At 44.3% G+C, this 72,089-nt stretch overlaps 1 protein-coding gene and 3 long non-coding RNA genes across 4 annotated transcripts; 3 read left to right on the plus strand and 1 right to left on the minus strand.

The window, feature by feature from the left end:
• The first annotated feature begins 2,309 nt into the window (after positions 1-2,309).
• LOC114547716 (uncharacterized) lies at positions 2,310-3,452 on the plus strand. The gene is made up of 5 exons (XR_003691262.1): positions 2,310-2,373; positions 2,627-2,691; positions 2,819-2,913; positions 3,006-3,125; positions 3,241-3,452. It is a non-coding gene; the product is annotated as an uncharacterized LOC114547716 (long non-coding RNA).
• A 6,912-nt stretch (positions 3,453-10,364) lies between these two features.
• On the plus strand, positions 10,365-46,889 carry glp2r (glucagon-like peptide 2 receptor). The gene is made up of 13 exons (XM_028567055.1): positions 10,365-10,894; positions 20,995-21,091; positions 27,689-27,793; positions 39,453-39,574; positions 40,953-41,059; positions 41,626-41,782; positions 41,909-42,068; positions 42,308-42,368; positions 42,460-42,526; positions 42,768-42,856; positions 43,178-43,316; positions 43,399-43,440; positions 46,084-46,889. Exons 1-13 carry the CDS (start codon positions 10,799-10,801, stop codon positions 46,450-46,452), a joined length of 1,611 nt encoding a protein of 536 aa, XP_028422856.1. The 5' UTR covers positions 10,365-10,798; the 3' UTR covers positions 46,453-46,889.
• LOC114547717 (uncharacterized) lies at positions 30,855-31,317 on the plus strand. Its single transcript, XR_003691263.1, has 3 exons — positions 30,855-30,890; positions 30,983-31,102; positions 31,218-31,317. It is a non-coding gene; the product is annotated as an uncharacterized LOC114547717 (long non-coding RNA).
• Positions 46,890-65,350: 18,461 nt separating the features above from the next.
• On the minus strand, positions 65,351-66,601 carry LOC114547718 (uncharacterized). Its single transcript, XR_003691264.1, has 2 exons — positions 65,620-66,601; positions 65,351-65,529 (listed from the first exon to the last, which is right to left on the minus strand). It is a non-coding gene; the product is annotated as an uncharacterized LOC114547718 (long non-coding RNA).
• Between the last annotated feature and the right edge of the window lie 5,488 nt (positions 66,602-72,089).

The following is a 72,089-nucleotide window of genomic DNA, read 5'->3' on the forward strand; positions in this document are numbered from 1 at the left end:
ACATGAAATAGTCTACATACATTGTCTGTAGCATGACGCTTTGGTATAAAAACTGATTGGTCAGGGTGGACTAGCTTCTCGATAAAGCGCTCTAGGCGGAGAGCCAAGACTTTGGAATAAAGCTTAATATCAGTCCTGATGAGGCTGATGGGCCTGAAATTTGAGCTATCCGTAAGATCTTTGCCCTTGTTGGGTATAACGAAAATTAGCGCAGTGTTGGTTTGTTGGTGGAAAGTACCCTTCTCTATGGTTGAAGTTAAACCTTGTAAAATGGTAGGTCCTAATATGCCAAAATACTGTAGAAGAAGTTCTGATGGAATTCCATCCAACCCGGGCGTTTTCCCTTTTTTAATTGTTTTTAATGCTGATTTAAGTTCCTATACAGAAACAAAGGCTATTTTCCTACTCCTTATCGTGGTACATATATAAGATATCCTGCCTGATAGGTCTTTACTACTTTTATCCATGGTAAGTGCACTGGGTACAGTGGGCACTTGGGCACTGGGGACCGTGGGCACAGTAACTACCCTTCTGAAAAACAGTAACTAATCATTCGTTACCCTTTCAAACAACAGTAACTACCCTTCTGAAAAACAGTAACTAATCATTCGTTACCCTTCTGAAAAACAGTAACTACCCTTCTGAAAAAGAGTAACTAATCATTTGTTACCCTTCTGAAAAACAGTAACTGTTATATCTAGGGGATTAAAGGACCCAAATGCAAAGAGAGGCAGGCAGGCAGAAGAAAGTTGGTGTTGAGGATTTATTTGAAAAACACAAAAATCAACCAAGGGAGTCCTGGGAATAATGGCAGGCAAAAAGCAATTAAAAAAATTAAGACAAAAGGCATCCAAAAAAGCAATGGAGTAAAAAACCAGGGACAAACAGAAACAGACGAGAGCTGACAAAGACACACAAACTAACCAGACAAGGACACACGCAGACTGGCAGGGCAAGGACACAAACAGAAACAAAACGATCTGACAAAAGACAAAGGGAACACTAGGCTAAATACAAGAAGTGATGAGCAAACAAGGAACAGGGGGATGAGTAGGTCTGACCGCCGACAGGACACGGGGGGCAGGAGTTGCTCTGACCGGCAACAGTACATGAGGGGCAGGAGTAGGTCGGACCAACAAGGGCAAAGTCTCTGGGGGCAGGACAGGGGCAAAGTCTCTGGGGCGGTCTCTAGGGTGGTCTCAGGAGAGGGAAGGACTCAGGGGCGCCGGAGACCGGCAAAGTCTCAGGGGCGCTCTCAGGGGAGCCAGTGATTGGCAAGGTCTCATGGGTGGTCTCAGGGGCGGTCTCACACTGCATGAAAAGTGGGATTTTCGTCAGTATTCGGCACTGTAGATTGTCGTGGAACTTCAGGTTTACGACTGCACACGGCAATTTACAGGCAACACCGAAAACTGCCGTAAATTGTCGGAAATTGACGTGGGCCTTGCTTGGCAGTTGTCCCCTCATGACCCCCCCTCCCTCTAATTCTAGGTGAGGCTTTCACATGTAAATGAAAATGCTGTGAGCTATACAAATGCAAATCAGGGTAGCAGCAGGGGGAGTTTTACCCCAGGTGACATTTTTCTAAAAGGTATTAACTTCATTTTAAGAAAATCTCTTAAAATAGATCAGACTCAGTATAGCCTAATTGTAGACTCTTCAATTTTAGCTTGAATTGATTTATTTAATGAAAGTATGCTAGATTAATTACTTTGTATGTCATTAGCAATGACCAGCGTTATGTAAAAAAGATACACAAAATAATTTATTTCAACAATTAGTTTTACAGGCTTTGCCACAAAGGTAAAATGTGCATTCCATGATTCATTCACAGTCTCCTAGAGATCAACCACTGTGCATAGTGACATGACTACAGTCTTTGGTCTTGCTCATCCAACATTGTCTGGTGGAATGGAGACAGAGGCTCCACTGTACAGTTTTCTAAGAGAAGCCTTTCTGCTGACACCAAAACACTGTGCTTCACATAAAGCATATCAGCTTTGTCATTGCATGACAAGGTCCCAACCATTTCTCTTCTTAAAATACTGGCAAATTCAGCACCATATTCACATGTCCATGGCATATGAAGCTGTTGGCTCTGCTGAAATGGCCTCATAATCCAGACTTCAATTGTCTTATTATTAAGCTTTCCCAGTAATCCATTATAACTCACTGTAATTCACCTCCACACCAGTATGTGCGCTGTTCGCGCCCTGCTGGTTAATCTGCTCCACGGTCTCTCTCTATCATTCTGCCCCGCCCCCTACCCCCGCCCTCACTGCTTCCATTTGAAAAAAATCGGCGGGACTCGGGAGATGAGTCTGAGAGTTGGAGCAAAAACCTCCGAAATATGGGGATATTTCAGGCCAACTGGTAAAAGAATTGTCGGTACACTCTGTCAAACTTCACTTGGAAACCCACAGGAGTTGTTACAGACGCTTGATCGTACAATGACTGTCTTTGGATGTTAAACAGGCTACTTAGACTTTGCAGTAATGTTTTAAACCCCACCAAGTTTAAACGCGAGCAGCACAGAGCTGTGGCTGCTTTCAGCGCCATTCATTACAGAGCTGAGCGGGTGACGTTGCTTTATAAAAGTATATTTTTTTTATCTCGTAATTTTCAGAAAGCAGTCCGCCGTCTTCACAACTCTGAGACAAACTGTAGCAGGTGCTACGAACCGGAGCAAGGGTAAGATTTAAAGAATATGCTTTCTTTGAATGAATTTCATTAACTCTTCTGTATAAGGACATAGATACGTTAATAGATACCGATCTTAACCATAGTTTTTTTTTTTTTTTTTTTTTTTTTTTTTTAGACTAACCTTGCCTCATAACGAGGCTGTGACCTATATTTGCTCGGAGCTGTCTGCAAGTCCAGATTTACATGACGCTGATAATGACGCCATTGTGTGTAAGTTATTTTTACTTTTTCATCTTTCCATGTTTAATTTTACTGTGACTTATGTTTTTTATTCATACCACTCTCATTTCATTGTTTTCCAGCTGCCTGTAAGACATATCACCAGACAGCACGCAGGAGCTTCAGCTAGAAACAACCAGATGTGGCATCGCGGGCAGAAGCTGTGAAGAGTTCAGCTCGGAGTCGGTCGAGAAGAAAAGAGGGTAAGATTAGATCCGTTTGGTTAATGTGAATATTTTTCAGGTGCATTCATATGTGTGTTGTGGCCATAAATAAACATCACGCAGTACTGATTGTCTCTATTGATTGATTTTACAGCTGCTGGAAGCGAGACAGTGCTGGCTGCGGGTGAGGTGGCATTTGGAAGTGCGCCACCATAGACCTACAGGATAACGCACCACAGACGTCTGAAAAATGCACCGAATTCAGACCGAATGCTGCCGGTTACCTACAGCTCCGAGGCGGCCGTGGGTTAGGTGTGGACGGTGCTGCTTCTCGTGAGCGTGGGATATTTATTGTGTGTGCTGTATGTTTCCGATGCTTTGTACATAGTTATTTTTTCTGATTGCGTTTGTGTTTTGTGTCAATTAAGCTCTATCTTTGAATAAACAGCACGTTGCTGGCAAATCATTTTAACTATGATAATCATGACTTGAATATACAACATAGCATATATGAAATACATATATATATAATACATAAATAAATATATATATATATATTATTATAATAATAATGGCCCAGGTTGACCAATAGCCTGACAGCGTGACAGACCTGTCAACCAAGCACGAGAGATTTTTCTTGTTTAAAAGTAGTGGTTCCATCCAATAGCGAGTGAGGAAATTCCAGCCAGGCCAGACGTTCTCTGGCCAGGCGCCTATTCATATTCTAATTAGATCCATTAACACCTCCGCGGGGGCTCTCCACATACGTCATGGTTCGTTTCTGACAATATGTGGCACAGACGAACGTGACGTTCGCAGCCTGTAAATTGTCGATAACTGCCGAAAATTAGGGGGATTTCCGTGCGTTTACAGGCATTTACGGGGACGGAAATCCCACTTTTCATGCAGTGTCAGGGGCGGTCTCAGGGGTGCTGGAGACCGGCAGAGTCACTGGGGTGGCCTCAGGGGTGCCTCACAAATCTAGATAGAATAGAATCTAATCCTGTGGCTTTAGAGCCATCAAGCCTTTTCAGCTTCTCAAGAACAAGTGACTCCCTCACCTTTTTAAAAAAGAAGCTTCCCGCCTGGACACCTAACTGAGAGTAAAAGTCCTGCACATGACTCTCACCATATTGACCAGTCTGGCCAGGTAACTTTTCCACAAGCTTCCTGGCAACAGATGAGAAATACTTATTAAAGCTATCTGCCACTATCTCCTCTGATGTACAGTAATGTTGTTGCCAAGATCTAGGGCCCTATCTTGCACTCAGCGCAATTGTCTTTTTACACTGTGTCATTCCTATTTTGCACCTGACGCACGGCGGACTTTTCCCTCCACAGACGCATGTTGGTAAATTAGGGAATGAATATGCGCTCCCGGGGGCGGTTCAGCAAAAAGAGGAGGCGTGTTCAGGTGCAAACGTTACCTGGTGCTATTTTTCAGTTTCAGAAAACAATTGCGCCACTGACCAGGAAAAACCAGGTCTAAAGTCAGTGGCGCTAGTCTAAAGTCAGAAGCGCGTTATTCAGATGCTATTTTAGGGGCGCATGCTTGGCCATAATGTAGCGTGGGCACAATGCGCATACACTTCTCTCATCTAAACGGACGCAGCAGTTCCCATTTTTGCAAACCATACATAATTACAAAGAAAAATATTACTGAAAATGCGCTTCAGGTGTTTGGATAGATCAGCAGGCACTTTACAGTACAATCCTCAAAAAGTCGCAGCATTCTTTGTGGCTTGTTGTGTTTTACACAACATTTCCACGAATCATGGATGTGTTGATGACATAAATGAGGAAATATTAGAGGACTTAAGGAGACGTGATGTTGAACTACGGTGGGATTGGACACTCCGGCGGAATCTGGTCCGGGAGTAATGCGCGATGCGCTCCTGGTGGAGCGGGTGGACAGAGATGGAGTGGGGGGAGGAGGAAGGGGCACAACAGGTGCAGGTGGTGCGTTTGGAGGGCCACGCTCCATGGCTGCAGCAATCCTCTCCAGAGTTGAGGAGATGCGCCCGAGAGGCCGCAGCAACATCGCCACCCGGCCAAGACGGGCATTTATTACTTTGCCACGTCTCGGACAGCTCCCGCTGGCGTGCGCCAGGCAAATCCGCCGTTATAATAGCAATCCGCCATGGAACAAGCGCGCCTGCTCTTAAAGGGAATGTGAGATGACGCTCTGATTGGTTATTTTCACGTTACGCCCAAACCACACCTAGCTACTTCAGACCAACCCATTTTAGATTTGCGTTGGGCGCAAGACTCATTTATCCCGCCAGTATAATAGCAACAGCGGCCGAGATCCGCCCACAAAGCTACTTGCGTGTTGCGTTTCATACTTGCGTTTGAGATCGTTAAAATAGGGCTCCTAGAGTAGAGTTTTTTGTTTTTATTTTTACTGTAGCCAAGTTGCTTAAGGGATTTCCATAACTCTCCTGAGTCATTTCTATATTCAGCAATTTTTTCATTGAAATTTGCCTTTTTAGTATTGACGACTAATCTGTTAACTTAATTTCTTGCCTTTTTATAATCAGCCCAACTCTGCTAATGTTTCCTCTGAAATTCCCATACTTCCTATTTCTTGTCCTAATTGCCTCAAGGACATCATCATTTACCTAGGGTTCTGTTCTTTGCTTTATTCTAATTTCTTTATATGGGGCTATTTTATCTACAGCTTCTAAAAACATAATTTTAAATGAGCACCATGCTCTGTCCGCATCACTACATTGCAAAACCGTAGATCAGTTCATTTTATTTAAACAGCTTCTTTACTATACTTTTTCAGTGACCGGGTTTTTATAGAAGTATGACAGTTGAGCACTGCTTGCTTGATCTTTCTAGTACAGAATATAATACAATGGTCACTCAACCCATATTTTATAACCCCACTTTCTGTTATCCTAGATTTGTCTGACACTAGGACAAGGTCAATTGTGGTTTGGGTGGTAGAGCACACACGTGTAGGTTCAATAATCAGCTGATGTAAACTATGGGAGTGACAGAAATTTGTCAATGCTTTATACCCAGAAACATCACTTTTCTCTACTCTTCGGTAGCAAAATATCTAACCAAACCGCTTCAACCTGCTCACTATTTAAGTCCATTTTATGATTAAAACCAATGTCTGCTCCTACATATATACACACCCCTCCACCTTTGTGGTTTCGATCTCTCCTAATTACCAAATATTTCTCCAATTCAATTTCAGCGTCCGTAATGGAGTCATCCAGCCATGTCTCGGTGAAACAAAATATTCCCACCTTTCTGCTTTTGCTTAACGTACAGTTGATAAACTTAAGGAAGAAATGTAGGCTAACAAATGTTAACTTGCTAGCTAACATTAACTATAAGCTAGCAAGTAAGTTTCATTAATCCACACGTTGGCACATCGACTGCATCACACCCCACTTAATGTTAAAACATAGTTTAAGTAACGACTAACAGCCTTTATAAATTGATAAATGTGGTTCTTATCTTTTAAACCAAATATTCCAATCCCACACAGTTTTCTTTTGGGCACTTAGCTAAGTTCATTGCCACGGTAAGTGAAGACAAATATCCTGCTCGTCAATGAGCGCGAAAAAAACTGGATGTGGAAAGTAACTCAAAATGAGTGTATGCTCCTGACTCCTTGAAATGATGCCCCCACAGAGCTTTTTCAGCACTGCAAGTGTTAAAATAACACACAAATCAACACCCATTCACTCGGAAAAACATACACTGGGAATTTAACTCAATATTGTAGAGCCTGTAACATGCATGTAACGTTATTAACGTCTCTGTTCCCAGACTGCTGGCTATTGGCTAGTAGCTAACATTAGCGGTAGCTAGTAGCACTCAGTAGTACTCAGTGAGGGTGCACGCCAGATCGGGCTCAGGGGGGCTGCACGCCAGCCAGGACTCAGTGAGGCTGCACGTCAGCCGGGGGTCAGTGAGGCTGCACGCCAGCTCAAACTCTGGGGGACTGCACGCCATACAGGGGGGTGGTCTCAGGGGCGGTCTCTGGGGCGCAGTAGGCCGGCAAAGTCGCTGGGGCAATCTCTGGGGCACGAGAGACTGGCGAAACCTCTGGGGCAGTCTCAGGGGCGCCAGAGACATGCAAAGTCAAGGGGCGGTCTCATGGGTGTCGGAGATCGGAGATCATTGGTGCCGGAGATCGGCAAAGTCACTGGGGCGGTCTCAGGGGCGGTCTCAGGGGCGGTCTCAGGAGCGCCGGAGACGGCCCCTGAGACTGAGACACGAGCTTGGGCTCAGGGGGGCTGCACGCCAGCCAGGACTGTGGGGGGCTGCACGCCAGCCGGGACTCTGAGGGGCTGCATGCCAGCCGGGACTCTGGGGGGCTGCACGCCAGCCGGGACTCTGGGGGGCTGCATGCCAGCCAGGACTCTGGGGGCTCAGATACATGGGTCAGTTTGGGTACACTGGACAGTTTGGGGACACTGGATAGCTAGGTACTTGGCAAAAATGGGGTTCTTCAGTAACCTACAATCCTCACAGAAACCTAAGCATAGACAAGCAATGGAAAATACAGGAAACAGAACCAGAAATATATAAACAGGCAACAGAAATATAAACAACCCCAACAGAAAAGTCCACAACCACAACAATACTTGTTTCTATAAACACAAGAGAGAAGTTCATGAACAAGCGGTGTTGCTTGAAAAAACTCAAACAAACGTATTGGTAAGTAATGCAATCATCATGAAAACAAATTATTAGTGAATATTTCTTTTTTAAATTGCCAACGTGTTGCATCCCTACTGTCATTGCCAATCTACCACAATGGTAATTTGTCGACGGTCCCTTACAAAGAACCTATGACAGAACAGATGATGAAGATATGAAACTTTATGTCGGTTACAAATCTCTAGCGATAATAATTAGGGCCCGAGTGCTGAGCGGCAAAGGCCCTATTGAAACTGAAGGAATTATTATTTTCTGCAAATGAATCGCCTTTTTGAGGGGCTTAACATATTCAAAAACCAAAATTGGCGGTCGCATCAAGTTTGGTGAAATTATAAGTATTTTAAGTGTTTCGGGAATAACCGCACAAAAATGGCTCGCTAGCGCCCCCTACAAACCTTAAACAAATTACGTTTAACGTAGACTCACGAGGCTTGGTACACATATGTAGCATGTCAAGACGTACAAAAAAGCTCATTAGAGCCATACTCTAAACCCAACAGGAAGTCCGCCATTATGAAATGAAAGTTCGAAATTAGTGCAATTTTGGCCATTTCCACATGTCGTACTTTAACAAACTCCTCCTAGAGATTTCATCTGATCAACTTCAAATTTGGTCTGTGCCATCTTAAGATGTTAAAGATGGTTAAAAGTTATTAAAAGAAAAACGTTTCGTCATAGGGCATGGCCGTGGCGGGGCGGCCATTTTGTGCGTTTCGCCACCGAAACAGGAAGTGGGTGTAACTTGAGTGTACATTGTCCAATTGGCTCGAAACATTTCATGATTCATAAGACTCTAACTCTGAGGACATTTACCGGACAAAATTGACTCAAAGTCAGCAAAAGGAAATAGGCCTAAAACTATACGTGCTATACTTGAACGAACTCCTCCGACAGATTTCATCCAATAAGTCCATTGGATTTATTTATTTATTTATGAATTTGTTCTGTACCATCTCAACACCTTAAAGATTAAAAGTTACAGAAAGATAAAAAAAGATAAACGTACAGGTTTCCAGCCTGAGCTGCAGGGCGAAATCAAATCGCTGGCAGATAGGGCTGGGTTTACCCAGTCTACCCTTTTACAGGATGCATTCATTTACACAGTAATTTGTTAAAAAAAAAAATATTGATAAGCTCAGTTTTAAAGATGACCGTTCAAATGCTTGGACTTCCAATCTGCTATGATTGTTTCCATGTAATTAGGGTCTAATGAATATAACCTTTCATAACAAAACATGAACCTTGGGTGAGGTTTCAGCTATCAAAACCATCATGTGGGTTTCAAATGGGCACATTTGAACTCTCACATTACCTCCTCAACAGCCAGCTATAAATGTGAATCCTACAAAAACCCTAAGGCCGTGTCTGCTTCAAATGATTTAGTGCCATTTAAGTCTTTTCAAAGTACAATGAAATTTTGTTATATACAGTATGTATTTTCTCTCTGCTTTAAACCTTATCTTTACCCTCTGTTAGTTAGGCACAGAATATGGACGTATGACCCTGTCACAGCTGTATATTCTCAACTATGTGGTCCTGAAACACAATAATAAAACCTTATATTTTCTCAGCAATGGATTTTCTTACATCCATACCACAAGAACATTTGAAAGCTATATCACTATTTAATTAAAAAAAACAATTACAATTACACATGATGCATTGCTGAGGTTTGCGTTTTCAGTTTGAAAGTATGTCTTTTTCATTTTACCTGCCTCTTGCAAGCTGCTATGGTCTTGAAAGTGTAACCTGTTTCCCTAATGTCCTTGGCAATCATAAGGATTTAATGCTGTGTAAATGTGTCTAAATATTGGCTGCTATTTGCAATGTTAGACCATGATTCTTTTTTACTTATACAAAATTCTACTGTAAATGCCTTGTGGCTCTAGCTGCATCAAGCCCAGTTTTTTTATAACATTGAATCACTATGTGTAATGTAACATATGTTGCTTGTAATGACAATCCTACTATTAGTATCAGACAAGCTTTTTTTGCACCACAGGTGGCCAAAACAATTATGCTGCTTTAAAAAACAAATAGATTCAACAATCAACTAATAATGTTGTTATTATTCACAATTCCATTCCTTGCATCCAAGCTATTAAATGAAATAGTTTTGCCTGAAATACAGTATGTAGTTAGACAGCATCATGCAGGTCACAATAGGCTTGTGCAGGCAACTTTTGCTCTCTGCTTTCCCATTAGCTTGGCTGTGTTTGCTTGCTGTTAGTTTACACTAGGTCCCCATTAGTCTCAAAACTGCTGGGTGATGCTCAGTTACTATGTGAGAGAGCTAAACAGTAGGGAGGGGTCAGCGTTTTCTGTCTACAGTACATGTGATACTTGCTGGTGTGTGTGTGTGTGTGTGTGTGTGTGTGTGTATTAGGCTTTTTAATGTATGTGCTTGTATTTATTTATGTCTTTAAATCCAGTTTTGTAGCTGGCTTTCCTCAGTCCTTATCTTGATTTGTTGTGGGAGGACAGGGCTGGAGGGGCGATCTCTCAGTGAGGATCTGCAGGCGCGCTCAGTTGTATAGTTTGTCTAGAGAGTACAGATAGATCCACCTCATTCAGAGTGTTCATGGACAGTACGACTGGAACTGCAGCCAAGGACTTCTTTACAATAACAACCTACTACACAAAATCTTTCATTAACAAGTAATTTTTGACAAGTCAAGGATCAGTTTATTGAAAGAACCTAAACGTAAGAGCTTGGATAAAATAGTTAGAAAATATCTAGAAGAGTTTGAGCAATTAGGGATACTGTGGGATAACAACAGTGGTAAGCATCAAAAACTGTAGAACAATTTCTTTTCTTGCAAACCATTCTCCAAATTGATGCATTTTCTGATTATTCTGGAGCTATCTCGTGTGGCGAAGCAAGGAGAGCTGTGCTGAGTGGATTAAGCGTGATTAAATAAGGATGAGTGAGAGGCCTAGCAAGTGCAGTGGTGAGGTATGAAGTGGCAAACCAGCTGAGGAAACCAGAAACCTGCTGCTTTCAATGTAAACACAGCACCATGCCAACCCTGCTGCCAACCTGGCACAAGAGGACCTGGACCACAGCAGGATACACATTCCTGCTTGCATTCTTCTTTGTTATCCTCAACCACAAGGTAAATGATTACTTAAGGTACACATGTATGCACACACAAATTCAAACTTTTTAATTATGCATTCATGTCTTATTTAACTTCACAGACTAACTGGTGCTGTCTGACACAAACAGACTTATGCCATATGGTCTAAAGTCTAACTCTTCAACCTTTGATTTTAAAAAAATATTTTTTCAACAGCACTTGGCTTCACAAAAGCATTCTTGATCTGATTTACTGTATGCGGCAATATAACACATCGCATTTCTCATAAAACACAGCAAAGACTCTGATGACAGATGGCTATGGGGAAATCAACATTAAAAAAACAGCATTTAGTGGATTCTTCTTTTCTTTTTTAATATCTTAAATTTGTCTTTTTTATATGAAGTTTGGGCTACAGGAGGTTCTACTGCTCATTTGCATATTCTAGAGTATCTACTTCTAAGATCATTGCCTGAAAGTTGCAGTTTAGTGACATGCATAAAAAATAACTTGTAATCTGTTTTGGAAATCCAATGGGAGGGATGTTTTGCTCAAGGAATGAAAGAAATACAAAAAAATAAAACAAAATCCCAGAGTACTTATTAGTTTTGTGCAAATTCTCTTTCATTTTCAACTCAATACAGTGAATTAACAAGTAAATTAAGAGTCTGCGGCTGCATTTGAAGCAAATGTAGTCTCATGGGAGACAACAGATAAGATAGGGAGACAGCACCTCCTGTCATTCCTTCATTGGTAGTACCGCTCTGGACAGTCTTGACAAGATAAACCTCAGCGTTAAAGCATCCCTTGTCAGCTGGCTCCCATAAGAAGTCTTTGTGACACAGGTGGCCGATGAGCCACCAGGCAGCCAAACGGACACACAGAGAAAAAAAATTGCCGGTGCAACACAGATGTCTTCTTACTTGATGGTTTTATTTCTTTAAGGTGCATAACAGTGACTAACGTTTCGATGTAAAGTTACATCTTCATCAGATTCCAACCAGAGGGTTGTGGATATTGGGAGTATATGTCCAAAATAGGAAAACTATTGTCCTTTGCCCTGACACTGAATTATAAATTACAAAAGCCCTATTCGCACGGGATAAGTATTATCTAGGGACCTCGTCTGAATTATAAATTACCCACCCACATCTGATTTTCATCTGGCGCATTCGAATGGGATAAGCGAAGCCTGTGATTTTACTTGAATTTACTGACATTAAGCAACAGTAGAAACATGGGTGTGGGTAGCTCTGCTACGTGTGTTTGTGTGTGGTCAGATCTCGAGGACACACACGCACACAATCTCAACCAGGTAGTCAGTCATCGTCCGAACTGCGACCTCTCCTTTTTCTTTCTCTCACTTTTTTCTCCGGGTGGTGTCAAGCAGGGTCCGGTTAGATGGATAAAAGAAAACATTTCACCAGGTTAAAATCTATTAGCTCAAGCTTTACGCTTGAATTATTTGTAACATTAACCTCTAATTATGAAGTGAGCCCCCTCGCTTGATTGTGCATTATTTTTGATAAGCTATTGCTTGGAGATGTCTTGTCGTTATCTCTAGCTGTATGATACAAACATAAAAAATATACTTACTGCATGCTGCTATACATGTCATCCATCGCCATTTAATCATTCTTTTTGTCTTCGCACTTGTGGTGGTTTTCATCTTTCTCTTTCTGCAAATTGTATATGATATATAGCGACATGACGCAGCACCCAAAACACTGTCAAAACAATCCAACGCACCCTCCATTTTTTGCGAAAGATGGATAAAAAGGCGCAAAAGAAGGAAATAGGTACCTTGAAAAAACCGATTCGCACGGGACTAATATTATCACAGGACCTCCGTTTTCGGCGAAATATGGTAGGTCATTTGCAGGGGAATTATAACTTTACAAATTACAGACATGACCGATTCGCACGGGATTAAGATCACAGACAACCTCCGCAATTATTACAAATGACTGGAGGTCACCAGGTAATACTTATCCTGTGCAAATAGGGCTAAAGATGGCAGCTGACAGACAGATTTGCCTTACTTATGACAGCAAATTAAGTAAGAATCATAATTCATGACTGATCTTAAATTAATAATAGCTGCCAATTACAACAACCTTTAGTCAAGGACGCACCCACAGACTGTTATCAAGATTAATGAAAAAGGTGTGTTTGCATTGCTGTAGGCATGACACTAACGCAAAAAGCCAGGATGATTAACTTTTTTAATTACTGTATGCACGCAGGAAAACATTTTCCTCTCTGTAAATAAAGGTGCTTCTTATTAAATGCTCCCACCACATGGATAAATACAATTATTGCAACATCCACTACACATCATCATCCATTCAGAGGCTGCAAATGCAGTGAAATAAGTTGTACTGTAAAATCCTATAATTATTTGATTAAATCCACTTTTTGTATATCATTAACCCAACACTCATCCTCAGCCTGCCGGCAGGTCCGAACAACTTTTTATCTTTCAAAGTCTGTCCCTTGACTTCTTACTTTAAGATATCTGAATAAAAATGTGTTTTATAGATATCACAGAAGTGCTCGCTATCTAATTGCTGAAAAATGCAATTCTTCTAAAAATCTCCAAATGGCAAAGGTTTTTGATACCAAATCACACTATGATATCTAAGGTGTTCCTCAATGTCTTAGTTTCTAAATGTGTAATTTTTGAGCGGCTTTTGACAAATATCAAAAAATAGTTAAATTGTACAACAAATCTGTGTAACAAGTGGTATAAACATAAAGATTGCTGCAACTTATTAGACAAAGATTATTTATGACTAGAAAAACTTGACAGTGCTGAGCTGCATTCCAAACTAATCTTCAGGTTTAGCCTTCAGATACATATACTAATAATATGTGGCATTTACTGTTGACCTGCTATCTCCTCCTAAACATCCAGTATGTAATAATAATAATAATAATAATAATAATTATGATGATAGATAAGACGTTGCCTTGATGCCATAAATTATGTTGTTATGAATAAAGTTATGAGTTCGGTCTTGTAAGTTAAATGAAAATGTTTATTGTAACGAGGCATGTGTACACAGACAAATCAATGGGAGCTTGAGCATCTGCCCTTTGTCTTCCTCAAAAGAAGGTGCTGGGGTGTTTTCAATTTATTTTTATAAATAAAATATATAAATATAAATAGAATATATATTCCTGTTTGTGCACAGCTTTCTTGTCAAACAATATATTAATTGAATGAAAAAAATCGAAATATCACAATTATCAAAATCACCACATTGATATGTAAATTAGGCATTTACTAATTAAAATGCACTAATTTGCATACTTTTGACAAGACACTGCAGGTGAATAGGATAGAGAAAATAAATACATCACCACAGAACATACCCAGGTAATGACTTACATTAAGTGTCTTTTCCCCTGAAATGTTGAATTGTTTCAATATGCAGATTAGCTTGTTTGGTTAATTTAGAAGAAATCTTCAGATTCAAACAGACAGAGGGTAGTAGGCCTAAAACATCACCATCTAAATGTGTATTTTGAAAGTTTATTTCCATTATAGTAAAAGAAAGCATGGAAGCAAAATAGTCCATCTCAAAATTTACAGCGACAACCATGAAAAAGAAAAAAAGTGTCCTGCCTTAAACAGTAACTTCATAATTTTGATCATAGACTCCTCAGATGGTGAATGCTGGTAGATCTTTACATGATACAGAAAGCCCTACCTTAGTGTTTTTCTATTGTTTTTTGCAGTATCAGTATTTCTTTTGCAGCAACAGCCCTTTTCAGTTTAGTGTGAAAACTGGTGTTTTTCATTCTAGTAACAAAAACAATTAAAATGATTTATTGCCATTTGCAAAATAAACAAATTATTACACTATTTTCCTCTCCTTGGTGCAGTCAGTTATTCTAAATATATACTTCAAACTAGTAGCATAGAAAACATGCACACTGTGGCATAGTTTCTTTTGCTGTTGCCTGCTTTTGTAATGAACGTTAAAACTGTCAGGACGGAGGCTTGGACCCAAGTGCAGGAAGACGAGGAGTGAGCAGCACAGTAGCAGCACAGTAGTTTGAATAAATGATAGTTTAATGAAACACAAAGAGACTTGCAAACGTGTAAGCAGGAGAAAATAATCCAAAAGAAAAAGGAACACGGAAGGAACGGGAAAAATCCATTAGCACAAAAACACAGCAACACACAGACAGACAACAAACCAGCAACAGACACAGAAAGCACACAGACTAAATACACAAGTAAACAAGGGTGAAACAAGGGACAGGTGACACAAGGGCTGAGGAACAGGTGAAAGACATCAGGGCAGGGTAGACAATCACACAGGCGGGAAAACACAAGACAAGAAGTAAAACAAGACATGACATGGGAGAAAAAGAGAGACTTCAAAATAAAACAGGAAACTAAGCATGACACAAGGTAAAACACAGAAGACAGAAACATGAAATATAACGTAAAATGACAAGGAAACAGAGAATAAATAAACAAAAGAAAAGAAAAAAAACTACAACAGAAACCCACAACTGTGACAAATACAAAAGACCATGGTCTCTGTGTTAATAGGACAAATACATAGATAGCATCTAGCTAGCAGTCTCAATTAACCATGCAGTGATCTGAGGAGCAGTCCTCAATTAAAAATCCCAACACAAAGAAAGCCTTTTAACAACATTGAAGGAGACACCATGGGCTGTTTCAGAAAGCAGGTTTAGTGAAAACTCTGACTTTGTTAACCCTGAGATTATGGAAACTCTGGGTTTTCTGCTGCAAATGCAGCTACAGCCATAGCAGACTGCGTTCACAGGCAACTAAAGCATACTCCTGAAACCCCCTGCTTTATCTTAGTTGATTTTAATCATTGTAAACTTTACCAGGGTTTAATCAATACGTGGATTGTAATACCAGAGGTAAAAATATTCTTGACAAATGCTATGGTAATGTTAAGAATGGGTACACTGCTAAGGTTAAACCCCCTCTAGGATCTTCTGATCACAATGCCGTCCACTTAATCCCCATGTACAAGTCCCTGCTTAAAAGCAGACCACAGGTTAAAACGATATATATATATATATATAATAATGATGGCATTGAAACTTTAAAAGGCTGTTTCTCCTGTACCAACTGGGAACTATTTCATAGCCTGGAGTTAGAGGAAGCCACACATGTTATCACTGATTACATTAACTTTTGTAAAGATAACGTGTTACCCCAAAAAGCAATCACTAAGTACCCAAATAACAAATCTTACATTTCCAAGGAAATCAAAGAGTGCATTGTACCTGGGGGGTACACATTGACAATAAACTGGACTGGTCAGCCAACACGGATGCGCTGTATCGGAAAGGGCAGAGTCTGCTCTAGTTCCTGAGGAGTCATTCAATGTCTGCAGTAAGCTCCTCTGGATGTTTTACCAGTCAGTCATTGCCAGCGTCCTGTTTTATGCTGTGGTGTGCTGGGGAGGCAGCATTAAGAAGAGAGACGCTGGGCGACTAAATAGGCTGGTAAAGAAAGCTGGCTCTGTTGTTGGCATTGAGCTGGAGTCGCTCACAGCAACTGCCGGAAACGGACCATGAATAGGATGCTGGCGATCATGGACAATGACCGCCACCCACTACACAGCACATTCATCAAATAGAGGAGCATGTTCAGTGGCAGACTTCTGTCACTGTCATGCTCAACAGACAGGTTAAGGAGGTCCTTTGTTCCAGCTCTTCAAAACCACACAAAGGGGGAGAGGAGAAATGGACTGTGGAACCCTATTGTTTTTGTAAGGATTAATTATCATTAGGGGTCCAAGCCCGAGGGGGCATGGGAACCGCGTAATGCAAGGCAACGCGGTTCACATCTCCAGCGGAGCTGTGTGGATTATTAATCATCATATTATTCTTCTCCACCTAAACCGTACATGGTGGGGGGTTGCCATTTTCAGGACTGGTCCAAAACTCCGCAAGGACCTCAGGCGCAAAAATGTATCCACTTCCACCACTAGGTGGCGCTATAGCAGAAAAAACTATAACTCACACCATACACCCGACATTCAAAAACCATACATCCACACGTTCCCTAGATCCAACTGAATCACGTGATATAGGCCATGCCTATTTCCATCATGATTTTTCAAAACCTACTTTTTCGATCTCCTCCTAGACCGTGCAACCGATCTGCACAAAACTTGGATCATAGCATCTCCAGACCAACCGGACAAAAAGTTAATAAAAAGAATTTTTATAGGATAAAAACTTTAGATTCTTCTTTGCCATGACCTTCTGGAGGTCCCCCACGCGTTTTACGAAAATTGGTCACTAGGGGGCGGTACAAGTACAAAAAGTTTATATCTCATGAACGGCTCATCCGATTTTTACAAAATCAGAAGGGTACCATCTAGGGCCATTCCTGAGGCCAACTCTTAGAGTAGGGTACTGAGGGGTCAAAGTGGGCGTGGCCTATGGGACCCAAGTCTAGATTCACCACTTACATTAATGTGAACAACTTTAAATTTACAGGGTGGATGGACAATGGGTCATGGACCACACCTACCAAAAATTACATATGTGGGCCACTAGGTGGCGCTATAATTATTTTTTGCCTTTAACTCCCACATTACACATCGCACATTAGAAAACCGTACATCCACGTGTTCCTTGAATCAAGCTGAATCACATGATATAGGCCACGCCCATTTCTGCTTAAAATCTTTTCCGCAATATTGCACAATGCGCAAAACCAACTTTTTCGAACTTGTCCTAGGCCGTGTGACCGATCAGCATGAAACCTGGTAGGTAGCATCTCCAGATTTACCTGACCAAAAATTACTCAAAGAATTTTGCTATGTTAAAGTATGCGGTATTGGTATTTGACGACCAAACAAATTTTCCTAGCTAGCTACCACACACATATCATATCTCGGCCAAATTAAATGTTATCAGCAATGAACTTGAGATCCTTGTTCAACATCCCACTACGATGCTCTGTACCAAATTTGGTGAAGATCGGCCTTTAGGGGGCGCTATAAGTAACGTTTATTTGTTTTGGCCAATAACTCAATGCATTTAAATGGGAAATTTACAATTGCAATATCTCTGCCACAGTAAAATCAATCAACACGAAACTTGTGATGCTCGTTTGGCAGGCCGCTCTGAGGCTCTGTACCAACTTTGGTAAAGATCGGCCATTAGGGGGCGCTATGATCAACGTAAACGTGTTTTGGCACTTTAACTCAATCACTGTTAATGGCATATTTGCAATGGGAATGTACCACAGACCTTGCGGCTCACACTTCTCAATATTTACTGATATTTACTTCCTACCGTGATGTTTTGGTTTTTACTTTTGCGTGCCCTCCTGGTTTTCTATAATAAATAAACTTCTTAACCCACCTGACAAAGTTTCTACAACCTTCAGAGTGGACAAATGTAACTCTTTCACTTTTTCAATCCAAAATCAACACCATTTATAGACGCCAATACTGAGCACCCACGTCGAGCCAGACTGCCAGTAGGCTACATTAATTTACTAATTAAACATTGCAGTTGGTGTTAAGTGGAGAGTCTGTCATAGTGTGATTGGTTATGTCGGTGGCATTGATTCTTAATTTCCCATGAAGCTGATCGCGGTTACGTGTCAGTTAAACTTCTCATCTCCAATCCTATCCGTATTTGTGAGAAGTGGCGCTGTCCTGACTTGAAAGCCTACTTTACGGCTTTGTTATCAAGTTAATAGGCGTGTGTGTTCGTGTAGGCCACTGTCTATTTCCTAAGGTTCTGAAATGCATACAACTTTTGACACTCTCTCATTTCTCTCTGCTGTCTCCTGTGGTCAAGGGGGTTAAGAAGTTTGTTTATTGTAGAGAATTGTTAAAGGTAGTCTGTATATGCATGGAGATGAACTGTTAACCACTACATTTGTTGCAAATGTAGCGGTGATGTACCACAGACGATATTTACTTACGCTTGCCTCCCCACCCCCAGGCTTCGGGTTCTGCTTTTGCACGCTCCCCGGGGCGTCGGGGGCGACTGGCATGGGTGGCTTGGGCACCGTCATAACTGCTTGCAGTTCTAGTTATTTTTATGTATGTGTGATATATGTGTGTATATGTGTTTGTTGTGTTATGGTTGTCTAAGCTACTGGATTCCTAATATTTCCTTCAGGATGAATAAAGTATCTATCTATCTATCTATCTATCTATCTAGAGTTGCTACTTACTCGGAAGCTACCGAATCACTGTCACTCTCTCACTCTAACACACATTCCCCACACACACACGCCGGCTCGACACACACCAGCGCACAAGTATAAACATCAGACCACTTACGCAGGTTACGGTGAAAGCTCCGAACTTCCTGTCGAAAGCATGAAAACATCATTGCCTGCCATTGACTGATACCCTGCCCTCTGGTGGACAGAACATCTAGATCTTACTGAAGGCATTTAATGGTCATAATATTATTAATAAATATTTGAATATATTCTAATATTAATAAACAAACTTCGAATATGATTTTTCGGCAAAAGTCAAAGCCCTACTCCTTCCTGAAACGGGCCCCTGACCTTCCATTTACAGATAAATTCACAACAATAAACAGACCAAGCAGAAATGCAAAGCAATACACAACAACAGACTAATAGAATTAAAATTAAAATGCTTTAAAATGAGGGACTTCCGGTTATGGCCCAGTGCTCAGCAATGGTGTTGGAGGCCCTCTGGTGAATTTGTTAGAAAGTAGCCGGCTTAGCAGTCTTATTTAACTTGTGCACTCACCCCATTCTGTCACTAACAGAGTGATTGCCGCAATGGTACCAAGACCAGTAAAGCAGACACAAAAACATGACACGGACAAGACGCGAATCATGAGAGCGGAGATTGGAGACTTTGGGTAAAAGAAGACCACCTTTAGCAGCACATTTCCATTCAGTTCTGTTTGCGACTTGCAAAACTAATACTTCATTAATATTACCACTGCATTGGCCACATGACTAACTCTGTTAGTTTATAACTTTATTTTATCATCTATGTTTTTTATTCATTCATGTTATTATTGGTCAGGTTACTTGACTCTGCTTGGCTGTTACTGCCTACAAAACTGCCCTAAGGAGGCAAACGAACGTGCTCCATGTGGACTGTCAGGCATGCTGTTCCTCCCAAGATGGCTGTTCAGGTGGAGCAGCGCAGCTCCATAATTGGGCTTAGTTCTGAGCCCTTTTGGATGTATGTACTCGGGATGGTTGGGCGTATTTCAGTTGGGGAAGAACACTCTGTTTTTCGGTGTTTCTTTAGCATTGTGTGTGGTTTTTCTTACTCTTTTGGTTTAATCCTATGTGGGTTTTTTTACGTTTACAGCCATTTCTTATTTATCCATCAGGGCATTAATGAGGTGAAATGTTTTATCTATGGCTTCTGATCTCCAGTTTACGTCCTGGAACGTGAGAGGACTAAATAAGATTGTTAAGCTAAAACTTTATAAATAGGCTCAATAAGCCAAAATAACTTTTCTACATGAGACTTTTTCATTTGACTTCAGAGGATGTGATTAGGGTGAGGAGAAGATGGCCCGGTTGTGTGTTCTAAGCCTCTTTTACCTCAAACTCACTTTTTTGGTGCTAGCTGCTTTGCCTGGTCAATTTATAATAGGTGGGGACTTAAATTGTAAACTCTGACCAAAAATTAGATAGATCTGGGTTTGACACCTCTCACTCCCTGGCTAGAAAAGAACTACTAGTACACACAAGATTTTAATCTGGTAGATGCTCTAACCAGCTAACATTTTCCTGCTACTCCAGCACTTAGCAGAACTTTTCTAGAATTTATTATTTTTTTGTTCTCAGTCGATCTGATGCCAATTTCAAAATTTCAAAATGCTGGTACAATAGCATCCTTATTTCAGATCATGCAACAACATTGCTTCTTATTAAATTTTCAAGTCTATTACTTTATTATATAAACTCAATAAATCACCTCAGTACTGCATTTACTATCGTCAAACTGGTCTTATAACTTTTAAGACATCTTAATGACAAGTCCAAATAGTTCCACTTTGATTTCAAGGAGGTCAAGGATATAATTCTGACACCGTCATATAAGCATTTGATAATGAAACCAAACTTTACTCTCACTTTTTATATCAACATGCAGGCAAAAGGTTCAGTGCTTGAAAGTCTTATAGCAAAACGGACCGAATACTGGGAGAACTGCAACAGAACTCTGGCAACAGGCGCACTCTCAGAAACTGGTGAGTAGAGGTCTTTAGTTTCCAGAAATTCATACCCCAACCAAAAAAGACAAAGTTGGGAAAATCTGTTTTTCTGTTATTCCTCTATAGCTGATTGAAAAAGCATGGCCAATCCACTCATTATTTCAGCTTAAAAGTTGCCTTGCTGTCACAGTGATCGATCATGACTACGCAACAAATTTAGAATCAGCTTTGTAGTCTTGTTGCATCTAGCATATAAAGAGAACCATGTCTGTTTGCCCTTTTGAAGTAAAATAATGATTGCTCCTTGCTATGGCTGCTAATGTTAGCATCACTAATTTGCTGCCTGTGCTCTTTGACCCTTTACCTCATGAGCAGGGGAACTCTCTTGCGCAGTTCTTTTTCTAAATTCGTTCGGTGTTTCACTATGGGGAATTGCCTCGGCGTGACCAACTAAGGAAGCTCCAATGACACCACATCTGTCCATGACAGACAGGTCGAACTGTGCTAGGGCCACGCCCCCTCATATAATCACAGTCGACTGGCTCCTTGCAAATCATTCTCGCTTTCTTCCCGTGAAGAAAACTATAAGCTCCCTCAGCGCTTCTGGGCTAGCTTGGTTGGTTATCTGCTAACAGTTCACAGACGGACCGTTAAAAAATACGTCGCCGAACGCAGTTCCTGACCCTGGATTTGCTGAGTAAGTACTTCGCAAGAAGTTTTACCTTGTGGTTACACACTTGAAGCAGTGTCCGCGTCAAGGCGAACTGCTTCTTCTTTGGCTAGTCGGTATTTGTTTATCGCTAGCTAGCTGTGTAACTCATTTACCCTCTGGCTAACGCGTTACGGCGAGCCTCCCTGGGTTCTTTGTTAGCTTTTGTTTGTTAGCCGAACCCGGTACCTGGAGTGAGCTAACGTGTTACGACGAGCTAACTCTTACGGTACACTGATAATGTTAGCTCGGGCTAAACCCCGTGTGCTAATCTTGTCGACAGGCTAACGTGTTACGACGCGCCTGCTACGGTTGTATATTTACGCCGATCTTCTTACTTTCCAGTACCATGTCTTCAGCAGCGGCCCCCGCCAAAGGGCCGGAGCCGAAGGCTAGTGAGGCTGTATCCCGCCTGTGCCCTTGTGATGCGGGGCATCCATCTCGGGCAGGGACCCTCACCCGATGTGCATAGCCTGCATGAGCATTAAACACGCTCAGGCAGCGCTGGCTGACCCCCAGTCGTGCGCCCACTGCGCGTCAATGACGGAGAAGATACTGGAAAGGCAGCTGAGAGTGGCCGTGGCCAACAGTCATGACCCATGTCTGTCGGGAACCACCCCAAAAGCCACAAGCAGTACCCATCAGCCGCAAGCTACACCTAGCTGGGCGGACATGATGGACGAGGAGTCCTCAGTCATGCCTCCACTTTTCGAGGACCTCCTCGAAGTGGAACTGGGCGGCGAGGACGCAGAGGGCGATGCCATCTCTGATATCCTCGACATGGATGGAGGATGAGGAGGAGGACTCCACATTCCCCATTCCACAGTCAAGGCCTCCTAGTGCAACCGATACTGTGGACAGCAGCTTGTACGAGGTCTTTAAGCGGGCCGCGGCCAAATTGGGTATACAATGGCCAGCAGCCCAGGACCCCGAGGGGTCGGAGAGAGACCTATACGACGGCAAGAGGCTCCCACCTGCCCAGCTGCCTGCGAAACAGCTTCTGCCGGCGGTGCCTGCCTGCATGAAGGAAATGACGTCCAGCCCATTTAAGAGTAGGCTCCCGACTAAGGGCTGCTTTAAGCTGGAGATCCACGGGATGGAGGCACTGGGGCTGACCAAACCCCCAGTGGTGGAGCCTTCAGCGGCTCATCACCTTCACCCAAACCGCCGCTTTCTCTCAGCTGCCCACAGCATTCCTCTGCCTAACAAAATGGAGCGCCTCACCGCCTCCATGTTTCAGAGGATGTACAGGTATGCAGCGCAGTCTGTGTGCTCTCTAAATGCAATGACTCTGCTGGCTGCATACCACGCTGAAATCCTTGAGGAGATGGGCCGTCAGCTGGACTCAGGGGCTCCTAACCCGGTCCTCTGGGACAAAATCTGTGTGGTCAACGACCTGGTGCTACGCTCCTCACAACGTGCGGTGCAGGGCTGCGGCCTTGTAATGGGGCTCGCGGTCGCAGGTGAGAGGGCCTTGTGGCTGAACCTGTTGGGCCTGAGTGACACACAGAAAGCAGAGGTTATGGACGCAACATACGACCCCACCAAAGGTCTGTTTGGCCCAGCTTTGGAGAAGATGAGGGAGGCCAGCACCCTCAGGAAACAGGAGGGTGAAGCCTTTGACCTCTGCCTACCCCGAAAACACACACCTTGGCCCCAGCAGGGTCAGAGGGGTGGCTTTGCCGCAGCGGCAGCGAAGGCAAAGCAAGGGGCTGCGAAGCCACATAGACAAGCCGCTGGTCAACAGACTAGCCAGCAGTCTCGGTCAGACAATCCCAAGCCGTGGGGGAAACACTCCTTCGCGGCTGTGGCGGCAAAGAGCCGCAACTCCCACCCCGGTGAGGGGAAGAAAAAGCGGCCGTCCTAACCCCCCCAGCTTCTCCCTCCACCCCTTCTACAAAGAGGAGGAAGGTTGGAGAGGTAGAGCAGAGCCCCGAGGTTTGTGGTTCAGGGCCCCTGGTGTTTCACAGTTCTCCAGGAGGCCCCTCTCAGTTTCTCTCCCTCCTCGTCCAAGAGGAGAAGAGTCAGGTCCAGAAGGTGTTCCAGTGTCACCAAGCACTTTCACCATGTTCACAGTGTGACCAAGCACCATATTCAAAGAGGCAAATAAAGCCTGCATTCTCGCATCCAGGCGCAGAGCCAAGGGCGAAATGCTACCCTCAAAACAAAATAAAGATAAAACCCAAAACAGATCTGACCTGCCAGGTCCCTGCAGGGGGAGCTCACGCTCCTCCCAGGGCAGACCGCTCCCTCCAGCCCAGGGAGGTGACGTCACTGCAGTCCGGCTCCAGGGGCCCCCTCTCTGCTCAAGCAGACCGGTGGCGCGCATGCGCAGTTCACCCGTTGGTTTGCTATGAAAACCACCCAGATTCAACGGTGTGTTAGTTTCAGTGACGAAAGCGGATGCAGCCTAGAAGACGAAATAACATCCCTATTGAACAAACGAGCCATCAGGGCTGCGCCGAGCGAGGAATCGCATCAAGGGTTTTACTCCCGCTATTTCCTCATTCCAAAAAAAGGGGGCGCATCACTTCGCCCGATTTTGGATCTCCGTGTGTTAAACAGACACCTATGAAAATACACGTTCAGGATGTTAACATACAAAGTGCTCTGTCGTTCAGTCCGCCCGGGGGATTGGTTTGTGATGATAGATCTTTCAGATGCATATTTCCACATCGCCATATATCCCGCACACAGAAAATTTATGAGGTTTGCGTATCAGGGCAGAGCCTACGAATACCGAATAGTCGTTAGCACCGAGGGTGTTCACCAGGTGTGTGGAAGCAGCGCTGTCACCGTTAAGGAACAGCGGTATCAGAATATTTTCGTACATAGACGACTATCTGATCTGCTCCCACTCCCGGGAGCAGGCAGTCAGAGATTCCACTACAGTGATAACTCATCTCACGGATTAGGGGTTCAACATAATCTGGGCAAAGAGCCAAATAGAACCCACGCAATGTACGGAGTATTTCGGTCTAAAAATAAACTCCCTCTCCTACCGCGTCACGCTATCGGAGGGGAGATTAGCGTCTCTGGGGCAGTGTCTCTCTCTTTTCCGGCTGAGCAAAGCCGTGCCGTTCAGACTGTGCCTACGCCTGCTCGGCCTGATGGCGTCAATAGTGTCTGTGGTACATTTAGGGCTGTTAATGATGAGGGATTTTCAGCGTTGGGTTGTAGCTTTACATCTGTGCGCCGTCATCTCAACCGGAGGGTGAAAATAACTCGTGCATAGCAGCCCTCCGCTCATGGAGAGACACGGCGGCGCTTGCATTGGGCTTCCCGCTAGGGGCGGTGTCATCCAGAGTAACCATGACAACGGACGCTTCCCTGTCAGGATGGGGAGCGACACTGTTGGGGAGAACAGTGAATGGCACATGGAGCCGGGGATTGGCCCAGGCTCACATAAATGTCTTGGAGCTTATGGCGGTGTTTCTGGCTCTGAAACATTTTCTGCACTTTTTCCAAGGTCGTCATGTGTTAGTGAAAACAGACAACTCCACAGTGGTTGCGTACATCAACCGCCAGGGCGGCACTCGCTCTCTGCAGCTGCACAAGTTGGCCCGCACAGTGCTTTTGTGGAGCAGCGGGAGACTGTTGTCTCTTCAAGCAACACACGTGCCAGGCGTTGTAAACAGGGGTGCAGATCTCCTGTCACGGGGAAACCCTCAGTACGGGGAGTGGACTCTCCACCCACAGGTGGTGGGACAGATCTGGCAGAGATACGGTCAGGCAGCCGTAGATCTCTTCGCCTCGCAGGAAAACACACAGTGTCCAATATTCTTCTCTCTGGCAGACAAAAATGCTGGGTGTGGATGCTCTCCCCCACCCTGGCGAGGGTGAGAGTTCAGGGCCTGTCGCTAATACTGATAGCGCCGCGGTGGTCATCCAAGCATTGGGTGGCAGAGATAATGCAGCTCCTGGCGGGAGAACCATGGCCTCTCCCCATTCGCAGAGACCTTCTCTCCCAAGCGGGTGGGGAGATCTACCACCCTCACCCAGACAGCGTGGCGCTCTGGGCTTGGCCCGTGAGAGGTGGAACCTGAATGCATCAGGCCTGCCAGAACGGGTCATTGATACCATTCAAAGCGCAAGAGCCACGTCCACCCGCTCTCTTTACAGCGGAAAGTGGCGGGTTTTTGAGGAGTGGTGCGAACATAGGGGTACCATCCCTTACCAGTGTTCTGTGGTGGACCTGCTATGTTTCCTGCAGTACCTGATGGATAAAGGGAAAGCTTTCTCCACAATTAAGGTGTACTTGGCTGCTGTTTCAGCTTGCCACGTAGGTTTTGGGGATAAGCCGGCTGGGCAACATCCCTTGGTTTGTCGCTTCATGAAAGGGGCACGCCGCAAGCTCCCAGTTTCCAGGCCCCTGGTTCCTCTGTGGGATTTGTTGCTTGTGTTGGACGCCCTCTCTCATCACACGTTCGAGCCTATGGAGGCAGTGGGGATGAAGTTTGTGTCTCTTAAAACAGTTTTGCTCTTGGCTTTAACCACTGCAAAGCGAGTAAGTGACTTGCAGGCTTGGTCGGTTCAGCCTACCTGTCTACAATTTGTCCCAGGGCTCTCCAAAGTCTGTTTGCGGCCCAACCCAGTATTTGTGCCTAAGGTGGTGGCGTCAGCCTACAGGTGTCCCTCAGTGGAGCTCTTGGCCTTCCACCCGCCTCCTTTCTCCTCAGGAGAGGAGCAAAGACTTCACATGCTATGCCCTGTCCGGGCTCTGCACATGTATGTGAGTCGGACGGCTGGGTTCAGAAAGGCGGATCAGCTGTTCATGTCCTGGGCTACTCCCCACAAGGGTAAGCCATTGTCCCGCCAGAGGCTGTCCCACTGGATTGTGGAGGCCATATCGTTGGCCTATGAGTGTAAAGGTTTACAGGCCCCACAGGGTCTGAGAGCTCATTCCACAAGGGGCATGGCCACTTCATGGGCCCTTTTTAGGGGTGTGTCAGTGAAGGAAATTTGTGCAGCAGCGAGCTGGGCTACACCTCACACTTTTGTGAGGTTTTACAGGCTCGATGTTTCCGCACCGTCCTTGGCACAGGCTGTGCTGGAGGTTACGGCGCCGGGGTTAGTGTGACTCTCGGTTCAATATTATTTGGCTTTGGGAGATCTCAGGCAATCCGGGAGTGGTCTATATCTCCTATAGTGAAACACCGAACAAAGTTAGAAAAAGAACTTTAGGTTACTTAACATAACCCCGGTTCTTTGATAACAGAGTGAGGTGTTTCACCAACACGTCCCTCCTTGCATAGACACGGAAAGAAACCTATCTGGAATGATTTGCAAGGAGCCGGTCGTGTGATTATATGAGGGGGCGTGGCCCTAGCACAGTTCGACCTGTCTGTCATGGACAGACGTGGTGTCATTGGAGCTTCCTTAGTTGGTCACGCCGAGGCGATTCCCCATAGTGAAACACCTCACTCTGTTATCAAAGAACCGGGGTTACGTTAAGTAACCTAAAGGTATTTGGTACCACAATGTGACAGTCGCTTGGGCACAATATAGACAATACCTGTCTATTCCTATTCAGGTTAAAATATATTTGCACTGGTAGAACCAGCAGCATCGGCCCTACAGTGCACAGCAATGTTAATAATTAACCATTTTATTGCACAAAGTGGCAACTGAACATAAACCCAAACAACAGAGAATGCGTTAACATACTGCATGACATAGCATACACCGGACAGAAATCGCACATGTAACATATCCCTTGTGCATTCATACATTTGAATATTTCTCATAACAAAATGAAAAAACTTGGCTGGACGGGCCAGTAGGTAAAGTGGGTGGGCCAGTGCAGCCGTGGCCAATTACTGCCTGCCAAAGATGCATGTGGTAATAGACCCAACTTGTGAGCGTCCTGTCTAATGTTAATTTTCTTGATTGTTGTAAACATCTTAATTTTTCTTTTTTCACAGAAATCTACTGTAAAGGAACATTTGACATGTTTGTGTGTTGGCCCCATTCATCTCCTGGGAATGTGACGGTCCCCTGTCCTTCTTACTTACCATGGATCAGCAAAGGTAATTTTACTAGCAGTGGGAATCACCAGAGGCCTCATGATACGACATAATCGCGATACTTAGTCATGATACAATATTATTGTCCATCTCATTTCGTTTTTATTGCTGCAAAATGGAATTGTCAAGCAGACAAACTGACCCACACATGTATAATAATAGAGCGATACTTGGCGTATAATTTTTTCTCGCCACTGTTGAACCAAATGCTTGTTCTTGGGGGAATTGATGAGTCTTTGTAAATTATAACATGTGGTCTAGACCTACTCTGCTCTGACCCACCTGGTCTCTCCAGTTTACTGCCTACTCCTTCATTTCCCTCCTTCTCTTTCTCTTGTGCACTACTCAGAATTTTCTTGGCTGGCAATATCCCCACTTTTACACTTCAGCTAATATCTCCAGTTACTCTGGCCTGCAAAAATCAAGATGTTAAAAGCTCTGGTTATCCTTGTATTACATTACACTGTAGGGCCCTGGCCCTGTAGATAATAAGCAGCCTAACAAACATAAAATCAGAAGAGATTTATTACATCCAGTTATGATTAGACTAGCCTTCTTAATCCCATTGTATTTGTTGTTTTCCCAGTTTGACAGTAAAGGATGTCACCTGGTTTAATTTGTGCAGCCTTATTGCCGTGCTTTGTGAGAGAAGTGGATTTTATAGTACTCCTTAACTAATCACATACAAATGATCGGTCTCAGCAAGCACTGTATAGTGTGTTGTAACGTAACGCCACTGAAACAGCAACCATCTGTAAACATTATTAATTCAAACATGCCAGTTTGTAATATTTTGTATTATGCTGTTCTTGTCTTTACTAAAATCAAAACTAATCAAAGGGCAGAATGCTCTTACAAGTCACAAGGGAGCAATTTAACTTTTGGCTAACGATATAGACACGCTGTTGTTGATGCTGAGTCGCCTTTAGCATACATTACATTTATTACAAATGTAACTTTAAATTAAATTTGTGTTTAAACTTCACCTCGGGAAACTGACTTCATCTTTAGAGGCTCAGGGGCAGCTCAGTCGCTCCAGTCTTTGCACTTGGCACATTTGATGCAGGGATGTAGCTACAGTATCTCACAAATCTGCCTGCCTCTATGGGAATTTAACATAGGGGTGTAATCACTTTAGTTGCCAGCGGTTTAGACATTAATGGCTGTGTGTTGAGTTATTTTGAGGGGACAGCACATTTACACTGTTATACAAGCTGTACACTTAATACTTTACATTGTAGCAAAGTGTAATTTCTTCAGTCTTGTCCCATTAAAAGTAATAATGAAATATTTACTAAAATGTGAGGGGTGTACTCACTTTTGTGAGATACTGTAAGTATTTGAGGGGCAGGGGGCTAAGATTACATCTACAATTATTATTTATTATTAATTAATATAAATTAAGACATACATCAACTTAATGACACACACAAACAACAAACCTAACAACACACTAAAACAGGGGTCTTCAACATTTTTAAAGCCAAGGACCCCCTAACTGAAAGAGAGATGGATCAGGGACCCTCTACTATATATATTGTATAAAATGACAACATGGCATCATGACTTTGCGTAAACATACACAGCACTTTCCTAAAGCCAAATGGCATGTTATCTGTATGCATTTTGAGCTTTCCACGTGTATGTCTACGTTGTATACAGTGGATGTAAACATACACACCACGTGGCGTCACTGGTTTGGGTGAAAGTCCTGTGTTTTACCCATCCACCACCCCAACCAACCTCCTCCTTTACTTACGTCCTTTCATACTACTCGCTACGGCGAAAATTCACATAATGTAGGTCAATGGCGACCAAACGGCATTGATAAACACGCTAAAAAGTGATGTTATGTAAAAAAGATACACAAAATAATTTATTTCAACAATTAGTTTTACAGGCTTTGCCACAAAGGTAAAATGTGCATTCCATGATTCATTCACAGTCTCCTTGAGCTCAACCACTGTGCATAGTGACATGACCACAGTCTTTGGTCTTGCTCATCCAACACTGTCTGGTGGAATGGAGACAGAGGCTCCACTGTACAGTTTTCTAAGCATATCAGGTTTGTCATTGCATGACAAGGTCCCAACCATTTATCTTCTTAAAATACTGGCAAATTCAGCATCATATTCATATGTCCATGGCATATGAAGCTGTTGGCTCTGCTGAAATGGCCTCATAATCCAGACTTCAATTGTCCTATTGTTATTAAGCTTTCCCAGTAATCCATTATAACTCACTGTAATTCACCTCCACACCAGTATGTGCGCTGTTCGCGCCCTGCTGGTTAATCTGCTCCACGGTCTCTCTCTATCATACTGCCCCGCCCCCTACCCCCGCCCTCACTGCTTCCATTTGAAAAAAATCGGCGGGACATGGGAGATGAGTCCGAGAGTTGGAGCAAAAACTTCCGAAATATGGGAATATTTCAGGCCAACTGGTAAAAGAGTTGTCGGTACACTCTGTCAAACTTCACTTGGAAACACACAGGAGTTGTTCAAGACGTTTGGAGCGTTTTTTTCTCTCCTCCGGGGCTCCAAAGGGGCTCACAGAAAAGAAGAAGTCAACGTAAGTATATGATTATTAATGAAACGGCGAGCTAGTCTGTACTGTTTATTAACTCTTGATCATACAGTGACTGTCTTTGGATGTTAAACAAGCTACTTAGACTTGGCAGTAATGTTTTAAACCCCATCAAGTTTAAACGCGAGCAGCACAGAGCTGTGGCTGCTTTCAGCGCCATTCATTACAGAGCTGAGCGGGTGAGTTGCTTTATAAAAGTATATTGTTTTTATCTCGTAATTTTCAGAAAGCAGTCCGCCGTCTTCACAACTCTGAGACAAACTGTAGCAGGCGCTACGAACCGGAGCAAGGGTAAGATTTAAAGAATATGCTTTCATTGAATGAATTTCAGTAATTCCTCTGTATAAGGACATAGATATGTTAATAGATACTGATCTTAACCATAGTTTTATTTTATTTATTTTTTTATTTTTTTACAGACTAACCTTGCCTCATAACGAGGCCGTGACCTATATTTGCTCGGAGCTGTCTGCAAGTCCAGATTTACATGACGCTGATAATGACGCCATTGTGTGTAAGTAATTTTTACTTTTTCATCTTTGCTTGTTTAATTTTACTGTGACTTGTGTTTTTTATTCATACCACTCACATTTAATTGTTTTCCAGCTGCCTGTAAGACATATTACGAGACAGCACACAGGAGCTTCAGGTAGAAACAACCAGATGTGGCATCGCGGGCAGAAGCTATGAAGAGCTCAGCTCGGAGTCGGTCGAGAAGAAAAGAGGGTAAAATTAGATCCGTTTGGTTAATGTGAATATTTTTCAGGTGCATTCATAGGTGTGTTGTGTCCATAAATAAATATCACGCAGTACTGATTGTCTTTATTGATTGATTTTACAGCTGCTGGAAGCGAGACAGTGTGCTGGCTGCGGGTGAGGTGGGCATTTGGAAGTGCGCCACCATAGACATACAGGACAAAGCACCTCAGATGTCTGCTAAATTGACCGTATTCAGAGCGAATGCTGCCGGTTACCAACAGCTCCGAGCCGGCCGTGGATTAGGTGTGGACGGTGCTGCTTCTCGTGAGCGTGGGATATTTGTTGTGTGTGCTGTGTGTCTCCGATGCTTTGTACACAGTTTTTTTTTCTGATTGCGCTTGTGTTTTGTGTCAATAAAGCTCTATCTTTGAATAAACAGCACGTTCCTGGCAAATCATTTTAACTATGATAATCATGACATGAATATACAACATAGCATATATGAAATATATATATAATTTTATTATTATAATAATAATGGCCCAGGTTGACCAATAGCCTAACCCGTGACAGACCTGTCAACCAATCACGAGAGATTTTTCTTGTTTAAAAGTAGTGGTTTCATCCAATAGCGAATGAGGAAATTCCAGCCAGGCCAGACGTTCTCTGGCCAGGCTCCTATTCATATTCTAATTAGATCCATTAACACCTCCGCGGGGGCTCTCCACATACGTCATGGTTCGTTATATTGGAAATATATATATATATATTTCCAATATAATTTTTTTTATAATTGTTTAAAATGGTCTGTACACCCTGTTTCGTTTTTTTTTGGGTCTCACAACATCATACACCCTCGTCCAGGCGACCCAGGCAGGCCCTGACTTGTGTCTGAGTAGCTGTTCTTGATGGCTTTCCTGATGTGCAGTCCCTTCACTCCAAGCATTTTGAGGGCCCTGATGAGTGACTGGCCGACAAATCCTCTGCACCCGACCTTGTTGGGATTGCACTGGGTCCTACACCCCCTGTTTCGGCATTCACCTGCCAGCTCTTCGTACTTGGCCCTCTTCCTCTCGAAAGCCTCCACCATCCGGTCTTCCCAGGGAACAGTCAACTCCAGCAAGACCACTTGCCTTGTTATTTCTGACACCAGGACAATGTCTGGCCTGAGCGTGGTCACTGCGATGTTTCTTTCCCTGGGCCTTGTTGAAGTGAGGTCTTGGATTGCTCCGTCCTGCCCGTCCAGATGCCATTGCCCCCACCAGCTCACTGTTTCACAGCTGTGACTCAGCCTGGTCTACTGCCTCTTGGTTGGGCCTTCCACTTCCTGCCGAGGAGACCTTGATGTCACTGGAGTCTCTGTACAGTAGCAACTCTCTTGCTCGGGTTACCATAAACTCTTCCATCAGACTGCTGAAGGGCAGTTTCAGCTTATTCTTCCTCCCGTTACAAGGCAATGTCACCTGGCTTCATGGTAGGCCTAGCCACATCCGCAAGGAACAGCTAACTTTCCTCTTGAAGCATTCAACGGTGGTAATTGGCACGTCATAGACCAGCAGTGGCCAGAGCAGTTGGGGCAGGATGCCGTGCTGGTACATCCAGGCTTTATATTTACCTGGCGGTCTTGACTTGTCCACAGCCGTCAGCCAGGTTCCCAACTGGTTGGTGGTTGTCTGGAGTGCTGCGGTGTCCTTCAGGGTGCAGTTGGAGATCTTGCCCAGTGTCTTGACTGGCTTTTCTCCAACATATGGTATCTGGATGTCTCCTAGTAAGAAGTGGAACTGTTCTGTAACCTTCCCTTTCTTCACCACCAGGGACCTGGACTTGGCTGGCTTGAAGTTCATCAGGGCCCAGTTGATGAGATGCTCAAGTCCTTGGAGGATCTATCTGCACCCCGGAACTGATGTTGTGGTCACCGTCAAATCATCCATAAATGCTCTGTTGGGGGGCTGCCATATGCCTGACTTGGTGAGTCAGGCATATGCTCTAACCTCTGTTAACTTTGTCTCTTTGTTAGTACCTTGGTTCACAGAATGACTCTTTGTATTAGTTTCACTTCATGGATGAGGTGTAATATGTATCTGTTATGGTCAAAATCCTACAAATAAATCATACATAAAAAAGTGAGGTTTCTACCAGCCTATGCCATAGGACTGCCAGAACCCCTTTACCTTCACGTGCCTCACGTAACAGCTGGGTGACTGTACTCCTGTATGCTCGACGCATCCTGGCATCTTTGGCAATCCCCCCTTCTGCACAGAGGTGTCGATGATGAACGTGTTCCTCAGAAGGACAGCTATAAATAACTATGGGCTCTAAAAAATTTAAATAAAAAAGAGTGAAAAAGTTCATCATCTGTAGCTGCTGTAATCCTGTAAAAATGTCCACTGATCACTGCCTTACGGTCTGCTTGAAAAGAACTAATGAAATGCCTCTTTGCCGTGCTACGTGTACTCTACCCCTCCCGTGTACGAGCCTGAGCTCAATGTGCATCGCTGCCAACGGAGTTACTGTAACTCTGCTGGAGAAAGGAGGAGAAAACGCAGCAAACGTGTCCAATGTCCCTACATCTGTGTGTGGGGGAGCCTTGAGGGCGAAGGGGATCTCTTTAAACTTATTGGCTGTTACTCAATCTCAAGAATACAAAGAACGGACTTGTGTTCTTGCAGAGAATGTCCTTGCTGGTTGTTCTTCGAAGAATGAACTCGCAAGTTCACAAAACGCTGTTTCAGACCCCCAGCACAGAGGTGGCCTGCAGTACTCGGTAACGATATGTGGACGAGCGAGAGTTAGCTACTGAAGAGAGCCAAGCGGCATTAAAACAAAGTAGAGAAGATTCAACTGTATCAAACATCTCAATATCACTAAGCGTATCGCCATTCATATTTAGACGCAACAAATGATATATATCCAGCAACAAAATAGCCGAAAAGTCATAGTTAGACAGAAGTACAAAGAGTTTACAAAACACTTTTTACTTGTTAACATCTTGGTGTCTTGACTGGGTGTTGACATAAGTGTAGCTCTAATACAGTAACAAAAGATGTGAGTGCAAAGATTTTGCAAACGCAAGTTAGAAATACCCTGGGGTCTACGCACCCGCTGTCTTTAAATCTGAGGCTGGCTGAGGTTGTAAGGCAAGGCAACTTTATTTCTATAGCACCTTTCAGCAACAAGGCAATTCAAATGGTTTACATGAAACATAAAAAAGCAATTAAAAACGGTCATGATGAAAATAAAGCAGGCTAAAAAAGAATAATATACAAATATACAAATAATATACAAACAAAAGAATAAAAGTTAAATAATTATTCAATTTAATAGGTTGTAGGGAAAGGTTTGAGAGGAGAGAGGGAGGGTTTTTATTTTTATTTAATTTCTGTCAGTGGAAAATATTTTAAATAAATAACATAATGTTCTAAGTAAATAGGATAAATAGGTTTGGATTTATTTAAATTAAAAACAGTTAAAAAAAGGGTAAATGCCAGAGTTGGATGGAATTCCATCAGAACTTCTTCTACAGCATTTTGACATATTAGGACCTACCATTTTACAAGCTTTAACTTCAGGCATAGAGAAGGGTACTTTCCACCAACACTGTGCTTATTTCCGTTATACCCAAAAAGGGCAAAGATCTTACATATTGCTCAAATTGCAGGCCCATCAGCCTCATCACGACTGATATTAACCTTTATTCCAAAGTCTTGGCTCTCCGCCTAGAGCGCTTTATCGAGAAGCTAGTCCACCCTGACCAATCAGGTTTTATAGAAACAATGGCAGCAGTTTTATCAGTGGACGCGGAAAAGGCTTTCGACAGCCTATAATGGAACTACTTGTGGCAAGTAATGGAGAGGCATGGTTTGGATGCCAAATTCATTGACATGGTGCGTACTTTATATGCGAATTCCATGGGAATAGTCTCAACCAATGGCTTGCATTCTCAGCCATTTCCCATCAAGTGGGGCTCGCGACAGGAATGCCCACTTTCTCCCATGCTGTTTGCAATCTCTCTTGAACCGTTAGCCCAAGCCATAAAGCAAAATAAAATCAATAAAATTAACCAGATTAAATCCAATAGCAGCTCAATATCATTATTTGCAGATGATATTTTGTTGTACATCTCTATTCCAAAAATTCTTAAGATCTTCAACAAATTTGGCTCAATCTCCGGCCATAAAATTAACTGGAATAAATTGAATCTTCTTTTATTGAACCACAGGCATGTGACATCAGCCATTAGTGTTACAATACCAGCCCAAAGCAAAATTACATATTTGGGCATCACCATACACGCATAGCTACAGCGAGTTGTCCAGGACAACTATGAAGCTTTAAGTAGTGTTCAAAGGGATCTGACCAATTGCTGTGCGCTGCCGGCATCACTACGGTCCAGGATTGCTGTTGTTAAAATGAACATAGTTCCCCACCAACTTTAAAGTGTATCACAGAGCTTTTCAGCTATGGGCCCTCATCTACAGTTCCATGGAGAGAAATAGAGCAAAACCTCACTGGAAGTCTAAGACTGCAAGACCTTGCCTTTGCAGGTGTGTGTCCAAAAAAGTAATGCTAGCCTATGGCCCTATTATCACCAACACATTGACCAACTTTAAACAGGTGGAGGAGCAACTACAAATACTACTAAACTACTATGTGACATTTGAATACCCCAATATGGCACAATGCACACTTAATGTCTGGTAACAAACCCTTTGCATGTAAGAAGTGGAGTGACAGAGATATTTATATTTATTTATTTATAGACCAGCTATTCAATGAGAAAGGTATGTTGAGTTTTCAAGACCCGAGAGCTAGTTTTGAGGTCCCCAGGACATCCTTCTACTTTTATCTTCGCTTAAGATCAGCCTTAAAATGTTATTAGAGTGCCATGGGGAAACTGTCTGAAGGCGCACCCAGTCATTAAATGGTTCTAAGAATTCTAAGATTTATGCTAAACTGATGCAAGTATCCATAGGAGAATTCCCAATAGTAAAGAAATGGGAACGAGAGCTGAGCCATGAGGAGAACGAAATTAATTGGGAGACAGTTTGGTATAACATTTTCCACTGTTCTAAATATGTCATAGGACATATTGGACTCCTCAGAAGAGATACGTCTCTAAAGTCATTCCCACTCCCTATTGCATGTTCTGTCAACCTGAACAAACTGGAACTTTCCTGCACATGGTCTGGGAGTGTGAACAGGTGCATGAGTTTTGGAATAAGACAACATCAATAATATCTGATGTGATAGGATGTAGAATTCCTACTGACCAGATTGTTTTGTTACTTAATTATGACTCTAAATTACAACTGCTTGGGAGACAGAGGAAAATTTGGCTAGCCGGCTCAACTGCAACCAAGAAAATGATAGCTCAACGCTGGCTCCCCCCTCACTCGCTTTGTATAAAACACTGGATGGGGTTTTTCTAGACATACAGTGGGGCCAAAAATTATTTAGTCATCCACCAATTGTGCAAGTTCTCCCACTTAAAAAGATGAGAGAGGCCTGTAATTTTCATCATAGGTACAGTTCAACTATGAGAGACAAAATGAGAAAAAAAAATCCAGAAAATCACATTGTAGGATTAATGAATTTATTTGCAAATTATGGTGGAAAATAAGTATTTGGTCAATAACAAAACTTCATCTCAATACTTTGTTATATACCCTTTGTTGGCAATGACAGAAGTCAAATGTTTTCTGTAAGTCTTCACAAGGTTTTCACACACTGTTGCTGGTATTTTGGCCCATTCCTCCATGCAGATCTCCTCTAGAGCAGTGATGTTTTGGGGCTGTCGCTGGGCAACACGGACTTTCAACTCCCTCCAAAGATTTTCTATGGGGTTGAGATCTGGAGACTGACTAGGCCACTCCAGGACCTTGAAATGCTTCTTACAAAGCCACTCCTTCGTTGCCCAGGCGGTGTGTTTGGGATCATTGTCATCATTGTTTTGAACGTAGCTTAACTTACCCATGTCATCGTCTTTGTTTGGTATTTCATTCTCAACCTGCGAGCTGGTTTTAATGAAATAGTTGCTCAGTTTAGCACATCTGGCTACGTCACTTTCTAGAGCTTAATTGTCGCCTTTTCAGCGTGGTTTTTGCACTTATTTTTATTATTATTATTATTATTATTATTATTATTATTATTATATTATATAGTTTTGCTTGCGGTCTAACAAACCCCACTGACTGAATTGTAAGAGGTGATGGTTTGTTTTTTCACCTGGCCATCAGAGGAGTAAAAACATAATTACGTTATAAAAACCAGACTGCACTCTGCAAGTGGGCTGCAGAGATGTAGAGAATGGTGGGCTGCAAGAAAAAATAAATAAATAAAAAGAGTGGGCTGTGAGTGCAGGCAGCCTAAGGGCCTAATGCAATAAATATTTAAACTATTTTCAACCCAGTACCATGACTGAACACTGCCAGCAATTGCGACCAAAAAAAAACAGCTGACGGTATGATAACCTTGAGGAAAAATATCATGGTTTCACATGAACACAATGTATTTTATTTTTAAATACACTGCACACTGGCAGGGAGAGGGATTACTAAACTGCAGTTTCTCTCCTTGACCACTCATAAAAAGCATCTCATGTATGATAGAACATTTTAGTGGTTTTGAAACCTTGACTTTTTCTAACCGCGGTATACCTTGAAACCGGTAACCGGTCCATGCCTATAGCCCACAGCCCACAGGGAAGTCTCACGGTGCTCCCGATTACAGTTTTTCCATTTTCCCAAAACTGTAAACATTGTTAACGTCTGGCTCAAGGCCGGCAACAAAAGGGAGGTCACACACAGATAGATTAGTCAAAAAGTAGTTTATTTAACTAAGTAGACTAATAACACAACTTAACTCAACCTAAGTGTAATAGTGGGGTGTGTAAGTGTAGAAGATATCAGTCGTGTTTGCCATTTGTGGATGAGTGAATGAATGGTGTGATGTGAGTTGTAAAGTGCAGCAAACCAAACAAAGAACAAAATGGTGGATGGATGCAGTAGGACCAGCTGAGAGAGAGTGAAGGCCGTTATACAGTAGCCACAGCCCAGCTGGTGCGCGCAAATGTGACGTCATGGAATCACCGTAACTATTTATACCCGCACTGTGGTTGCGACACTAGTTGCAGTCTTCTCCTGAACAGAAGTGGCGCTGATGATGAAAGGCTACCGACTTTGCTCTTTCTACGAACTAGAAGAAGAAGAAAAAGATAAACAACGGCAGAACTGGCAGCAGCATTGACGTCAATGCTTCGATTTGAATTGATGACCTACTTCGTCGGATCAAGTCTTTCATTCACCATAAAAGAACTCATCTTAACCCAGTAAGTTTACAAGAGAGACTTGCCGTGACTCTGAGAGTCCTGGCATCCGGTTGCCCAGGAGCTCGTTCATGCTTCCTGTTTCCGCTTTGTCACGCTCTGTGAAAATAGTCGTGCAAGAGAAAACTCAGATTGGACAGATAGTCTAGCTAGCTGTCTCAATTTACCATGCAGAGATCTGAGTAGCAGTCAACAGTAGTCCTCATAAATCCAACAAATTTAAAATTCCAACACAAAGAAAGCGAAAGGAAGGGGAAAATACATGCATCTGGCGAAATTTCCTGCAGCACCGGAGCAATCCCGGAAGTGGAATGGGAAGGATATAGACTACAGTAAGGTATACCTACTCAAATATAAATGAACAAACACACGAATGCAATACAGTAACAAAAACATTGCCATTTATTTCCAAAATGCAGTATTTTTGAACACTTGTGTTTTGCATATACCACTTTCCATTTCCAAGAGGAGAAAACCAGGAAAACATGCAGTAAGATAAAGGTTTTACTGTCCAAAAATTACAAATGAAGGTCTTTCGAAACTCTAATCACAAAAAGACAAAAACAACACAGAGGAGTGTTGCTTGACTTTTGTCCAATGATAATAGAGTATTATAGAGAGACTATTTCCCATATGATAAGGAGAGATTTGTTTTTGGCTGTATTCCATCAGAAAGAATTTCTTTTGTTCTGTGACAGTATAAACTCAATGTCCACAAACTTCATCGGTGGGAGTTATTGGGGAAAACTGACCTGCTGAGACCTTGACACGTTTCCTCTGTAACCTACCTGTAATTAATTACATAAACTTTTGCAATATATCACTTTAACCATCTCTGTGTTCTCTGTGCTTCTGTGTTTGTATATTGAGTCCTAAAAGGCATCACTGGAGAGGTCAGAAAATCTCCATAACAATATCCATCTAGATTTAGTTGTATAATAATGTAAAAACAACACATTTCCCAGCACAGGTTAAAATGATTTCTCTCCTCTCATCTGACTGCATTTGACAGAAAAAAACATGCATTTCAATGTGTCTTTAAATTACCCGCAGACACCTCCAGGAGGGCACACCAAGAATGCTTAGAAAATGGGAGATGGCGACAGAGGGAGAATTCCTCTGAGCTCTGGAGGGATGACTCAGAATGTAAAGAGGACCATTATTTCAAAGATAAGGTGGGTGTAAAATACATAGGTTCTGCTCACAGTAAGTGTTGGAGCTGAAAATGTCTCTCTTTATTAGAAACATTTGAAGAGGTTTGAAGGCTACATCGATTAGACATGGATGTATTATGGCATCACGGATGTACTGTATGTGTGTGTGTGTGTGTGTGTGTGTGTGTGTGTGTGTGTTTCAAGGTTATTATAGTTTTGCATTTTTCATTAGTTTTTGTTTTTATTTAGTTTTGACTTTTTGTTTTCTAATTCAGTTTAGTTTTAAAAGCGGGTTTGCTAGTTTAGTTTAGTTTTTATTTTTAGAAAATGCTTAGTTTTAGTCTAGTTTGTAATATGGGTTATTTGTCAGGGTCGAGATTCAAAAAAGTCAGAAAAGTATTGTGTAATAATAACTCAACAAAAACATTACAAATTTAGAAATATGTATTCACAGTGTATTCAACAATAACACCGGTACATTAAATATACATATGTTCATAAATATGTAAACAGTCTACATAAGACGCCGCCGCAAGTGCAAAATGTATAAGTGACGTGTGCCAGGAAAAAAACAAAATAAACATAGATTAAAGAAGACATACATGAACAGATATTTTGAACTTTGGTTTGAGTAAAGTTGCGAACCTTTTGAAGCCAATCGACTCACACAGTTGAAGACATTCCAGTATCAATAAAAATATTAACCCATGCTTCCTCCTGCTTGTGGTGTTCCTGCGTATGTACTAGCCAGCAGCTATCAGGTCGCCACTGGAAGCACTCCTGTAGTGTTCTCTGTCCTACGGTTGCCTCTGTCATGCTGCCTGGCCCTGTAATGTTACCGGGGTTAGCTTCTGTTTCGGGGGATTAGCCTCCTTGTGCATGCATTTCACTTTAATAAATTGTCATTTATTCACACATATTTTACCACCTTCCATTGCAAGGCACTTGCTTTCATCTGACACGCATAAGCCATAATCAAATAGGACGCTTTGACGCCATGACGCCATGGACTATGTTGTGTTCAATTTGCCATGGAATGTCTGAATTTCTGGGTTCCCGGAAACTGTATATATGTCTATGGTCGGAAATGTCAACTCTGAAAGATATATTTGTTCTATGAAAGACATTGACAAAGATGAAAACCAACATTTACTCTATAATTTTCTTTTATTTTAGTTAGTTTTGCAAACAGACAATACAGTTTTAGTTAGTTATCGGTTTTTTTGTAATGCCTAGTTTTTATTATTATTTCAGTTAATGACAATGTTTATTCCCACCTAGTTGTCGTTATTTTGTTCATTTTTGTTAACGATTTTAACCTTGGTGTGTGTGTGTGTGTGTGTGTGTGTGTGTGTGTGTGTGTGTGTGTGTGTGTGTGTGCGGGCCTGTGTGTGTCCAGGAGGATGAAATGCTTCGCCAGACAGCCCTCAGACTCATCTCTGTCATTGGCTATTCCCTGTCCTTGTCATCTCTCGCAATGGCTACTCTCCTGATGGGCATGTTGAGGTCAGTGGCAGGGGGAGATGAGTTTCTGCTGGCATGCAATTAAAATAGTACATTTTGTGTGGATAAAGGACAGATAAAGGATAATTTGCTACTTTAATACAAGTTGGATCTTATTTGCACAGCTCGTCATTTCTGTTATGTAGTTTGATCATGTTTTGGCCCTCACTGACCTGGAGTGCAAATGCTCACAATTAAACCACTATTTATCCTTCACTTGTCATGGTGCAGCTTCTTTAAGTCATTCTGATAGACAATCAGGTATGGGACTTATGCACTTGCTTAAATTATACTAATGATATGCACACATATGTGTCCCACAGTATTGGAGACATCCCACTAGAAAGAAGAGGCATTAAGAAATGTTTACATGACTGTGAGGATGATTAATCCTTACAAGATAAAAAAAAAACAGAAAGCATTTACATGTTGTTGCATGTACCTTGATCATTTTTCATTCCCTCTTATGTCATGACATACAGTATGCCCTCAGTAATGCTTTTTTTCAGTTGTACAAGAAGTATGGATCAATGCCTTCCTCAAATTGCTCCTGTATCTATACTTAACAGGAAGCTTCACTGTACCAGGAACTACATTCACATGAATCTGTTTGTGTCATTCATCCTGAGAGCCATGGCTATCATCGCTAAGGAAATCATATTATACATCATGTATTCCAAACTACCCAAGGACGACTCTGGATGGAACTCCTACTCAAGCTCTGCGGTATCAAAATTACTGCCTTATTATTCACGTATTTGTGTACAGCAAAGCATATGTGAAATAACCAAATTAGTTTACAGTAAATCAGCCAAACAATTTGCAACACTAATTCAACATATTTCTCAACAGATAGCATTGATGTGTAAATTCTCCAAAGTGTGCATGGAATACTTTGTGGCCTGTAACTACTTCTGGCTCTTGGTGGAGGCCATTTTCCTCCACACGTTGCTCTTCACAGCTGTGCTGACTAAGGGATGTCTGCTGAAGAAATACATGCTGCTAGGATGGGGTAAACAGTGAATAAATTATGTGTGTGTGTGTGTGTGTGTGGGGTTGTGTGTGTGTGTGTGTGTGTGTGTGTGTGTGTGTGTGTGTGGTGTGTGTGTGTGTGTGTGTGTGTGTGTGTGTGTGTGTGTGTGTGTGTGTGTGTGTGCCCAATGGTGTGTGTGTGTGTGTGTGTGTGTGTGTGTGTGTGTGTGTTTGGGGTAAAATGTTGAATCTTATGCTTATATGCATTTCTCTTTTTAGGAACACCTATTTTGTTTGTAACACCATGGACAGTTGTAAAGATTTTATATGAAAACACAGAGTAAGTTTTTCATACATATTTCACAACATATTAACAAAATTAATTAAAATGTTCTCTGTTCTCCGCTTGACTTTTAAAACTTATTACTTAGGTGCTGGTCAATTGTAAACAAATGGTTGTGGTGGATAATAAGGGGCCCAATTACTTTATCTGTGCTGGTAAGTTCTGCTGTCATACTGCGTTTAATGTTTCCTGTCTTGGGAGGACATGTGATATAGAAGCTGTTGTATAGTGTAGTAGTCACAAGCATCACCGATTATTAATTTCTTAGTGTAAAAATTTGTAATTGACAGATGTTCTTATTTGCATGTCTTAATGCACATTTAGTCTTGTCAACCATTAAGTCAGCCGTATTTTCGGATGCATTTCCTTTAAATCTACCCTGGATGTGTGTTGCAGATCATTTTCTTCATATTCATCAAGATTCTGATGCTGCTGCTGTCCAAGCTGAAAGCAGATCAGGTGAAATTTACAGACTACAGATACAGGTAGTATTTTTCCCTGCCCTAACTCACTATCGGCTTGTGGTGTCTTTAAACTGTACTTTATGTAGCTGGTTAAACCTTAAATGTCCATCACTCTCATATACAGCACACATTCAAATGTCACGCCTTTAAGCTCTGTCCTCTTTACCATATGTCACCACGGGAGGAAAGCTCATGCATACATTTACAAAGCTTTACTTTGTCTTCTATTTTGTCCTTTGCGCTTTGAGTCATGTGCCAGTATAGTTGTATGAACATTTTCCCTGAATATCCCTAACAGTCTATAATTATGCACCACTGTATTTTTTTGTTTATGCCCTTCAGTTTGGCCAGAGCAACACTGGTACTCATTCCACTGCTGGGAATCCATGAAGTGGTCTTCACTGTGCTGATAGATGAATGTGTGGAGGGCAGCAGTCGCTACGCCAGGAACTTCATTAATCTTACCCTCAGCTCATTTCAGGTAACACTTGTGATGTTGATTACATACATATCAAGTAATTTTGTTCTAAACAAACATTAACCATATGTGTAACATTTTTCAGGGATTCTTGGTTGCTGTGCTGTACTGTTTTGCTAATGGAGAGGTAAATGTATTCTGTTCATACTCAGATTTTTAAGTTTTAGGAACATAATAATGGATATAATGACCTGGAAGACTAGGAACAAGGTAAATAAGTTATTTCTTGTTGTCATTTGTTGGTTTTTCCAGAAGCAAAAAAAAAAAAATGTTCCTATAAACAAACTGTATGCTGCCTGACCAGCACCAAATGGGAAACAAACAAGCTAGTGAACATAGTGGAGCATATACAGTAGCAGTTACATATTGAGATATTTTTCTCCTGAGGTGGTGGATACCAAAGCAGCCAGCAGCTGTTTTCAGATAGTAGTGAGCATTTGTTATTTTAGCAACATTTTAGCCAAGGGTTGAAGAGTAAATATTGGACTAAAGTCATTAGGTGGCCATGTTGTCCAGTCGTATGCCTACAGTATACACTTAAGCTCTATTTGTACGGGATTAGTATTACCTGGTAAACTCTAGTCATTTGTAATAATTACGGAGGTTGTATGTGATCTTAATCCTGTGCAAATTTACTGACCCAACATATAATGTCAAGGCTCCATCCATCCATCTTTGTCCGCTTATCCGGGGTCAGGTCACGGGGTCAGCAGCTCCAGCAGGGGACCCCAAACTTCCCTTTCCCGAGCCACATTAACCAGCTCCGACTGGGGGATCCCGAGGCGTTCCCAAGCCAGGTTGGAGATATAATCCCTCCACCTAGTCCTTGGTCTTCCCCGAGGCCTCCTCCCAGCTGGACGTGCCTGGCGCATCCTTACCAGATTAGACCAAGACTACGCCTTGATATCCTGTCCATAAATATTACAAACAGGATTGGTGACAAAGTGCAGCCCTGGCGGAGGCCAAACCTCACCTGAAACAAATCCAACTTACTGCCGAGAACCCGGACGCAGCTCTTGCTTTGGTCATACAGAGATTGGATGGCCCTGAGAAGGTATCACCTCACCCCATACTTTTGCAGCACCTTCCACAGTATCTCCCGGGGGATCCGGTCATAAGCCTTCTCCAGATCCACAAAACACAATACTCCCAGGCTCCCTCCAGGATCCTTGCGAGAGTGAAGATCTGGTCTGTTGTTCCACGACCAGGACGGAATCCACATTGTTCCTCTTCAACCCGAGGTTCGACCATCGGCCAAACCCTCCTATTCAGCACCTTGGAGTAGACTTTACCAGGGAGGCTAAGAAGTGTGATACCCCTATAATTGGCACACACCCTCTGGTCCCCCTTTTTGGACAGGGGAACCACCACCCCGGTCCGACACTCCTTTGGCACTGTCCCAGACCTCCATGCAATGTTGAAGAGGCATGTCATCCAAGACAGCCCCTCCACACCCAGAGCTTTCAGCATTTCTCAACGGATCTCATCAATCCCCGGGGCTTTGCCACTGTGGAGTTGTTTGACTACCTCAGTAACTTCCACCTGGGAAATTGACAATAATCCCCCATCATCCTCCAGCTCTGCCTCTAACATGAGTTGGATTTAGGAGTTCCTCAAAGTGCTCCTTCCACCGCCCTATTACCTCCTCAGTTGAGGTCAACAGTGTCCCATCCTTGCTGTACACAGCTTGGATGGTTCTCCGCTTCCCCCTCCTGAGGTGGCAAACGGTTTTCCAGAAGCACCTTGGTGCTGACTGAAAGTCCTTCTCCATGTCTTCTCCGAACTTCTCCCACACCTGCTGCTTTGCCTCTTTCACGGCAGAGGCTGCAGCCTTTTGGGCCCTTCGGTAACCTGCAACTGCCTCCGGAATTCTCTGGGATAACATATCCCGGAAAGACTCCTTCCCTGACCACCGGTGTCCACCACGGTGTACATGGGTTACCGCCCCTTGAGGCACCGAAGACCCTAAGACCACAGCTCCCCACCGCAGCTTCAACAATGGAAACTTTGAACATTGTCCACTTGGGTTCAATGACCCCAGCCTCCACAGGGATGCACGAAAAGCTCCGCTGGAATTGAAAGTCCGTCAGACAGGGGCCTCCTCCAGACGTTGGGGCTTACCAGGTCTGTCCAGAGTCTTCCCCCACCCCCTGACCCAACTCACCACCTGATGGTGATCAATTGACAGCTCCGCCGCTTTACCCGAGTGTCCAAAAAATACAGCCTCAGATCAGATGAAACGATTATAAAATCGATCACTGACCTTTGGCCTGCTCTGGTACCAAGTACACTTATGAGCATCCCTATGTTCGAACATGGTGTTTGTTATGGACAATCCATGACTAGCACAGAAGTCCAACAACGAACAACCACTCGGGGTCAGATCAGGGAGGCTGTTCCTCCCAATCACGCCTCTCCATGTGTCTCCATCAATACCCACGTGTGTTGAAGTCCCCCAGCAGAACTATGGAGTCCCCCCACTGGAGCCCCATGCAGGACTCCATTCAAGGTCTCCAAGAAGGCTGAATACTCCAAGCCCTTGTTTGGTGCATATGCACAAACAACAGAGTTTTCCCTCCACACTGCAGACACTGCGGTAAACTCCAACGTAGCGGCGCAGACATGGCAAATTCGCAGTGGATTAAGATCACAGATAACCTCTGCATTTATTACAAATTACAAGAGGTCCCTAGGTAATACTAATCCCGTGCAAATAGGGCTTTTATGTAGTGGTATAACTGGTGAAACTTTTATTTATACTGAAATTTAGGTTCAAGCTGAACTGAAGAAGCGCTGGCAGCTTTTCCTGTTCACCAACCACTTCCAAGTCAGGAGCTGTTTTCGGGGTGTGCCCCTCAAGCGCATGTGGAAGTGCACTCGAGGACACCGCCCACAGCGCTCTCCACAGAGTGACTCCTACGATGAGGGCGGCACCTCCACAACACATCCGCACTTCCTTCAGGTGTCTGTTCATGGACAACACGTGGGGCTTGGACTAGGAGAGGTTAAAGGTCAGGGGTTGAAGGGCTGTGACACAACAGGGCTTGACTTTCTCACCAGGAAGAGCCTGTCCAGTAGTGATGGAGATATGACACTCGGGGAAACCATGGAGGAGATTCTAGAGGAAAGCGAGTTCTGATCTCCTGTATCTTGTTGGTACTGTTATCAACTAACATGGAAAGTGTTACTGACAAACATTTGGGTATACTTAAATAGTAATTAAGACAAAAAAAATGTCAGAGATGGATTACCAACAAAGGTGGCAACTGCCCCAAAAGCCCCAGGTTTGTGTTAGTTGGTTTGTGGAAATTTGATTAAAGCTATAGTGCATAAATTCTGTCGCCCCCATAAGGAATTCTATGTAATGACAAAAAACAATGTTGGAGCATCCACATGACGGAAGCCTTAGGTAATCGCACACCACCCCCAATCCTCCTCCATGCAGTTATTGGTAGCGTTTATCCCGTCAAATCAAGGACACGGAGGATTAAAAAAACATGATGATGAGCTCTTCAGACAATGTTATTATCTTGTAATTTTGTGTCCTATTTGTCTCCAAAGCTCAAAGCTGCTGTTGTCCTTTCTGCATCATACTTTTATGGAGCTGATAGGCTTAATTAGCTTTGTATCAACTTATTTGGCAATGACTTGAATGTAATGGACATTCATTAATATAGAATAGTTGCTGCACTAAAGCTTTAATAGCAAATTTTTTAGGGAATATGAGGGCATATTATTAGATTATAAGAACAAAGCTGCTCTTTGTAGTTTACACACATACAATTTAAAGAACACAGTACAAACAATACAGTTTGACAGACAGGCTTTGTAAGGGCAATAATGGTGCAAGAACAGATTGCTCAATACAATACCAGGGTGGGGCTCTCTCAGGAGGAAGTGACCAGTGGGCCAGATGCCTTAAGTTAAAAGCATAGTAGTAATACAACAGCTTTGGTAAACCCAAACCTCTATAAATTGGTCTTTGTAATTTATTAAAATGTAGTCTGTTTTTTTTCCCCATAGAAATGTCTTTGTTTTCCTGTCTAACCATTTAAAATATGACAGGTGAATCTCCAGAGGAGGGGGTTGGATAAGGTAATTCAGCTTAGGAGCACAAACCAATTCAATAAAGGATCCAAATTAACCTTAACTAGGTCTTTAACTGGGGAGGCAATAAGATACCCAGATATACGATACCATGCTTGGGCCATTAAAATGCACCTTCTTCCTTCTTCTTCCTTAATTTCTACTCGATCGAGATCAATGAATGCTTGTGTATCATCAAAGTCTCCCAAACCTTTATGCATCCAGAAGTCAATCAGCTCCTGAGTTTCTCTATAACACTGGCCACTGGGACACTTGAATAGAACAAAATTAATTTAATGTATTTTACAACATGTAGTACATGAATTACATTTGAACAGAAACCAGACTGATTATTGAGACGAAGGAAGAAATACATTGTTACTGTAGCTTTAACAAAGAATCTGACTTTTTTTGGGGGGCATTTCTACCTTTGTTAGACAGGAAAGCTGAGAGAGAAATGTATGAAAACCATCACAGGTCGGACTCAAACCCTGGACCTTCTGTGTCAATGAATAAACCTCTGCATATGCTCTACCAACTAAGCTAACCGGACACCGCTATAAATGTTTTAATGTTTTTTTTTCTTCTTTTAAACGTCCAGGCCACTTATCTGTAGCAGTTATTTATTGTGAGTGCTCTATAGTTACAGCATGAACATACAATTAATTACATACAATTGTAGGCATGTTTTTATTCAAACGCACAGTACACCTTACAGTGATCCTCATACAAATGCAACAGCAGTGTAAAGCATTTTTCCCATATTTGTGTTTTATTTAACATGTAAAAAGTTATAAATATCCATATGGTACAACATTTACATTGAAATGTGCATTAAATACAATGTATTTCTTGTCTGACTATAAATAATGCAAAGGCTCTATGTGCAGAAAGTTTTACAGTTTTCTATTCTTATGAGGCTTAAAATTGATCAATGGTATTGTTGTCCACGTAAAACCATGAAACAATTTGTACATGTGAGACTTCACAACAATGTATGTGCACAAATTAAACAACAGTTAAACTGTTAGTGTTGTGTTTTTATTCTCATCCTATTTTATATGGACCTGACAGATTAACAGCAGCTAAACTTCTCTTCTCTATATAGGTTTACAATAACCACTGGCCAGATGAAATTACTTGAAAACCTATTTTGGCTACTCCCCAATGTAATGAGATCTCTTGTAACAGATATATTCCATTTCCATCTACATATTTATTTAGAAAAATATGTTAAATTTACTAATGCGAATAGCCCTAGATTTTCCACCTGGGTGAAATCAAATTGCATTCTCTGGAGTCTGAATGCTAATAATGTTTCTAAAAAAGCACTGTTTTACTAGATTTGCTTTCAAATTAAAGTAACTTAACAGTAGGCTGAAAAGCAGTGTTTCTCTGCCCTGTCTAGTTGAAAGGGACACATCTGTTTCTCACCAGAAAAATGACAGCATTGATAATTTGTTTAAACTAGTGCAGTGCCAGTTCAAAACTAACTTGTTTGGAGATAGGATGAATGGTTCTGGAGATATTAGAAAGACAATGGACACACATGCACACGATTATTTTATTATCCAGGCCACCATCTGTAACCGTCATTTATGATGCGTGCTCTAGAGTTACAACACATGAACATTTGAAATAATTAAGTTCTCATTTTATTGACAAGCTGGTCCTTCAAGTTTTGCTTTAGTTATCATTTATTAGAAATTCTTCTAATTATCTAGTTATTAGAAAACCCTTATTAGTCATAAAACCTAAACAGGATATTTTGTTTTAAATAAACAAAGACAATAATTTTCCAAATATACATTGTTTGCTGTGTTTTTCAGTATGTACAAAAAACTATCATAGAAACTTGTTTTATATAGATCAGTGGTTCTCAACCTTTTTTGTGCCAGCGCCCACTATCCAGGTCCCTAACGCCCCCCATCAAATATTATGTAGGCTAATTGCCCCGAATATTAATGATTACACCCTAATATAGGCCTATTATTAGGGCCCGAGCGCCGACAGCGGCGAAGGCCCTATTGAAACTGAAGGAATTATTATTATTTTTCTATTATTATTTTCCCGTCAAATGAATTGGCTTTTTGAGGGGCTTAACATATTCAAAAACTCACCAAATTTGGCGGTCGCATCAAGTCTGGTGAAAATGTACGTATTTTAAGGGTTTCGGGAATAGGCGCAAAAAAATGGCTCGCTAGCGCCCCCAAGAAAGTTAAGAAAATTGAGCCCCTGCAGTGTGTTTAACGTAGACTCACAGAACTTGGTAAACATATGTAACATGTCAAGATGTACAAAAAACTTCATTAGAGCCATACCCTAAACCCAACAGGAAGTCCGCCATTTTGATTTCAAAGTTCGAAATTAGTGCGATTTTGGCCATTTCCACATGTCGTACTTTAAAGAACTCCTCCTAGAGATTTCATCTGATCAACTTCAAACTCGGTCTGTGCCATCTTAAGACGTTAAAGATGAAAAGTTGTTAAAAGAAAAACTTTTCGTCATAGGGCGTGGCCGTGCGGCCATTTTGTGCGTTTCGCCGCCGTACTTTAACGAACTCCTCCTAGAGATTTCATCCGATCAACTTCAAACTCGGTCTGTGCCATCTTAAGACGTTAAAGATGAAAAGTTGTTAAAAGAAAAACTTTTCGTCAGACGGTGTGGGCGTGGCGGCCATTTTGAGTGTTTGAACAAAGAAGTTGTTGTAACTTGAGTGTACGTTGTCGTATCTGCCCGAAATTTCTCACGAATAACAAGGGTCCAAGCCTGAGGACACCTACAGGCCAAAATGGACTTTTGGTCATAGCGCCCCCTGCTGGCAACATGAAATGCGCCTTATATGACAAACATCATAACCTTGTCAATTGTGAGAAATTTTGGGCAGACACGACAACGTACACTCAAGTTACAACAACTTCTTTGTTCATCGCTGAACACTCAAAATGGTTGCCACGCCACACCCACACCGTCTTACAAAAAGTTTTTCTTTTAATAACTTTTCATCGTAAGGTGTTGGGATGGTACAGACCAAGTTTGAAGTCCATCGGATGAAATCTCTAGGAGGAGTTCGTTAAAATACAGCACCTTGACTTTTAGGCCTACTTCCTGTTGCCACTAGGGGGCGCTATGACTTTAAGTAAATATCGGCCTTTATTTGTCCTCAGGGTTGGACTCTTATGAATCCTGAAAAGTTTCGAGGTAATCGGACAACGTACACTCGAGTTACACCCACTTCCTGTTTCGGCGGGCGAAACGCACAAAATGGCTGCCCGCCACGGCCACGCCCTATGACGAAAAGTTTTTCTTTTAACAACTTTTCATCTTTAACGTCTTAAGATGGCACAGACTGAGTTTGAAGTTGATCGGATGAAATCTCTAGGAGGAGTTCGTTAAAGTACGACATGTGGAAATGGCCAAAATCACACTAATTTCGAACTTTGAAATCAAAATGGCGGACTTCCTGTTGGGTTTAGGGTATGGCTCTAATGAAGTTTTTTGTACATCCTGACATGTTACATATGTGTACCAAGTTTCGTGAGTCTACGTTAAAAGCACTGCAGGGGCTCAATTTTCTTAACATTCTAGGGGGCGCTAGCAAGCCACTTTTGTGCGCCTATTCCCGAAACCCTTAAAATACGTACATGTTCACCAGACTTGATGCAGCCGCCAAATTTGGTGAGTTTTTGAATATGGTAAGGCCCTCAAAAAGCTAATTCATTTGACGGGAAAATAATAGAAACAATGAAAGCTGCGAGCAACAATGAAAAGGGAACTCCACGCCGAGTTCAACGATAGCTCACACAAGACTCTACGTCATACGGTTCATTAGCTGTGAAAGGGGGCGTGGCTAAAGCATAGGGGGCGGGTCCAACCATCACCAATTAAAAATGAAGCCTCTGCTGAGCTTCTCCGTGAACCATCACCTTATCATGGTGGAGAGGTTTGTGTGTCTCTGTGAACCTGAGGGCTGGGTTGTCTGGAGCTTTGTGCTACTGGTAGGGTCTCCCAAGGCAAAGTGGTCTCAGGTGAGAGGCCAGACAAAGAATGGTTCAAAAACCCTATGAGTGATCGAGGTAGAGATGGAGTGACCCTGCCCGGAGGAAGCCCGGGGCCCCCGTCTGGATCCAGGCCCAGACGGTGGGCTCGTCGGCGAGCGCCTGGTGGCCGGGTTTGACACGGAGCCCGGCCGGGCACAGCCCGAACAAGCTACGTGGCTCCCATCTCTCCAGCCCATGGGCCCACCACCTGTGGGAGGAACCGCTGGGGTCAGGTGCGCTGCCACATGGGTGGCAGTGAAGGTCAGGGGCCTCGACAGACCAGACCCGGGCGGCAGACGCTGGCTCTGGGGACGTGGAACGTCACCTCTCTGTGGGGGAAGGAGCCGGAACTAGTGCAGGAGGTGGAGCGCTACCGGTTAGATCTGGTGGGCCTTACCTCTACGCACAGTCTCGGTTCTGGAACCGTACTCCTGGATAGGGGTTGGACTCTTTTCTTCTCCGGAGTTGCCCAGGGTGTGAGGCACCGGGCCGGTGTGGGGATACTAACAAGCCCCCGGCTGAGCGCCGCTACGTTGGAGTTTACCCCGGTGGACGAGAGGGTCGCCTCCCTACGCCTGCGGGTTGAGGGGGGGGAAAACTCTGACTGTTGTTTGTGCATATGCACCAAACAGGAGTTCGGAGTATTCGGCCTTCTTGGAGATCTTGAGTGGAGTCCTGCATGGGGCGCCAGTGGGGGACTCCATTGTTCTGCTGGGGGACTTCAACGCACACGTGGGCAATGATGGAGGCAACTGGAGAGGCGTGATTGGGAGGAACGGCCTCCCTGATCTAAACCAGAGTGGTTGTTTGTTGTTGGACTTCTGTGCTAGTCATGGATTGTCTATAACGAACACCATGTTCGAACATAGGGATGCTCATAAGTGTACCTGGTACCAGAGCACCCTAGGCCGAAGGTCAATGATCGATTTTGTAATCGTTTCATCTGATCTGAGGCCGTATGTTTTGGACACTTGGGTGAAGAGAGGGGCAGAGCTGTCAACCGATCACCATCTGGTGGTGAGTTGGGTCAGGGGGTGGGGGAAGACTCTGGACAGACCTGGTAAGCCCAAACGTGTAGTGCGGGTAAATTGGGAACGTCTGGAGGAGGCCCCTGTCTGACAGACTTTCAACTCACACCTCCGGCGGAGCTTTTCGTGCATCCCGGTGGAGGCTGGGGGCATTGAACCCGAGTGGACAATGTTCAAAGTTTCCATTGCTGAAGCTGCGGCGAGGAGCTGTGGTCTTAGGGTCTTAGGTGCCTCAAGGGGTGGTAACCCACGAACACCGTGGTGGACACCGGTGGTCAGGGAAGCCGTCCGACTGAAGAAGGAGTCTTTCCGGGATATGTTATCTCGGAGGACTCCGGAGGCAGTTGCAGGGTACCGAAGGGCCCGAAGGGCTGCAGCCTCTGCCGTAAAAGAGGCAAAGCAGCGGGTGTGGGAGAAGTTTGGAGAAGACATGGAGAAGGACTTTCGGTCGGCACCAAAGTGCTTCTGGAAAACTGTTCGCCACCTCAGGAGGGGGAAGCGGGGAACCATCCAAGCTGTGTACAGTAAGGATGGGACACTGTTGACCTCAACTGAGGAGGTAATAGGGCGGTGGAAGGAGCACTTTGAGGAACTCCTGAATCCGACTAATACGCCCTCTATGTTAGAGGCAGAGCTGGAGGATGACGGGGGATTGTCGTCGATTTCGCAGGCGGAAGTCACTGATGTAGTCAAACAACTCAACAGTGGCAAAGCCCCAGGTATTGATGAGATCTGTCCAGAAATGCTCAAGGCTCTGGGTGTGGAGGGGCTGTCCTGGTTGACACGACTCTTCAACATTGCGTGGAAGTCTGAAACAGTGCCAAAGGAGTGGCAGACTGGGGTGGTGGTTCCCCTTTTTAAAAAGGGGGACCAGAGGGTGTGTGCCAATTACAGGGGTATCACACTTCTCAGCCTCCCTGGTAAAGTCTACTCCAAGGTGCTGGAAAGGAGGGTTCGGCCGATAGTCGAACCTCGGGTTGAGGAGGAGCAATGCGGATTCCGTCCTGGTCGTGGAACAACGGACCAGCTCTTCACTCTCGCAAGGATCCTGGAGGGAGCCTGGGAGTATGCCCAACCGGTCTACATGTGTTTTGTGGATTTGGAGAAGGCGTATGACCAGGTCCCCCGGGAGATACTGTGGGAGGTGCTGCGGGAGTATGGGGTGAGGGGGTCTCTACTCAGGGCCATCCAATCTCTGTACGACCAAAGCGAGAGCTGTGTCCGGGTTCTCGGCAGTAAGTCGGACTCGTTTCAGGTGAGGGTTGGCCTCCGCCAGGGCTGCACTTTGTCACCAATCCTGTTTGTAATATTTATGGACAGGATATCAAGGCGGGGGCTTTGACCAAAAGTCAATTTTGGCCTGTAGGTGTCTGGACCCTTGTCAATTGTGAGAAATTTCGGGCAGACACGACAACGTACACTCAAGTTACAACAACTTCTTTGTTCATCGCTGAACACTCAAAATGGTTGCCACGCCACACCCACACCGTCGTACAAAAAGTTTTTCTTTTAATAAGTTTTCATCGTTAAGGTGTTGGGATGGTACAGACCAAGTTTGAAGTCCATCGGATGAAATCTCTAGGAGGAGTTCGTTAAAGTATAGCACCTTGACTTTTAGGCCTACTTCCTGTTGCCACTAGGGGGCGCTATGACTTTAAGTAAATATCGGCCTTTATTTGTCCTCAGGGTTGGACTCTTATGAATCCTGAAAAGTTTCGAGGTAATTGGACAACGTACACTTGAGTTACACCCATTTTCTGTTTCCGCGGCGAAACGCACAAAATGGCCGCCCCGCCACGGCCACGCCCTATGACGAAAAGTTTTTCTTTTAACAAATTTTCATCTTTAACGTCTTAAGATGGCACAGACCGAGTTTGAAGTTGATCGGATGAAATCTCTAGGAGGAGTTCGTTAAAGTACAACATGTGGAAATCACACTAATTTCGAACTTTGAAATCAAAATGGCGGACTTCCTGTTGGGTTTAGGGTATGGCTCTAATGAAGTTTTTTGTACATCTTGACATGTTCCATATGTGTACCAAGTTTTGTGAGTCTACGTTAAACGCACTGCAGGGGCTCAATTTTCTTAACTTTCTAGGGGGCGCTAGCGAGCCATTTTTTTGCGCCTATTCCCGAAACCCTTAAAATACGTAAATTTTCACCAGACTTGATGCGACCGCCAAATTTGGTGAGTTTTTGAATATGTTAAGCCCCTCAAAAAGCCAATTCATTTGACGGGAAAATAATAGAAAGAAAGAAAAATTAAAGCTGGGAGCAGCGATGGACAGGCCCTCGCGCCTCTGTGCGCGTCGGGGTTACCGGCGAACGCTGCTCCTCGCGACCGTGCATTCGCGTGGCACTCAGTCAACAATGAAAAGGGAACTCCCCGCCGAGTTCAACGATAGCTCACACAAGACTCTACGTCATACGGTTCATTAGCTGTGAAAGGGGGCGTGGCTAAAGCATAGGGGGCGGGTCCAACCATCACCAATTAAAAATGAAGCCTCTGCTGAGATGAATGATACCTCACACAAGACTCTATCTTAAATGGGTCAGCATGTATGAAAGGGGGCGTGGCTTAAACATAGGGGGCGGGCCAAACCATCACCGATGAAGAAGGAAGTCTCTGCTGAGTTCAATGATACCTCACACAAGTGTTTACATCAATCGGGCCATTAGTAATAAAAGGGGGCGTGGCTTGAACATAGGGGGCGGGCCAAACTATCACCGATAAAGAAGGAAGACTCTGCTGAGTTCAATGACACCTCACACAAGACTCTACCTTAAATGGTTCAAATGTTATGAAAGGGGGCGTGGCCTTAGTAAGTGGGCGTGGTCATATTATAGGGGGCGGCTCAGTATCACACGTAGACCACACATTCTGAGTTTCATGCAAATCGGATGATGTTTGTCATATAAGGCAGATTTCCTGTTGCAGGGGCTCAATTTTCTTAACTTTCTAGGGGGCGCCAGCGAGCCATTTTTGTGCGCCTATTCCCGAAACCCTTAAAATACGTAAATTTTCACCTGACTTGATGCGACCGCCAAATTTGGTGAGTTTGTGAATATATTAAGCCCCTCAAAAAGCCAATTCATTTGACGGGAAAATAATAATAGAATAATTCCTTCAGTTTCAATAGGGCCTTCGCCGCTGTCGGCGCTCGGGCCCTAATAATTGCTTCAGTTTCAATAGGGCCTTCGCTGCTGTCGGTGTTCGGGCCCTAATAATTCCTTCAGTTTCAATAGGGCCTTCGCCGCTGTCGGCGCTCGGGCCCTAATAATTCCTTTAGTTTCAATAGGGCCTTCGCCGCTGTCGGCGCCCGGGCCCTAATTACAAAATTATGAGGGAACCAATTTACTGGCGAAACTTAAGGGGAGACTTCTGAAATGGGTTAGTGTCAGTTGTGCCGTAAAATTCCCTTCTTCTTCTTCTTCTTGTTTTCCTTTTCTGGTCATATATTTCATCACCAGTCACATTTTATTTCCATCCTCCCACATCCTTCCTCTGAACCCTGGATGAAACCACTGATATTTATTTATTAGGGCCCGAGCGCCGACAGCGGCGAAGGCCCTATTGAAACTGAAGGAATTATTGTTTCTTTCTTTCTTTCTTTCTTTCTATTATTATTTTCCCGTCAAATGAATTGGCTTTTTGAGGGGCTTAATATATTCAAAAACTCACCAAATTTGGCGGTCGCATCAAGTCTGGTGAAAATCTACTTATTTGAAGGGTTTCGGGAATATCCATCCATCCATCCATCTTTGTCCGCTTATCCGGTATCGGGTCGCGGGGGTAGCAGCTCCAGCAGGGGACCCCAAACTTCCCTTTCCTGAGCCACATTTTCCAGCTCCGACTGGGGGATCCCGAGGCGTTCCCAGGCCAGGTTGGAGATATAATCCCTCCACCTAGTCCTGGGTCTTCCCCGAGGCCTCCTCCCAGCTGGACGTGCCTGAAACAGGGGGCATCTCAACTGGCTCCTTTTGACGCGAAGGAGCAGCGGCTCTACTCCGAGCTCCTCACGGATAACTGAGCTTCTCACCCTATCTCTAAGGAAGACGCCAGCCACCTTCCTGAGGAAAGCCATTTCGGCCGCTTGCACCCTGGATCTCGTTCTTTCGGTCATGACCCAGCCTTCATGACCATAGGTCCTCATCCCAACCGCTTCACATTCGGCTGCGAACCGATCCAGTGAGTGCTGAAGGTCACAGGCTGATGATGCCATCACGACCACATCATCTGCAAAGAGCAGCGATGAGATCCCCAGCCCACCAAACTGCAACCCCGACTACGCGTTGATATCCTGTCCATAAATATTACAAACAGGATTGGCGACAAAGCGCAAACCCTCACCTGAAACGAGTCCGACTTACTGCCGAGAACCCGGACACAGCTCTCGCTTTGGTTGTACAGAGATTGGATGGCCCCGAGAAGGGACCCCCTCACCCCATACTCCTGCAGCACCTCCCACAGTATCTCTCGTGGGACCCGGTCATACGCCTTCTCCAGATCCACAAAACACATGTAGACTGGTTGGGCATACTCCCAGGCTCCCTCCAGGATCCTTGTGAGAGTAAAGATCTGGTCCGTTGTTCCACAACCCCGAGGTTCGACTATCGACCAAACCCTCCTTTCCAGCACCTTGGAGTAGACTTTACCGGGGAGGCTGAGAAGTGTGATACCCCTGTAATTGGCACACACCCTCTGGTCCCCCTTTTTGAAAAGGGGAACCACCACCCCGGTCTGCCACTCCTTAGGCACCGTCCCAGACTTCCACACAATGTTGAAGAGGCATGTCAACCAAGACAACCCCTCCACACCCAGAGCCTTAAGCATTTCTGGATGGATCTCATCAATCCCTGGGGCTTTGCCACTGTGGAGTTGTTTAACTACCTCAGCAACTTCCACCAGGGAAATTGACGACAATCCCCCATCATCCTCCAGCTCTGCCTCTACCATAGAGGGCGTATTAGTCGGTTTAGGGGTTCCTCAAAGAGCTCCTTCCACCGCCCTATTACCTCCTCAGTTGAGGTCAACAGCGTCCCATCCTTACTGTACACAGCTTGGATGGTTCCCCGCTTCCCCCTCCTGAGGTGCCGAATGGTTTTCCAGAAGCACCTTGGTGCCGACCGAAAGTCCTTCTCCATGTCTTCTCCGAACTTCTCCCACACCCACTGCTTTGCCTCTTTCACGGCAGAGGCAGCAGCTCTTCGGGCCCCTCGGTACCTTGCAACTGCCTCCGGAGTCCTCTGGGATAACATATCCCGAAAAGACTCCTTCTTCAGTCGGACAGCTTCCCTGACCACCGGTGTCCACCACGGTGTTCGTGGGTTACCGCCCCTTGAGGCACCTAAGACCCTAAGACCACAGCTCCTATCCGCGGCTTCAGCAATGGAAACTTTGAACATTGTCCACTCGGGTTCAATGCCCCCAACTTCCACAGGGATGCAAGAAAAGCTCCGCCGGAGGTGTGAGTTGAAAGTCTGTCGGACAGGGGCCTCCTCCAGACGTTCCCAATTTACCCGCACTACCCGTTTGGGCTTACCAGGTCTGTCCAGAGTCTTCCCCCACCCCCTGACCCAACTCACCACCAGATGGTGATCGGTTGACAGCTCCGCCCCTCTCTTCACCCGAGTGTCCAAAACACACGGCCTATACAACGATTATAAAATCGATCATTGACCTTTGGCCTAGGGTGCTCTGGTACCAAGTACACTTATGAGCATCCCTATTTTCAAACATGGTGTTCATTATAGACAATCCATGACTAGCACAGAAGTCCAACAACAAACAACCACTCTGGTTTAGATCCGGGATGCCGTTCCTCCCAATCACGCCTCTCCATGTGTCTCCATCATTGCCCACGTGTGCGTTGAAGTCCCCCAGCAGAACTATGGAGTCCCCCACTGGAGCCCCATACAGGACTCCACTCAAGGTCTCCAAGAAGGCCGAATACTCCGAACTCTTGTTTGGTGCATATGCACAAACAACAGTCAGAGTTTTCCCCCCCACAACCCGCAGGCGTAGGGAGGCGACCCTCTCGTCCACCGGGGTAAACTCCAACATAGCGGCGCTCAGCCGGGGGATTGTGAGTATCCCCACTCCCGCCCGGCGCCTCACACCCTGGGCAACTCCGGAGAAGAAAAGAGTCCAACCCCTATCCAGGAGTATGGTTCCAGAACCAAGACTGTGCATAGAGGTAAGCCCCACCAGATCTAACTGGTTCTGGGAATAGGCGCCCAAAAATGGCTTGCTAGCGCCCCCTAGAAAGTTAAAAAAATTTAGCCCCTGCAGTGCATTTAACGTAGACTCAGGAAACTTGGTACACATATGTAACATGTCAAGATGTACAAAAAACTTAATTAGAGGCCATACCCTAAACCCAACAGGAAGTCCGCCATTTTGAATTAAATGTTCAAAATTAGTGCGATTTCGGCCATTTCCACACGTCGTACTTTAACGAACTCCTCTTAGAGATTTCATCTGATCAACTTCAAACTCGGTCTGTGCCATCTTAAGATAACTTTTTGTCATGGGACGTGGCCGTGGCGGGGCTGCCATTTTGTGCGTTTCGCCGCCGAAACAGGAAGTGGGTGTAACTCGAGTGTACATTGTCCGATTACCTTGAAACTTTTCAGGATTCATAAGAGTCCAACCCTGAGGACAAATAAAGGCTGATATTTACTTAAAGTCATAGCGCCCCTTAGTGGCAACAGGAAGTAGGCCTAAAAGTCAAGTTGCTATACTTTAATGAACTCCTCCTAGAGATTTCATCCGATGGACTGCAAACTTGGTCCGTACCATCCCAACACCTTAACGATGAAAAGTCATTAAAAGAAAAACTTTTCGTCAGACGGTGTGGGCGTGGCGTGGCGGCCATTTTGAGTGTTTGAACAAAGAAGTTGTTGTAACTTGAGTGTACGTTGTCGTATCTGCCCGAAATTTCTCACGATTGACAAGGGTCCAGGCCTGAGGACACCTACAGGCCAAAATGGACTTTTGGTCATAGCGCCCCCTGCTGGCAACATGAAATGCGCCTTATATGACAAACATCATCCGATTTGCATGAAACTCAGAATGTGTGGTGTACATGTGATACTGAGCTTCACCTTATAATATGACCTCGCCCACTTACTCAGGCCACGCCCCCTTTCATAACATTTGAACCGTTTAAGGTATACCCTTGTGTGAGGTGTCATTGAACTCAGCAGAGACTTCCTTCTTCATTGGTGATGGTTTGACCCGCCCCCTAAGCTTTAGCCACGCCCACTTTTTATAACTGATGACACGTTCGATGTAGACCCTTGTGCGAGGTATCATTGAACTCAGCAGAGAATTCTTTCTTCATTGGTGATGTTTGGCCCGCCCCCTATGCTTAAGCCACGCCCCCTTTCATAACATTTGAACTGTTTAAGGTATACCCTTGTGTGAGGTATCATTGAACTCAGCACAGTCTTCATTCTTCATTGGTCATCGTTTGGCCCGCACCCTATTTTTAAGCCACGACCTGCCAGGCTGATCTGTCGAGTGCCAGAAATTCAAGCTGCATGAGAGGGATGTTCGCTCGCTTTAGGAGGTCCCTGGTGTAGTCCTTAAAGCGCCGCTTTTGCCATCCAGTGGAGCGCTTAGCACCCATTAGTTGACTGTAGAGGACTTGACGGGGCAGGCGGTGTTCAGGCATGTGTATGGTGTTCCCTATCCAGCGCAGATGTTTTTTGGCCACCGCTGCTTTCATACAGATTGAGTCAGTGTTGCTGAGGACGTCTGTATGGGGGATTCTATCTTCCCAGGACAAGCTGAGGATCTTCTGTAGGCTGCGGATATGGAAGGCCTCTAGGTTGGTGATGTGCTGGCGGTATGGGGTCCAAGACTCTGCCCCATAAAGCAGAGAGACATACCGCGTTGTAAACAGCCACCTTGGTGCTGTTCAGGTTGGTGCTGCATAGGCGTCCAAAAGATGATGAGGCTTTATTTATCCGGGTGTGTATTTCTGTGTCAAGGGAGCAGCATGAGGACAAAGTGGGGGCTGTGAGCTAAGACGGCACAGTCATCAGCATACTGAAGCTCACAGATTTGGCGGGTCTTTGTCTTTCTGTGGGCCTGGAGCCGACGGATGTTGAAAAGCCTTCCGTCAAGTCGGCATTCCACATGGACACCATCTTCATGTCCCATGACACGGTGGAAGAGACAGATGATGGCAGAGAGGAGGATGTTAAAGAACACCGGAGCCAAGACACAGCCTTGCTTCACCCCAACGTTTACTTCGAAAAATTCTGACTGGAGTTCTCCTGTGACCGCTCTGGCTTGTATCCCGTCATGCAACTGCTGTAGGATGCGGAGAAACTTGGGTGGTACTCCAAGTTTGGAGAGGTGTTTCCAGAGCAGCTCACGGTTGATGGTGTCAAAAGCTTTGCTGAGGTCGATGAAGGCTACGTAAATGTCTTTGTGATGTTCTTGGCTCTTTTCCTGCACTGCCTCAAGACAAAAACCATGTCCGTTATGGATCTGGTCTTCCGGAAGCCACACTGTGTTTCCGGAAGCATAGCTTCCGAGATGTGCTCAACCAGTCTGCTGAGCATGATCTTGGCCAGGACTTTCCCTGCGACAGAGAGGAGCGATATTCCGCGTCTGTTGCCGCAGACTGCTCTGTCTCCTTTCCGTTTGTAAATGACCACGATGTTAGCATCCTTCCAGTCCTGTGGGAGGGTCCCATGTTCCCAGATGTTTTGAATCAGGAGATGCAGGCGACGCGTGAGGGTGTATCCTCCATGTTTGAAAACCTCTGCAGGGATTCCAACGCTTTTGTTGCTCTTCATCCTGGCAATACCTTGAGTAAAGTGGTGGGGTGTCCAAGTGTGCGATTGGTGGCAGGTCTGGGAGATTATCCAGAATATGTGGGTCGACAGGGTTTAGTGATGACAAACGACTTGAAGAACGACACCTACTGCCGAATGGAAATAAGTTTACAACCTTTGAAAGTTAGTGAGAGCCCTTTTTTGATGCTTAGAAGAGTATAAGTTAGAAGAGTATAGGTTTGATATCGCCTGTCTTGCAAGTAAATAGCAGAACAAAAACGTTTGGAGAAACGCAACCCCACATCGCGCTGCGTTTTGTGGAGGTGTGAGAATCCTGTACAGTAAACAGTAACATCACTGCCTCTATTGCTTCTACAAGAAAGTTTTAAAACACCAAGCACAAGCCCTGAACTGCCCGGGAGTGTATGGAACAGCTAAATGTTTGCCAAACAACAAAGCACAGTCGATATCTCTCGCTCGTCTCTTTTCTTTCTCTCTTTCTCCGTGAAATGAAGCTGCCTTCAGGTGCAGTAGAAAACTTTATGTTCTATAAATGATATGACGAAAAACTGTTACTGTGAAATAAAGTCTAATTGTGCTACATTGGGGGGTTAAAGAATACCATAGATATATATGAAAGAATACAACAGGACGTCGTGGCGATTTATTAATTTTTTTATCTGAACGTAGCTTTGCGTAGTACAGAGCTCATTTAAGATGATGCTCTGACGTCCCGTTTCCGTGAAGGCAGCACAGAGCTGTGGCAAACAAAGCTGACCGAAGCACAGAAGAGAAGAAGAGTTATGATACCGTCTCGTCTAGTCGCAGTGCTGTAAACTGGCAGGTTTTAATGTTGCAGACCACTGATTTTTTTGTAGTTTAAAGTGTAAACATGTATTGTTATTGTGACTCTTTGGTTTAAACTAGTTTCCAAACAAACACCCCCAAAGGGCACCTCAACGCCCCCCTTTCCAAAATATTGCTTCCAACGCCCCCTATCATCTTCTGAACGCCCCCTGGGGGGCGGTACAGCCCCGTTGAGAAACACTGATATAGATCATAACAACATCTGTAAATATTGGTTGTTGGCCGTTGACCAATGTTAATATTGGTTATCGGTATTGGCCAAAATGTTCATATCAGTGCATCCCTTAATTGTATTAAGCAGTAGTTGTCTAAAAATAATTGTCAATAGTTTTATATCCTTCATTTATTATTTGATCAAGTTATCCTGTAATAATAAGTATAATAAAGTGTCTCTCAAGCTTGCCAACTTTCATAAAGAAGCTCTTGAAACTTGGATGAGTGCTTACCATGGAAGCACAAACACACACTGCCTAGACCACTGCCAAAATTCCTTGCAGGGTTGCAACCAACTTTTCTGCCTCCAGCTGGATCAGCAGAAACAATAGGAGGCCACGCTGTTGTCGCAGAGTAGGGAACCCGCTGGTGAACTTACACGAGACGCTGGAGGAGAGCGGAAGAAGGACAGGTGGAAGGAGGAGAGGTGTAAAGCAGACCCTGAGGCCATAGGTGGAAGCATAGGAACCTGAACAAGAATAGAAGCTAGGCCGCTGAGTACACGGGGGACACGCTCAACCAGGTGAGTCACCAGGGCACCTTACTTTACTTGCATGCCAGAGCGTCCCAACCCAGGGGCGTACTGACATTCCTAGGGAGAAGAAGAGTAGACCCCGTCTGTCCTCTTGTCCCTATCTGAAGGGACACCCAAGGGTGGAGCCTCCACTCCCATGGGTGCGGTCCCCTTCACAACCAAGGTTATTATAGTTTTGCATTTTTCATTATTCAAATTCAGTTTAGTTTTAATTAGTTTTTAAAGCGGGTTTGCTAGTTTAGTTTAGTTTTTATTTTTTTTAAATGTTTAGTTTTAGTTTAGTTTTTATTAGTTTTAGTCTTTTTTTGTAATATGGGTTATTTGTCAGGGGATTCAAAAAGGTCAGAAAAAGTTTGTGTAATAATAACTCAACAAAATCATCATACAATTTTAGAAAAATGTATTCACAATGTATTCAACAATAACACCAGTAGCCTGCATATGGTCATAAATATATATACAGTCTACACAAGACGCCGCAGTAAGTTCAAATGTGTAAGTGACGTGTGCCAGGAAAAAAACTAAATAGCCAACAGACTAAAGAAGGCATAAGCCTACATGAACAAGTGTAAAGTTCGCCAAAGGGTTCAAGTAAAGTGGCGAACTTTTTGAAGTCAATCGACTCACTGTTGTGTAGACATCCCAGCATCAATACACATGTTAACCCACGCTTCCTCCCGCTTTTGGTGTTTGTGCGTATTTACTAACCAGCAACTATCGGGTCGCCGGTGAAAGCACGCCTGTAGTGTTCTCTGTCCTGCGGTTACCTCCGTCATGCTACCTGGCCCTGTACCCATACATCCCTGCCCTGTACCGGGGTTATAGCTTCTGTTTCGGCGAAAGGCGGCTTTGCGTTCTCCTTTACCTTGTCTAAGCTAGGTTTGCCTCCTTGTGTGCGCTTCTCAAATGTACTTTCAAATTCGAGCAAGAAATAAGCTGGGGAGGGAGACAGCCGCTGCAACTGGGAGGCTGCTTTTTGAAGCCTAAAGATAGAGGGAGGAAGGGAATCTGCCAGGACCCCGAACACTGCCCCAGTTTTAAGCCTTGTAACACATTTTCGACAGGGGCCCCTCTGAAAGAGTTTGCTCCCTTTAAAAAAAACAGCAACAGTACGTGCCCTTTTTAATTATTTTTTAAATTATTTTATTATATTTTAATATACACGTTTGAACGTTTTCCCCGGGCAATATTGAGTGTTGAATATTTTCCCCAAACACAATACATGCCCATCTTCTAAAGGCAGAGAAATACCACAGCCATAGTATATGTCCCTACCAGCTTTCCATATATGTGTTTAGCTTTGTGCTAAACAGTCCTTCCAGAAAAATTTGTTTTTTTGGGATTGTTGCGGGCAAAAATCCTTGATTATGCGGCACGTTGTCTTCAAAAATGCGATGGAATATGCAGGATATTTATGCAATTTTATGCAATGAAATTGCGGGAGCTTGCAAAAATTTTGCAGGAACTTGCAAAAACTGCGGTTTGATGAAAAAGAGAAAAAAAAGTGATTCCCCCAACACCCTGCTTTTCGATGATGTTCACGTTGCGTAATTACGTCACTTCATAACATTCCCATGGCAACAGGGGGAAATGGCTGCTCTTGTGTGAAGTAAACGCAACAAAAAATGCGGACTTTGGCTGATTATGCAATCGCATAATCAAGTTTTTCTTGAAGGACTGGCTAAACCAACTAACAGCCACTTCTGCCTTTCTGTCAACGTAATTCTCCTTTAGTTCTTAATGGAAGAGGGAAACACTGTACGCCGTCAACCAACAACTCAGTGCCTCAGGACTTTTGTTATTGTTACCGGTCATTTAAAGCTCGAATGTAAGCAGTGTGACGTATAGCTTCGCGCTCACACAACTAGTGGAACCTCATGCCTGTTATCTCGAACAGTGATGGGAGCTATGCAACAGGTTTCTCAACTTCACTTTGTTTCACTTCACTATCATGTTGGGGGAAATGTAACGTACGGTTTTGCCTCCAGCATCTGCTTTATCCCAAGTCAGAGAGACACCGGCTCGGCAGGAAAGGGTCTTTTTCCCGTCTGACAGCCGACTTTCATTTGGAAACACTTATTTTCCCCAGGTGCTTAAAACAACAGCCAGCAATATGCCCGAGGGATCGCAGCATCTGACCGCCCTGGGAGAGACGCACGGGAGGACAAGCAACCGCTGCAACTGGACTCCCAGAGTTGTCATGTAGGCTACTTTTTTTGCAACACGGGAACAACAATCCACGGAGGTGGAGAGATACAATAGAGAACTGAGAAAGTTTGGTCGGACCCTAAAAATATTTAAGTTATGTGTTTAAGTTTACATCTCCCCCTCGTACATTTTGCTGTTGAATGCATGTATTTGTTATTTGTCTTATTTTGTCATATCTGTTATAGTTTTTAAGTGCTATGATATTTTTTCAATGCGATTACATCAGGTTTTGTGACTTGAACCCAGAAGCAGACTGATAGACAGTTCGAAGTTTTACACAGTTTATTAATGAATCAGAAAATGACGCAGAATGGACTGGTGGGAAAACAGGCAACAGAGCAGGTTGTGGACACCAGCAGGGAAGACGAGGCATGCAGGACTGGTGATGGCAGGTAGAGGGTGGCGTCAGCAGGCAGGTTGAGAGACCGTGGACCAGAGTGGTTCTCCTTCAAAGCACAAAAGAACAGCATTCAGGTTTGCAGGCAAAAACAGCAGGTTACAAAATGTACAGCGACAGATTCAAGCTGGACATTCACCTACGTGACTAGACTTAACTATCCTGCGCCGAACAGAGAGCTGCCACAGCTTAAGATGCTGCACTGATGAGCCACGGGAAACAGGTGGTTGATTAGAGATTGCCTGCAGCTGCGAGTAATCCCAGGAGCGGCCAGTCACACACTGCACTGCGAGAGAGGAAAAAAAGAGCGAGCAGAGGAGAGGGAGAGGAAAAGAGAGAGAGAAGACTCCAAGGAAGCCCCGCTTGTCACTTCTCCACTAGTGGATTTGTGAAAGATCAGATATTTGTACTATGCACAATGTTTTGTAATACTTGAATAAAAAAAGTGAAAAAAAGTTACTGTTACTAAACATTATCAAGGCCAACTAAAAATACACAGGAAGACCAACTGAGATACCATCCCACAGTTGAACAAATTCTCAAAGAATAGTCTTTAAATAAATGTGGCGATGAGAATGGGATAGATGACACTCAGGGATTTTAAGATTTCCAACAACGCCACTTGGGATAAGCCCAAGACCTTTAGAGCACACAGGTTTGTTCCACTAAACAGGCAAAACACGTGGTTCACAGTTTACAAAAATATTTAATAAAATGTATTTAGATATTACCATAAAATGTAGCGTTCATCACAAATAAGAAAAAGGAAAAAACCTAATCAGGGGCAGAGGCCTACTGGTGGGAAGAGCAGGTGAAGGGGAAGGAGAATTAAATAAAACTACATTAAAGAAAAAGGGTTCACCCAGACACAGTGAGAGCACCAAATCCAAGGAAACACGGCACACAAGAAGGAAGACCATCACCACCCACGTCACCAGCACCACCACCAGCCTGCAGCCACTGGAAAGGATAAACCAAAAGAGATAACAAAATTAATTAACCCCAGAATGTACAACAAAACACACAACCTAAAACAGGAAATAATTCACAAAATCAGCTTAAAACAAGTTACGTAATCCAAACAATAAGTAAAGAAAACAATTGATACTAAAGTAAAAAAAAAAAAAAAAAAAAAAAAAATCAAAGTAATACAAACTAAAGGATTAACTCCTCAGTCAGTCATTCAGCTAAAATTAAAGAACTAAACAGGTTAAAGTCTGGTGTCGGCAATCCACCATGCAAGCCAACTGTAGCCCAAAAGCCAGCAACAACAGCGCCCAGCAGTAGACACTCTGTAATTCGCGACAGAAACAAAGCCGTACATTAAGCAGGATTTAGCAGCAGAGACAAAGCTGTACATTTAGTAGCATTTAGCAGCATTTGGCAGGAGAGAAAGCTGTACATTTAGCAGCATTTAGCAGCAGAGACAAAGCTGTACAGAGAAAGCAGCGGCAGACACAGCAGCAGCGGCCCCAATCAGCTGGTGGTGGAGTCACGTGAATCACCACCTGTAGACTTCAGCCAGCTGATAAGCGTTCCCAGTCAATAAACCTAAAATTAGCATGGCTAAGCTACATTAATCAAGGCTTTTGGGGGCTAGATTTAAGGTAGCATACCGGTTTTCAAAGTCAAACCTGCACAGGGAGAGAGAGAGAGAGAGAAAGACCCACACAGCAGCAGACATCTACCTATGACCACACTAGCATTAGCTACAGGATAGCATTCGGTTTAACACAGAGAGCGAGAGAACGGACACTTACCACCGCATGAGAGAACCAAAGAATAAAACGGAGCACGGCGCACTCGGTCGCTGCTCTGCAGTGAAAATACACAGGCTTTAAGCATGAGGACACAGTGATAAAAAGATAAAACAAAGCAATAGCCGCAGCAGTAGCGCAGAGCATTACCTGCACAGCCCAAACACCTGACCCGGAAATGATGCCGCAGTGGGGGCGCGAGAAAGAGGGCCGCACTTATATACTGCTGCCCTAGTGGTAAGCAGGCGCAATTAACTGCAGCAAGACAACCCTATTTCTATGCTGCTACATCCTACCCCCACTTCTTGCATTGACGCCCCGATGATGGACAAATCAAGGCAAGTGCTACAAGTTAGCTTGAAGGTCTGAAAAGAGCAGAAACTGCATTAGACACAACAGTGGGAGGATTAGCAGGCGCCACCTCTCCCACCAGCCATGGAAGATGGTGAACATTAGCATGGTGGCCAGCAGTTGACTGTGTAGTCCAACGTGGGGCTTCGTGGCTGGGGCCAGGACAGCCAAATGGAGGAACCACCAAAAGCTTTGATGCTCCAGCATGTGGAGTCATCGATGAGCTACACCCAGGAGAATCTGGGTCAGATGGCACTAGCACTGGTATGGATTTAGGGTCACCAGGGTCGATCTGTTAGAGGGCAAAACAGAAGAGTGCACAGAGGGCGATTGTCCAAGAACCCACAAGTCATACTCGCATGACTGCTCATCCACAGAGAGTGGCTCTTTCACAACCGAGTTATGGAAAGAGGCACCACCAGGGGAGTCCACCCCAACCACCGCCTTCAGCATGTTACGGTGAACCTGCCTGACCTTTATCGGGTCATCTACTGGCACAATTGTGTACACTGAGCCACATTCCCTGGGTGCTCTCAACACTCAATACCTCACAGAGCTCCACCGATCCCGGGTCTTATGGGGCCCCCTTGCACTGAAGTCCCGCAAGAACACCAACTGACCTTCACTCAGTGGCAGGTCCTTAATGCTAGTCGAGGCTTGAGGCCCACAGAAAGGAACATGGTGAATTACAGTTCCATGAAGCTCGAGTTTTTGGCCCTTATGTGGGCCATGACTGAGAAATTCAGAGAGTACTTGATGGGTAACAAATGTGTGGTCTATACCGACAACAATCCCCTTAGCCACCTGTCCTCTGCTAAATTGGCTGCTACTGAGCAGCGATGGGCAGCCCAACTTGCCTCATTTGATTATGAACTTAAGTATTGGTCAGGGAGGAGCAACAAAAATGCTGATGCCCTCTCTCGTCAGCACCGACCTGGTCCTCAGGATGTGGAAGTGATTCTTCCTAGTACTGCAATACCTCAGCCTTTGGGGTTGAGGAAGGTGGAGGTAACCCAAGCTGCCAATGCAGCTTTGCCACAACACACCTCCTCAGAGATTTATGCCTTTCAACAGGCTGACCCTGTTATCCAGTTAGAGTTTTGGGAACAAAAGCGGCGTCCCAGCCATGAAGAGCGGGCACGGCTGCCCCAGGCGAACCCATGATAGGCATTATCATGGGTTCGCTTTCTGCGGTCGGCCGCATGTTGCAAGCGCTCCCTTGCACCTTCAAATGCCACCTGCAGTGGAGCCTGATGCTCCTGAACCCACTCATGAACAGTTCCCCTAACAGGACTCTCGATTCTACCCAGCAGGAAGTCCACTGGCAGCCTAGGTTCCTGGCCAAACATTAGGAAAAAGGGGGACTCTCCAGTAGCCTGATGGTGCGTTGTGTTATAGCAGTATAGTACCTGGGGCAAACATGTGTTCCAGTCCCGCTTTCGAGCAAATTGTGGAGGGTTCTGTTGAACCGCTCACACTGACCATTCCCAGCTGGATGGTATGGGGTAGTGCAGGTTTTTACAACACCGTACAAACTGCAAAGCTGTTGGATAAGAGAGCTTTCAAAATTACGGCCCTGGTTGGAATGCAACTGAGCAGGGACGCCAAATTTGTAAAACCACTCCACCTCCAAAACCCTAGCCACAGTGGGGGCATGTTGATCTCGGGTGGGGACAGCTATTGTGTACTTACTGAAAACATCTGTCATCACCAAGATGTTTTCTACACCATTCTGGGCAGGCTCTAGAGTAGTGTAGTCAATGGCAAGGACTTCGTTGGGGCGAGACGCCAACAGATGCCCCATGTAGCTACGAGCTGTTGGGTGAACATTTTTAGCAGTTTGACACCTCTCACATGTCTGACACCACTGGGCCACATCAGAAGACATGCCAGGCCAGTAACACAGAGACCGAAGGAGCGCCAATGTCCGCTCCACTCCCTGATGCCCATGCTCCTGGTGGACTTGGGTCAAAACCTTGCTTCTCAGCGTACCAGGAAGCAACAGCTGAAGAACAGCCTCAGCACCATCGGAGCGGAACACCTGGCGATAAAGGATTCCATCCTTCTCGATCAGGCGGTCCCACTGTCGAAGAAGAGACAGCGTGGCCTGGGGCAGCCGTGCCCGCTCTTCATGGCTGGGACGCCGCTTTTGTTCCCAAAACTCTAACTGGATAACAGGGTCAGCCTGTTGAAAGGCATAAATCTCTGAGGAGGTGTGTTGTGGCAAAGCTGCATTGGCAGCTTGGGTTACCTCCACCTTCCTCAACCCCAAAGGCTGAGGTATTGCAGTACTAGGAAGCATCACTTCCACATCCTGAGGACCAGGTCGGTGCTGACGAGAGAGGGCATCAGCATTTTTGTTGCTCCTCCCTGACCAATACTTAAGTTCATAATCAAATGAGGCAAGCTGGGCTGCCCATCGCTGCTCAGTAGCAGCCAATTTAGCAGAGGACAGGTGGCTAAGGGGATTGTTGTCGGTATAGACCACACATTTGTTACCCATCAAGTACTCTCTGAATTTCTCAGTCATGGCCCACATAAGGGCCAAAAACTCGAGCTTCATGGAACTGTAATTCACCATGTTCCTTTCTGTGGGCCTCAAGCCTCGACTAGCATAGGCTATTGGTCTCACCTTTCCTGCTTGCTCTTGAGAGAGCACTGCTCCCAAACCACCATGGTTCACATCAACCTCCAGAATGAAAGGGAGGGAAACATCTGCATAAGCTAACACCGGTGTAGTGGTGAGCTTAGTTTTCAGTGCTTGAAAGCTCTGTTGGCACTCAGTCCAACACCTGATAACCCCACGCTCAGACTTCTTACCAGTCTTAGCATGACCAAACTCAGCCACAACCTTGTGCAGGGGTGCTGCCAGCTCAGCAAAGCCCTCCACAAAACGCCGGTAATAACTGCCGAAACCAAGAAAAGACCGCAACTCTGAGGCGGTAGTGGGAATCGGCCAATTGGCTACCACTTCAATTTTTCTTGGATTGGTGGAGACACCCTCACCAGAAATCACATGGCCCAAGTAATGTACCTCCTTCTGAAAGAAGGAACATTTACTTAGCTTGGCCTTGAGGCCCTCCGTTTGAAGTCTGCTTAGCACTACCTTCAACCTCTCCAGATGTTGTTCCACTGTTGATGAGAACAAAACAATATCATCAAGGTACAACAAGAGAGACTGACACTGTTGATCCCCAAAAATATGCTGCATTAACCTCTGAAAAGGTACTGGGGGCGTTACAGAGCCCAAAGGGCATCCTGTTCCATTCAAATAAACCAAATGGTGTACAGAAGGCTGTCTTTGCCCGATCTACTTCAGCAACTGATACCTGGTTGTAACCACTGGCCAGGTCCAGGGTAGAGAACCAGCAGGCACCAGATAACGCATCCAGGGACTCCTCTATGCGTGGCAGAGGAAAGGCATCTTTCCTGGTTTTGTTATTTAGCTGTCTGTAGTCAACGCACATGCGCAGACTACCATCCTTTTTCCCCACTAACACAATGGGGGAGGCATAGGGGCTGCTGCTCTCCCGGATTACCTGTGATGAGAGCAGCTGGTTAATGTGCTCCTTTACAACCTGATAATCTAAGGGTGGAATACGCCTATAGCGTTGCCTGACCGGAATGTCATCAACCAGGGGGATGTCATGGGAGATAAGGTTAGTACAACCCAAATCCCCATGGTGAGCCAAAAAGACAGAGGTGTACTGCCCAAGCAGAGACCTCACCTGACTCTGCTGATCAGCAGACAGGGACGACAGGTCCATCTCTCCCATCTGCTGTGATACAGTAGGGGAAACTGTGTGAGAGGACATGGTCGCCCTACCAGACGGCACCTCAGTGACTCCTGCAGGAAGGCTAATGACATTGACAGTGCCCAGTTTGCCAATAACTGTGCGAGGATGCAGCACTGCCTCAACAGAGCCTACATTAACCACTGGTATGTAGGCTGTGCCCCTGATCACTTGAACCAGGGCAGGAGAAGCAAGCAAACCACCTAGCAAACCAGAATCCAAGGGCTCAAACAACACTGTTGAGCCAGAGAATTTTTCAGAGCATGTGGCTGCCATGATCTTCATGACACCACCAGGAATCCAACAAACCTTTTTACCCCTGAGCTTTACCCTTCCTGGACTGTCCTGAGGGACCTCCGGACAATGACACTGCTGCAGCACTTGCACAATAGGCCCCAGGGGCTCAAACACAGGGTTGAGAAAACAAAGCCAAGCCATGCTTCCCAAAGAGCTCTTGGTAGCATTTACGGATAACATTCATCCCCAGCACACCAGGCACTTGAGCCGGCACACCACCAGGGGGGTCTCTTACAACCAACACTCCACAGTGGGGCATCACTTTGCCACAAAGCTGTACCTCTAGCTCCAAGTAGCCAATATAGGGGATTGCCAGGCCGTTAGCGGCTCTAAGCTGTAGCCAATGACATGATTGGAGGCGCTCCTGACCCCAAGGCTCAAAATGCTGGTGGAAAAAGCTCTCAGAAATA

Source organism: Perca flavescens, chromosome 21 (assembly GCF_004354835.1).
Source record: "Perca flavescens isolate YP-PL-M2 chromosome 21, PFLA_1.0, whole genome shotgun sequence".
Classification (NCBI taxonomy): Eukaryota; Metazoa; Chordata; class Actinopteri; order Perciformes; family Percidae; genus Perca; species Perca flavescens.

Excerpts from the sequence above, each read along its gene's own strand:
- glp2r (XM_028567055.1), top strand. The coding sequence starts at position 10,799 with ATGCCAACCCTGCTGCCAACCTGGCACAAGAGGACCTGGACCACAGCA. Across the intron at positions 21,092-27,688 it reads AGGCGCACTCTCAGAAACTG|AAATCTACTGTAAAGGAACA; the intron begins GTGAGTAGAGGT and ends CTTTTTTCACAG. Across the intron at positions 41,060-41,625 it reads CTCCTGATGGGCATGTTGAG|GAAGCTTCACTGTACCAGGA; the intron begins GTCAGTGGCAGG and ends TATACTTAACAG.